Genomic DNA, 72,089 nt, shown 5'->3' with positions numbered 1-72,089 from the left:
GCGTCTCAAAGTTTTTCTCACGGTTCGAAGCCACTGGTCGGCTTCAAATGGATTTGTCCCTCCTTCAAAATGGGGTGCCTTCATATTCTTCATGGCAGTTATCAACGGTACATTGGTGTAGCCACTGTAGGTTGTGGTGGCATGACTGTAGTGGTTGCACTTGAGGTTGTTGTAGGGACCTCACTATCACGTGATGAAGCATCTTCAAAGTGTGCTCCATTCCTACTCCTTGTTGTGGTTGATCATGAACTTCTGGTTCAATCGGGTTGTTCCGCCTTATTGGTCTTGGTCCTTGGACACTTGACTCGCTATCATCTATTTCTGGTCTTCCCCTTACAGTACGGTTTGGTTGAAAGTTTTCTTCTGGTGGTATCTCTTGATCATGTCCAAACAGATTGTGTTTCTTCTTGCGTTTCTCTTCACTGGATCCTTGGTTGGTATGCGCCAGTGTTTGCACCCTTCCCTCGGATTCATATCCTAATCCTCTTCTTCTTGAGACTCTGTCTATACCCAGCATCTAATCTTGTCCCCCATCACTCCTTCCCCGCCATGCCATCTGCAATCCACAAACAGGGAATTCCTATTTAGAATACTAATTAGAGCGGAACTCTGCTGGTTTCCTAATACATCTTTTGCGACACATTTGACTCGATAAACACGGAAAGTATGTGCTTGACCGCATGATCTAAACCATGCTCTGATACCACCTCTGTAACACCCCCGAACTGTTTTAGACATCGGTCAGTCAGGCGGGCAACAATCAAACAAGAACATGCTCGAACGGCCTTCCTCTGCCAAGTCCGGAAGTGTCACAACGGTTTAGAATAGACTTTCCAAGTCCCAAAACATTATTCTGTAACCCAGAATATCCATTCAAACTCGTTTCCTCTAATCTTCGGCGTGAGGCTTTGCAACCCGTACCGAGTAATAGAGTTGTGTTAGATTGGACTAACCTAATATCAGATTCAACACGTCAAGAATATAAAACATACTTTATTTCATATATATAAAACATGAAGTTCACAAAACCAAAATATTATACATAGGGTCCATGGACGCAGTCGAAAGTAAAACATACATTCATATATCTTGAAAACGAGTCTTTAGCAAAAGATTATCAATCTACACCAGCTCCTACAGTTCCGCGAGTGCTACGATCCTCTCTACTGGTCACCTGCAAAAGGATGTGAGGAGTGAGTGAACTAGTTTCACTCAGTGAGCCAGGGTTCCCTATCTAGCATATACAACTACCTACCGTCATTCTAAACCCAACTCCAAACACAAGCAAGACGGATAGTTCAACAATCAATATTCAAGATAACAAAGCATGAACCGATTTAAGCAATAAACCATTAAACCATAATAATTCAAAACACTCTTTATGAGTGTCACATCAATCAACCATATATATATACTCTTAGGGCCCAACAGAATCATTCTTCCTCCACATAAGGGACCCCGACAATCCCTTCACTATTACACCACACAGGCGTAGGCGCTCGGGAATCGCCTGGTCACGGTCCTCAATCGGAATCGCCTTACCCCGGTCCTCTATCGGACTCGCCGGGGGCTGTCACATCCACGTGTGACACTCGGCCTTGGTGATCAAGCCAAGTTAAACCGAGCCCACCACTTTCCGGACCACGACCGGCTTAGTGGTACCATTTGAGGAAGCAATGACCTGCAAACTACTACTAGAACCACCACGAGGTTCTCACACAACAGTACCAACACGAGGTACATACAATAACAACATATAATAATCACACAATCACAATAACTCGGGTGCTTAGACTAGTCTTGCTATCCACTTAGTCCAGACATCGTCAAAAACCTCGGATCCAAAAACTGACACCTAGACCGGTCTGACTATCCTAGCTCGGAAGCCGTCTCCGATGTCAGGAACCTGCATTAAAAATTCGTTAACAAACAATTAACCGTGACTCACAGTGATTAACCGATGTGGCTCAACTTTCTGATTCCGGAAGTCGACCAAACTCTTTTTATTCCCTCCAAATCTTCGTCTTGATTTTGTACCGTTAATCCCGCAATCTTGTAACACGTCTTGCTTCTCCAAGCAACTCTCTAAACAGCTCCTTAAATTATTATTTTTCTTTTTCTATTTTTTTCTTCTTTTCTTTCTTCTCTTTATTTCTTTCTCTTCTTGCTTGCCTCCTCTCTCTCTCTTGTCACGTAAGTGTGGAAATGGAAGAGGTTGACCTTCCTTTTATAGTTAAACAAGATCTATGAGGTGGTGACAAGTATCACACACTCCCCCTCCCATCTTTGGCCACGTTTCCAAGACAATGACTCAGGTAAGTCATTTGCTTCCAAGTTGGCCACGTGATACTCATAAGCATGAGTAAGCATATTATTTATTTTCTTTTCTTCATTCTTGTTTAGACACCTGGTGATGACAAAGCAAGACTGTACGAGTCATTCTCCTTTTCTTCCCATCAAACTCGTTGATTGCAACCAAGCCATAAGAAATATAAAATATTTCTTTATCTCCTCTTTTTCTTCTCAGCTTGATTAATTAACCCAAACTTAGTGATCAAACACCATTCTCATCGATCACCTCTCTTTTTAAAAGAAATAGCTTAATTATCCAATTAAGCTACTAACTTACTTTCAATGCATCGATCACTTCTTGTTTTTAGCTTTGTATTTTTCTCTCCCAGAAAAATGGTTTCTGAAAAATAAATTACGAACTCGTAATAAATTCTCCAAAATAAATTTATTTGAATTATTTACTTAAAAATAATTCTTTCTCAGGAAGACAGGATATTACAGTGGCGGCCAAGGGTAAGCTTCTCCGCCGGAAGAAAGCGGAATGGAGGGATGAGTTCGTGAGGATGGCCGAGAGAGAGAGAACTAGCGATTGCTCGAAGAAGATTCAGCGGGAGCGAGCTGACGCGGCCGAGGCCGAACTCTCCGTCGCTAATGTGACCATTGCGACTTTGGAGTCTCGGAACGCCAGTCTGATGGAAGATATGGGGGTCAAAGCCGAAGAACATAAGAAAGAGTTGGGTCGGCTTAGGGATTCGCGTGTCTATGAGGTTACGAAGGAGAGGATGAGGGTTTAGACCGAGATGATCGCGAAATCCAACAGGAACTTCGGAAATCTGCGCGAATGGTGGACTCGCCGCGGCCCTTTCGACACAGCACGGTTCCTTCAAAGCCAGGCGTTTGGAACTAAGAGATGCCTTGAGGCTTTAAAGGCTGGTGGTCGTGATATCCCTCAAGATGTCATTGATACGTTCGCAGCCCGCGAGAAGCAGTTCGAAGAAGAAGCCTCGAAACTTGATCCCGGCGAGATCCCAGAGATTGACTTGACTCTTTCTCCACTTCACCTTGATTCTCAGTTCGTTGATATGCGAACTTTTGTGGGCCTTGACCCATATGGATCCAACGCAGAGCTGAGACCTACACTCATGACTTCTTATTCTTTTTACCTATCTTGCTGATCCTGAGTGGCTAGCTCATCTTTAGCTAGTTCCTACCTTGCACCTAAGCCTTTATTCCACCTTCATGCATTATTTTTCAGTTTCATATGTGTAGATATGTGAAAAAAGGTTGGAGAGGAAAGGATCGACGCAGCCTCTTACTCGTTATCGTTGCAAAGCTTCAAACAGAACAGAGAACAGTCAGTTTATAAGTCAGAACAACTGCTACGGAACAGTCAGTGGAGAACAAGGGAGAACGAGCAGAGTCGCCATTGGCACCAATCATTCCATGCATCACCTCCTTCTCCGTCACACCATCATCTTTGATCTCATCGTTTGTACTACTCAAAAAAAAAAAACATGTGTATATATTCTTTTATATGAGATCACTAATGGAGAAGGAGGACTAAACCAAGCAGACATCAGCAACTGGTTGGACGTCGATCCTTTTGAGCCAATTCGGTTGGAGCTAGACGAAGAAGAAGTTTCTGCTGCTTGGCTAGTTGCTGTCTGATGAGATCGATCGCAACTAATTCTACTTGTTTGACATGCCGTCTCTTTTCAGACCGAGATTCTGAATATGAGCTCTCCTTTTGATATTACGTGGATTACGGTAGAAGAACCAAGGAAAGAGAACCACTGGTCGATAGAACAGAGAGAGTTGGTACCAACGAATGGGAGCAGGGGAACAGTCAGGACGATAGCTCCAGAATCAGCAAAACGAGTAAGGGGTTCTGTACATCAATGGATCCGTCCTTTCTTGCTATTTTGCGCCATACCCTGCATCTACTACAAAAAAATTGGTAGCCCCTAAACACTCTTAAACTCCACTATAAAATTAGCATGTTCACACCTAGCCGTCTACCCTGAATGATGCCTGTGATAAGAGGATCACGCCACTTTTAAATGAATATAGGGAGTTCTGTCTTGATAGTCTGCTTTTTCAGGTTTGAGATGTAGAGTATGGAGCCGATCTTTGAACAGCGTTCAGTGGAGGTTCTGGTAATAGTGTGTGGTCCTAGTTTCCTGTTTGTATGGTTCAGAGATTTGTGGTTAAGGTATGGTTATTGAGCAATAGGAGAGTTCCCACACTTTCAAACCTTTTCCCTGTTCTTGATACTTGCCTTGTTCGAGGACAAACAAGGATCTAAGTCTGGGGAATTGATATATGGTGTTTTTGACACCATTGTGTATATGCTTTCTAACTTGTTTTCAATGTTTTATCGAGTTAGTCCAGTCCTTTTAGAGTCATTTCAGGGCTGGAGTAGACTGAGGAGCTGTAGGAAGAAGCGTGAAGAAAGGAGCAAGAATTGGAGTCTTTCCCCGCAAAACAATCATGCGGAGCAGTCTGACGGTTGATCCCACCAGGAACATTCCGGCGATTGTTTCTGACATTTATGGAAGTTTCCATATCATTCAAAGATTTGCCCGAATCACTGATTCCCTCCTCTGAAGTCGATGGCGCCTCCATATAAAAAGCCATCTTTATCTTTATTTTTGGTACGCTAGTTTTGCAAGAAGACTAAGACCTATTATTGGATTTTGCTATTGTAAGGGAGACGACTCCTCTTCTTCACCGAGAAGATTATCCTGAACCTTATTTATTTCTCATTAGATTTATATGCAGTATTATTCAGTTATTATATCTGGTTCATCTTGTATTATGGCTGAGTAGTCGCCTCGCTCATCTAGGGTTCTAGGGTGTTGATTGCAAAAGCTAAACATAAATAAGCGACCATATTGTGTCTTTGTTCATCTCTGTTCTTAAAGCTAGCTATAACCTGATCTACTGCTAGATCTTAGGTTGAATCTGCTCATGAACTGTGTAGTAGATTACTTAATATTGAGTGAATGAGCCGATGAGAAACCCTAGATTGGCTTCTCTTTAATCATGAATCTGTTACATTGCGCTTGAATAAATGTTTGGTTTAACATCAGCACCCGATGAGAAACCCTAGATTGGCTTCTCTTTAATATTGAATTTACTCTTTGCAATTATTTACTTTATTTGCACGTTACCATCCAATTCAACCCCACCTTTAGTTTTAGCTAAGTTGAAAACTCATAAGAATAAGTGCAGACTGGTCCTCTGGATTGAATCTTAAATACTACAATTATCACTGTTAACTTGACAGTATGAAATGTTCAGTTTTAGTGTATCAAGCATGTTTGCCAATATTCTCAGAAACCACTCCATGCTTATCAAATATCCTCCTCCTTTTCCTATATATACAATCGTCTCTCTCTCTTATTTGAGATGCTCTGTTTGAAAGAAAAAAAAAACTCCAGAAAAAGATCTTTAAACATATGTCTATAGTTTGAGTTTCTTAAATTATTAGTTCGCATAGATTGTTTACGAGTACCGCATGTATGGTCTATGAGGTCAGTTGGTGAAGCTCGAAGACGCTGATCCTTTATCTTGGCTGACCTGGAACCCGGGGTTCTAAAGCCTTAGATTAAATATCCATGAATTCTTGAACCCAAAGATTTTATCTTTTAGTATTGTATTCTACCTCCCTTAGGCAGGCTCCTATCAACAAAAAATTGCAAATCCGTAGTCTTTATTTTAGACTTGGATGTAGTTGTTTTTATGCAGGAATGTGCACATTTTGTACTGGGGGTCTTAGCATATGTTTTGGCTCGTGGCCTCTATGTACTGGTATTTGACAGCATACTCAGGCTTGCGCAGGCCTGTTCCTGCTTAAGTCGCATACCGTTGATATTATATATGTGGTCGTGCCATTTAGGTGAAGGGTTTGCCAGGATCAGAAGTCATCTTCGACTTGATCCAGCTCGTTTGCCCCTTTAAGTATGTTGGTGTTCCTGCTGCTCCTCTAGTCAAAACTCATTTTTTATTAGATAAGATTAGTCCGAAGACATTACAATAAGTAGGAGCAGGAAACCAAAATGCTTATATAATATTAATAAAGCAGTACAAAGCATGATCCAAAAATCGTATTTAAGAATAATAGGTTTTGAGGTGCATGGCATTCAGCAGTTTGGTTGGGTCTTGCCGTCGCTGTCTTGCAGCCTATAGGCCCCTGCTCCCCGTACCTCGATTATCTTATATGGTATTTCCCATCCGGTGGCGAGCTTTCCTGCCAATTTATCTTTCTTATTGTCGAATGTTCGTCAAAGAACCCAATCCCCTTGTTGGAAGGTCCTGATTCTTACTCTTTTATTGTAGCTCTTGGCGATTTCTTGCTGGTAGAACCAGTTTCTTATTCTCTCTGTTCATCGAGCATTAGATAATAGAATATTTTCATTTTTCTAATATATATTAGAATACTTCCTCTTTCTCTTAGATTTAGGAAAATTCCTTGTTGTCTAAGCTGGTTACTTTATGTTAAAGAAGAATTCCATTTATCCTTAGGTAGGAGAAATCACTTGACCTGGAAGCCGAAAGCCAAAACCCGAAGCCAGGAATGTAGCTAGGATCTGAGCTGGGATTTCTCCAGGTAGGAATCGGAAGGCCGGCGTCCTGCTCGGAAGCTGGAGTAATCTCTTAATGGATTATTTTTCTCCAAGTGTTACCCTTAAACAGCTCTAGCTCCATAATCAAATTAGCTTGTTTTATACCTAGCATCATCTACCCTGAATGATTCTTGTGATGAAAACCTCACGCCACTCTTAACTGAATATAAGGAGTATTTTCTGGAAAGTGTGGCCTTTGCAGGTTTGGTATAAAAGTATGGGGAAAGTTTTCTAAGATATCAGTAGGGTTTAAGTAAGGTTGTGTTGTTGGTTATACTGTTTGTGTGGGTGTGCGATTTGTGGTTGAATTATGGTTGTTGAGAATTTGAGATTTTTTGCTTTTTTAAATCTTAGTTTCATTCTTTAGGTTCTGAATTTGTTTGAGGACAAACAAGGATCTAAGTATGAGGGAATTAGGTATTGTGTTTTTAACACACATTGTACATAGTTTTCTAAAACATTTTTGAGATTTTATCGAGTAATTTTAGTTATTTTTGAGGCATTACAGTTCTGGTGTAGGGTGTAGATGGAATGTGGATAACTTGGAGGAAAGCATGCAAAAAAGAGTGAAATTTGGAGATTTCATAATGGAGCACCCAATTAAATAAATGACCAACCGCTCCGAAGATTGAGATTTTTAAAGAAATTTCCAAACTTCTGCCACCTGCAATAAATTTTTTTTTTTAGGAGAGACATCTAAGTTTTTACACACTGTGAGAAAGGAGACTTGCGATTTGCTTCTTTGTAAGGAAGAAGGATCTCTCAACATTTGGAGAAGAAACCAGGAACCCTATTTTATTTTTTGCAATCGATTCAGTATGTTATCTTCATCTATCATCTTTGTGTTTTTCTACTTATGTCTGATTAGCCGATTGTTGAGCCTAGGATGCTAAGGTGTCGAGATTTATTAACTAAATACAAATAAGGTTTACCCTCTGATTGTTTCCATTAACTATTGCGTTAAGGCTTGCATTAAACTGATCACTTAGTGCATGAGTCTTGGTTTAATCTATTCATCAAAAATGTTTTATGTTGCTAGAAATAATATGAATAGGCAACTTGTCCCTAACCAATAAAAATAGATGTTAGGGAAATTTGTGAACATATCAAATTTGAGCATTGATGTTTGTCATCATTATCTAATCAAAATGACATTTTACATATTGGAATCTCTTTTTTTTTTGGTCGTCAACAAAAACACAGATTCATGATGACTCTGCTAACCAAACTGGTAGCTCTGAATCAATATGGTTTGTTTTCTCATTAACTCTCAGATTGGTTTGTTTGGAAGTCATTTTAGACTTGATCTAGCTCGTTTTCCCCTCTAAGTATGTTGGGATCTCTCATCTGTCGATTTTGTCTTGGTACGAACAAATGTAAATATATAATTGAATAGGGTATGAGTTAAAGGAATCTAAAACTTTTGTCCAAATTATTTGAGAGGATAACCCTATGGCTACCGATATTAACTGGCGTTTAAAAGATAAAACTACCTAAATCCCTTCCAAATTCATAAAACAACCATAATTCTAAAGCTTCATATATTTCTTCAACTTTAAATCCCTTACAATCTCCCATGAAAATTAGCTTTTCAGCTTCATTTGATTCCCAGTAGTGGAGTAACTATGCATTGGCACATTTAAGTGATTTATAGCACATGAATAACCCACCAAATATCATTAGGTACATAAACTGAACGGACCTTAGAACAAACCAAACTGAGAGTTATAGTCTTATTAGCACACCAAACGAGATAATAATTACATGCCTTCTTTAAGTGACACTGCCGATGGTAATATATTGTTTCTTTTTTTTATCATTAGTGTTATCTTATGCATGCTTCTTTTGAATTTGCCTAGGTCATTAACAGTAGCCACTTTCCTCATCCTAAACTATGGCGATTTCCCTATTGCGGTGGCATGAGCAATTTCTGTCTTTTCCTTAGAAAGCTTATCTTCTTCCTATCCACCATGAATAAGTTCACTCAAACTCAACTTGTCCTTCTGACAATTATAACACTTTAAATTGAGCTAATTGTCCATGAAGCGATGTCAAGTCTAAACACAAAATGACATCATCAGCTAAACAGAGTCCAAGATCCTATAGCTTGAAGGTTGTAGTATACCTTGGGCTCACTGTAAGCTCAAGAACTTGGAGCTTGATAGGTTGCTGCAGTGGTGGAGTTTTAGTTCGTGTACATGTGTTACACATGGAGAGTAATGTGTGAAAATGCTTCGGAGAATAAAAAGAAAACGTCAAGATGCGATGATGTGTGATATTTCCATATGTTTGGTTAACGAAATAAACATTAAAGGAATGTTATTAGATCACATCCTGGAAGATTTGATGTTGTTAAAATATAGGAAATATTATATTAGATAATAGGAAAAGATTATTTAATATATATTGTGGCTTTACCTAAGATTAGGGTAGCGCTTTCACGTTGTAATTCTCAGAGAGAAAGACAAAGGGTTTTGGGGTTTCATACCTGAGTGAATTGGTAGACTTGAACAACAGGTGTTGAGTCAAGCAAGTTGGGTGTGTTACAAAACACAAAGGGTTTTGGGGTTTCTTACCTCCATCTTTGCTTTGTCCTTCGAATCTAGATCGAAACGTCTCTTGTGTCGTCTCGATTGGAGTTATCATTGAAACTTTACGATAAAAAACCGCAAAGCCTTATTTTCTCACATGAATTCAAATTAATCGTATAAAACGGCAACGGTTAACTTAACACCTTAGCAGCCTCAACTATACGATTACGTTGAACTTTTTTATAAAAATTGACGTTGTATCTAAGGAGAAGATAACAGTCAAGTTCGGAAGATAAATGTCAAGTTTCAAAGGATAAACACCAATATCAAAAATGGCGAACAAACACGAGAAGAGGAAGGGGAAATAAGCAAGCAAAACTGAGAAGAGACAAAACTGCATCTCCGAGAACACTAAGGTATGTCCGACTTGTTTCAAGATCAAACTTAGAATTTTCGTACGAAGGTACTAAGCAATAAAACGCTTTTGAGACTTCTCTCGAATTTTAAGGAACTTAAAACTTAGGTGGATAGTCTAGTGAACTAAGTCATAGGCCATTTTTCCTATTGCTCTTTAATTGCTCTGGCAGATCTTGCTAACCGATCTAAACTCTCGTAAAAATGAGAAACGATTGCCACGCATACTTAGCTCGCTTCCCAAGAAAAAAAAGAACTAGAGACACGCACATCGTCTTAAAATCGATTCGTTCCTAGCAACTTTCTTAAAACCCGACATATTCCAAGTTACCAACCTGAAAACCACCAAGTCGCAATCCTAGTGTCGTCTTTAAACCGACCCAGATTGTCGGTCATTCTATTCCACAAAAAAAGGGAGGGAGTAGGTATGTATACTATACTCGAATACTCCCTTACTTCAAAAAACGTTTTGCCTCGGCATAAAAAAAATGCTTTTGACAAAGTAAATTCTTGCAGCAATAGGCAGAAAACACTTAGGCAATCGGATGCCTCAATAAAATCGTCCCAATAGGCAAACGACAATCTAAGATTTGTCTAAACGCCAACAAGATATCTTAAACATCACGACCATAATCTCGAGGATTATACAGTACCTCTTATCACGATCATGCGTTTAGAAAACCTGTACCAATATCGAAGTAAAACTCGACGATTAGCCAAAGTCTGGAAGATCCTTTCGACTTAAATAAAACGAGTTTCGTATAAAAGTCAAAAATTATACGAGAAAATCTTCAACCACCAGCATTGCTTTTAGTTTCCGTTGAACCTGGTAAGTCACGGAAACGCATCGAAAAAGTTTCTCACAACTAGATCATAACAAAATAACCTTTGGTAAAAGTCCATGAGTGATTCCAAGGAAATCTCACCAAAGATCGAAATCAAAGCAGAAACGCGTCCCATAAAATCTGCGGAAACATCGCTACTTTGACATATCTGATTTACTATCATCGTAGAGCGCTGAATTCTACATTTCACTTCCCTCGGCTATATCCGAGCAGGAAATAACCTCGAAACTGACTCTGCACGGGTTCTGGGTCGAGACTCTTAGGCTTCGTCTCCCTCGGATAAAAAGGAAACAATTTTCATACGACTAAAGGAAACATTATACGAAATATTCGTTGTATAACTGAAACCTAAAGAAAAGATCATTTTCTACACCCATGGGCCATATTAAAACATGAAAGCTCCGGCGTACTTGGCCTATCAATCTCGACAAACGCCCTTTGGCCCTCGGCTAACTACGCCTTCCCGTAAAGCCCGAACCAGAATTCGGCATCCCTTCAAGGAAAAATCGTAAACTAACACGGCTTTGGTGTTAACACAAAAGTGCCATGGTTTAATCCTTTACCAAAAACGTCTTTGGCTATAAAACTGAGCACAGCCTTCATGCAAAGCCAAAACAATTGAGGGACCACCACTCCAATAACTTGACGGCTAAACGGTAATCCGCAATTTGTCTTGAAACGCCAAGTAGCGATTACACAAACAATTATCGTATGACCCAGAAACGGGAATCATACGGTAAATTCGTCATACACAAACAATTATCCTAACAACCAAACAGTTAACGGAAAGGTTGAACTTGTCAAAAATCGACCTAGTTCCATATACTACGATTCACTTTAAGCCTGCTGTGTTTTACTCGTAAAATGCGGCATGTACGGAAAACTCGTAATAGAGCTCCTATAGCTATACGAAACATCCTCAAATATACACGAAAGAAATATCGGAAGGCCAACACCTCACAAAACACAGTATAGGAGGATGCCTCTTTCCGGGGACAAATTTAAGCAACCCCTTGGTCCTAACTCCTCCATCGCAAATCAAACCCAAACAGGAACAACAATTTTGGCAGCGAACATCCGTAGACAAACCAAAATGTTTCTCAAACGCAGGGTTAAGACTAAACCCTTGCAATACCGCATAACATCTTCAAGTCCGCGAACATTTCGAGCACGAAACGCGGCATACGAAAGAGAAACCAATCTTCAGCATTGCGAGACGTCGCAGACGCTTGAAGAAACTTTTTTTCGACAAAAATACCTTCCTCGATAAAAACACCATCTTGAAGGACCAAACAATCATACGCACTAACACCCTCTTAAAACACGTATCCTTCACGAATATTCAAAAACGGTAATACCTAAAAATAAGTTTGTTGATGATCACAACAAACTCTTAACAGTCCTAAACAGACTTAGCCATCTCGTAGAGATAGCTCTCATACACCCGACACAAGGGTAATAGCGCTATAAAGAAATCCAAAATTTTGGTCAGTACTTTCAGGAGACTTAGAAATTGTCCTTGGAGAGATGCTCGGTTCCAACTATACAAGTCGTCTAAGCCGAGAACCTATCGCGGACTTTAAATCGGTATGGAATCATGTTGAAACTGTAACGGGATACGTAAGTCGAATTAGTCATCGCACCCCCTAAAACCAGAAGTAAGCCTAGGTCTTGCCCTAAACCCAACACACTGGTCTCTAACATCTCTAGGCATGATATCAAAAGATACGAGATCCCAAAATATATCTCTTCGCTTGTATTCCAATGTTCATGAAGTTCCGAAAAGCAAAATTTTCATACATTCTCATCTAAAACGAACAGTGAATATAACGATCTACAAAGAGTTAGATATGAGATGACAATACTCTTCCCTCTACAATCGAACGAATACAAACATGTTCTTAAAACGCAGAACACAATTTATTAAAAAAATCGTAAAGCAGGATTCGAAGCCACATGCTTTCAGTCCCGAAAACATAAATACGGCCACACTTGGCCAAAGCAAACAGCCAACAAGGGTAGTTTCAAGGCCAACAAAGGTCCGATATAAAATGCCATCAACAGCAACATGTCTGATAATCTCTACATGACACATAACTAAACCGTAAATGCCTCATTGGAAAACAGATCGTAAGCATCTTAACTCCAAGATGAACTACGAAAGGCTTGATCCCTTCGACAAGGGTACGTAGGCAGCCTTCATAAGGCGCAGCCCCAATAAACAAAAAAAAACTTTTCTTTACATGCATAAGTTTTTCTTCGTCAATGTTTGTCTACGAATCTTCGGATACGAACTTCGTCCAACATGCCTATCTTGCCTAACTCGCCTAACCGCACGCTAGAATCTCATCAATGATCCACGATTCTAACGGGCTGGGGGGCTAACTGTTGGGGTCAAAAATGGTCACGACGAAGTTAACATCCAAATCTCGGTAAAAATCAGCGTGAACATTTTTTACGAAAGTTATTCTTCGTAAAAAGAATCTTCACAAAAAAACCTTGCGGTAAAATTTTGTACTAATCTCAATCGAACAGCTAAATACCAATTGTTCGGAGGCAACAGACACATATCCAAATCGGCCACGGACAAGCTCAAGTATGGCCATCGGACCACGCACAAGCCAAGCTCGGTCGCTGCGTAGCGATCGAGCACGCAGACAGCTCGGTCGCTACGTAGCGACCGAGCTAAAGCCAAGACGTAGCAACCAAGCACGGTCGCTACGTAGCGACCGAGCTCAAGCCAAGCTCGGTCGCTACGTAGCGACCGAGCACATACACGGCTCGGTCGCTACGTAGCGACCAAGCGCCCACACGGCTCGGTCGCTATGTAGCGACCAAGCACGCACACGGCTCGGTCGCTACGTAGCGACCAAGCTCAAGCCAAGCTCGGTCGCTACGTATCGACCGAGCAGGCACATGGCTCGGTCGCTATGTAGAGAGCAAGCACGTACACGGCTTGGTCGCTGCGTCGCGACCGAACTTTCCCAAAACGTCGATACGACACGAATCCATGCATTCTCGTCTACTCTTTAATGCTATCTCCCGTAGGCCATGGCTAAACCATTCTTTGTTTCTCATCACTCGAAGTCATCAGTCAAACTTTATGATAAAAACCGCGGGAAGTTTGTTGTTATCAAAGAAACCTTAATAAACATTTCGAGTCAAAGACGGCCCAAAGAGGCCTAAAACTCAACTCGAAGCCCACTTACAATTTTTTAACCGAAAACCCATAAGCCTTATGACGGTTTATGCTTGGTTCGTAAGGCAAGATAAATGTCAAGTTTCCGCGGATAAATGTGAAGTTTCCGAAGATAATCACGAAGATCGGGAAAATTGGAATATCTCCATTTTTGAACTATGACGGCTTAAGGGCAGAAGGGGGAAGGCGCAAACCGACCTAGGAGAAAGTATATAAGGAGTCCTAGGCGAGAGGCAAAAGGGGATTCGAGACACAACAAAACTTAGCACTTAGAGCAATTTAGGCAATTTTCCGTTTTTGTTATTCGAGCTGCGACTCAATTAGGTTTAGCAGCTTTAGGGCTTTAGAACTAGGAATCTCGCCGACAGCTCTCATAGCCCAGGCTCTTACCTTGTTGTAACGCTCAAACGCAAATTCAGAATAAGATTTACTTTGCTCTCTTTTCGATTTCTTAGGTTTTATCGTCTTTATTTTGTGTTCTGATTGCTTGGCGAGTGTTATTAGCAGATATCTAGGATCTCTGGGAAACTAGGGTTCTCCTACTTTCCTTATTTAAACGAAAATCGACAGTGCGAATTTCGGTTCCCACGAGCCCCTAAAGATTGATGGAATTAAATTATTGATCAACATAACACATGTAGAGTTAGAGATCTCCCAACGTTCAAGGTTAATTTGAACCTTGTAATAACCCATTTTAATTAGATAATTATTTATTTAAAATAAACTAAAAATAAAATAATTTTTTTAATAATTAATTGCATACTCATAATGAACAAGTGTCTAGACCAAGTGACACATTTCAACATTTTACACAACATGTTATAAGCCAAACGCAACATCTACAACATATGTACAAACCAAATTATACATGTCAATTATTTATTCACTATATTTGTTTTAAATAATTACCAAAATATATTATCTTCAACATTTTACTAAAGCACCATTTGACATAAAATCATGCTTTATTGAGCAAAGGCACACATCCCAACTAGTAATTTCTTACATAACGGGTTCTATTTCATTGTCATTTAATTTCAGCCTATCATTGAATATATATATAAATATGATACTAGGTGATCTCCCATGTTCAAGCACGGGAATAAAATTTTTAAAAATAAATAAATTATAATATTAAAAAATATTTGGTTTTGTATGTTTATAGGTTTCAAATAATTTTGTTATTTGTTTGTATGATAAATTTTTTATTAAGTATCTTTATGTTCTCGTCTTCATCAGATATGTGATTTGAAAGATAAATTTTTTATTAAGTATCTTTATGTTCTCGTCTTCATCAGATATGTGATTTGAAATATAATGTTTTGTATTAATTTAACTATTCGTTACGGTATGTTGATTTGCATCTATTATAATTGATGAAGATTTTTTTTTTGTTTTAATCACGATAAAATTAGTTTATTAGTAAATAGTTCAGTTTATCCTCTTATATTTTTGAATATATTAAGTATATTGTTGTTTTGAAAATATGAAAAACATAAATATTAAATAAGATATGCATTAATAAACATAATTTGTAATATTTTGAAAATTATTAAACATATAAAAATTTATATATAATAGATAATTCATAATAATTGGTTGATTTAATTTCTCATATTTTGATTGGTTTCACTATTTATATTTTGGTATTGGGTTATATCATAATTTTTTTGTTATAATTAGACTAAAATAAGAATTATATTGTTAATTATACTTTTTTTAGTTTTTCCTTTGGTTGATATATATATATATGATTTTATATATGTATTTCAATAAAGTACACGTCTATATTTTATAAATTTATCGATATTTCTTTTTTGTTTTTGTTTTTTCGACAAATAAAAAGAATAATAATTTTTGTTTATATATAATCTGTCTTTTGACATTTTGTAAATATTTAATTGTATTTTTATGTGCTATTGTAAAAAGGAAATTTAAGCTAAAAATTTAGTTAGTGCAAAAAAAAAATTTAGTTAAAAAGTTTATTTAAATTTTATCAAGAAAAAAAGAAATAAAAATATTTGTTATTAACGGAAATTAGATATAATATTTTTAGTTGTTATTATAGGTTTTAAATGTAAAATTTAGAAATATTTTTATATTAAATTTATTATTTTTATCTTCTATTACTTTCTATTTATATAAAATAAATTCGTTTTTATTAAATTACATACTTTAAATATAAAATTGATATATATATATATATTTATTTATTTATATTTAATTAAGATATTGCCTTTTCTATTAAATTCCTTTTTGATTTGTATAAATTTAAATTCGTTTTTATTAAATTAATATAAAGATATAGCTTTTATATGAAAGATATTGCTTTTTCAGAATAAGGTGATTTGAAAACAAATATTAACAAAGAAAATGTTAAATAAAAATGTTAATAATTTCATTATATAATTAATTTAATTCATTAAGGTTATCATTGTAATTAATTATTCTAAGATTCAATGTGAGAGCGATGCATAGGAAAATGACTTCTCTAAATAATATTATAGAGATTCAGATTAGTTTCTTTGCATAAATCCCCTCATGTCTATCAATTCTGAATGCCCAATCTGGTTAAACTAAATCTTTAATTCATAAATTCTAAAATTGATTCACATCTCCAACAATGTGTGATGGAACTGCATCCACCCTCCCTTTTACATGACATTTGGCAAAGGCTTGACAGCATAAGTGTTTCAAAAGCTTCCATCAGAGTATTAAAGCTTCATACAATGTACCTGGACGTCACAAGATCACACTTATTCCAGTCTAAATTTTCAAGACTCAAAGGAGCATCAAGTCCTTTTCAAGCCTTGTAACGCCAATTATTGTCCATTGGCAATTTCTATTTATTTCGTGTGATTTCTTTCTTATTTTTAAGCTTATTACAATTGTAGAAGAGCCTATATAATCTCAGCATAGTCGTTCCTTTGTATTCACTCTTTAATCAGTTGAGAATTATTTAGTAAACTGTTTTAGTTTGTTCTTACAAAAGGGTGTCTTTTGTGTTATCACTTCAGGCCTTTGAAGAAAATCCCCTAACGTATATGATTGCGGATTGAATAGCTTGTGTGATTCAAATTTTTAAGTCGTGGTTGTTGTGGATTCAACAAAAAACCCAAATCCTTCTGTACTTTCGAACCCTCAAGCCTAAGCCTTGAAACCGTGAATTGCATTTCCTGAGGTGGATTCCTTGAACTTCCCTCATGTGTGTTTGAATCGAGTTTGGTCGAAACGAGTAGAGAGAGAAGAAACTCGTTGGTGGATCAGTTCAAAGGCGTTTTATTAATCGGTGAACATAAAAATTACAAATAAGAAAAGCTTGATCGGAAAGTAAGCCGGTATTCGGGGAGCGAAGGCCGGGAAAGTACAAATCGGCGAGAATACAAAATGAATAAAACCCTAACTCTAGCCACCAAGTGAGTATGTGTATGTTCGGATCCTCTCCTCGTTCCATCACTCTCACCTTTTATTGCCGCTGCTTTGTTCCCAATTTTAGGTCGGTCTGACCTAATGGGCCTGTCATAGTCGGATTGGACGCTGGGGCCGACCAATCTCTCATGAGCCGAGCTGCTGCACTCCTCCGTGACGCTGAGCGATGAGCTGAGTTTTAGCCATCACTCAGTCGAGAGCCTGTCAACATTATTCGGCTTCTCGGGTCGAGTCTCTTATTTGATGGATCTTGTGGAGGGATGAAATCCATCATCTATAATGTGTTTGTACATTCTCGAAAACAGAGTAGTACTCTCTATTATTTTGAAAAAATATTTAAGAAAAGGACATACATGGTCATTGGTCATAGTACTTTGGTCAACTTAAGTTCTTAAAGATCAACATACAAAGATGAGATGTAGCTCTTGAGTTTTTCGCTGGGTCTGGTAAAATTATCATCGGTTACGTAAGCAACATTAATCATACGGAAAAACTTGATGACTACATTTAGAAGCTTGTGTGGCACATTAATTGTCTTCAGAAACTCCTCATTCATCATCCTATCAACGTCTTCAACCATTTGATGAAGCTTTGTAATGGCTTCTTCTTTGGTACCCCCATATTGTTTCTTATAACAATTTATCGAGTTTGTGACATATATCCTCTACTCATATCATCCTAATATTTGTTTGATCGGGAAACGGTACGGAACGAGAGAACGTTCAGTTTTTAGATGTGGGCTAAGCAAAGACGTCTTATGAACGGTCAGAAGAGCGTTTCGTTGGTTACAAGGAAAGGAGATGCGTGAAAAGAAAGGTACCAGAGCCTAGAAGGCTTTACCGGAGAGATACAACAAGGCGAGATGACAAAGGTAAAACCCTAATCTAGCCGCCCAGTGAGTGTCAGTGATTTCGGATAACCCCTACGTTGCCTTTCCTTTCCCTTTTATAGTTGACCTCACGCTCTTCCGTGATCTAGTTTATGTCGTCTCTGTGGGCTTTAACTCGCTGGGCCGATAAGCCCACGTTGTCTCGTGGAGTCGTTTCCTCGGGGCGTTTAGTCGAGAAGCCCATCGAAAGCTCTCTCACATTACGCCGGGAGATCGACCCTTCAAGCCGCCGCGTCGAGCCGATGCTCCGCTTCATGTGGGCCGGGCCGTCTGTTCTTCGGGCCTTGAGGGATGGTCGAATTTACCATCTACAGTAAGTCCCCCCAGTTCATCGAGATGAAGATCCTCTCGGATTCGATGAATTTAGGAAGTTAAAGGTTTGGGAGGACTGACATAACGTTTCGAATGAATGTCTCCTGACCGGATGTCGCGAGGCATCGTTAGGCGTTTCCCCTTTGTCGGGTGGTTTAGTAAAATATCTACCGAACCGGCTTTGGTTTGGTTAGGTTTTCCCTTAACCGTTGGTTCTGATCGGGGTTGAGGCCGGTTAAAACGGGAAGCCGAAACGACGCTTCGATTTCTTCGGCGGCTAGGTAACTGTTCCTAGGCCCACATAAGCCCATGTAGGCCAAATGATGACGCCTCGGGGAGGCACCCCTTCTTTCCCTATAAATATTCGCTTCCTTCTCATTCTCTCCATTCTTCTCCGCACTTCTCAGGTATTTTCTCTCTCCTCCTTCTTATTTCTCTCTCTAGGTTGTTGTTGCAACATAGATAGCGATATGTCGTCTGGCGGGAGGTTATCTCATAAACAGAGAGGAAAAGAGATCGCAGCCTCCTCTAGTCCTTCGAGAGATGTGACCGAGGCACCGCTTGAAGAATTTGAACGGATTCATCACGACGCGATGATGGACACCTGGAATTTAGATCTGTTTCAAAGGATCCTAATCTCCGACTATGCGCGTTCGTATCGGCAAGAAGTGAGAGGAAATCCAGATGAGCCACATGCTTGCGAGAGAGACGGTTCCGGTGGTGCGGGGGACGGGGCTCTCGCTGTTAATTACGTGCCGACGTGCTATTATCCTGGAGGGATCTTTGAGGAACTCCCGGCGTTATCTTCCGAGTTTCTGCGCTCTCCTGATGTGAGTGGTCAAGCTTGGGAGAATGTTACTAAGACTCAGTCGACTCCCAATAGCGTGAAGAAGCTTCTGAGGGAACGTCATGGACTAGGGGTAACTTTCTTGATTCCCTCGGAAAACCAGAGGCCTTGGTCACCACCAGTTGAGTATCAGTGCGTTTACGAATCCTATTTTCGGGACGATACGAAGCTTTGGTTCCCAATTCCTCGACTAATCATATCGTATGCGAGGCGCCGAGATGCAGCGATAAGTCAGTTTTTGAATGGTTCGTGGCGTATCGCGGTGGCCCTGATGGTTATGGCCGCTGAAATTGATGTCTCGTTGAGCGTTCGTGTCTTCGAGGAGTTGACGTCCGTCAGCTCGTTAGACGACGGGCTTCTGTTGATAAAAATGCATCCCAGCTACAATGTGATAGGAAGGCATCCTAACAAGACGCCAGATTGGCAGAGATCTTATTTCTTCGTTAAATGTGATGACTCTGCCTTCAAAGACCCACCAGATGACGACTACCGTGGCTTATGGAACACTCTGCTTGGTAGAACATCTTCGTTAACTCATACCGTTTCTTCGTATACTAACTGCTTTCTGCCTTTGTTGTTTTTTTTTATGCAGCCGACCATCCGACTTCTCGTGACTATCCAGAAGACTTTCTTACAAGCGCTCGCGCCGCTGCAGGACTTGCTCAGGAGCATTGGGGGAATATTTCTTGGGAGAGGTTTCACCGTTCGATCGATCGTATTTCCAGGAGTAAGTCCATACTTTTCTCTTATTTCAATACGACTCTTTGACTTTGCCTAATAGTCGGGTTTCTGGACTCGTGTTCTTCGCAGAAGATTGGAATTCGAGTTATCCTCTTTCTGCCAACAAGACTAAGAGGCGGATCTCGCTATTCACAAAGGAAGAGCAGAAGAGAATCAACGAGGCAAGGAAAATGAGAGGGCTTCCAGATCTGAGTGCGATGATGACGGTCGAACTTAATCTGCCGAGTCTCGAACTACCTGCACCTTCTAACGAGATGGCGATTGCTGACACCACCGACGCGAGCCCTCATCATCAAGATTCCTCGGCTGGTACCACTACTTTGGCTCCTAAGAAGAAAAAGGTGGAGAAGAGACCCCGTGACGACCTTCCTGTCAACGTAGGCTCTGAAGCAGCTCCTGTTGAAGCGGAGATTCCTAGTCAGGAGGAGACGGCTGAACCGTCATCAAAAAAGAGGAAGAAAGGCAATCAGCAGCCTCAAGCTCCGGGATCGTGAGGCCGCGAGAGACTGATGTCGCCAATCCCGTGCATCAGAGTGAATCAGCTCGTGAGCCAGCTCTCAACTTAGCCTCATTGGATGATCTTGAAGACGCCTCTCCCAAAGTTACGCTGCGGAAGAAGAAGAAATCCAAAAAGACAGGTGATCGAGAGACGGTCGCTAGCGCTCTAGTTTCGTCGATCCCTGGAACATCAGCCGTAGGTGCTTCGTCTCGGAAGAAGACTCCGAGGGTCGAGTTTCCTGATCACGTGTCGTTCGAGTACGATGGTCCCACCCCGCTTATTTATGCTCCTTATAAATGTGCTGAGTTGGTCAGCAAGATCAAATGCGGGCCGAAGCCTCTTCCATCTGTGTCTGACTTTATCTTTAAGGACGAGTACGTCGACTCTGCTCGCACTAAATTACTGGTAAGTACTTCCTTTGACAGTCTTCCTTTTATGTGAAAACAGAATATTTAAGTTTCTTTTTTTTTTTAAAAAAGAAACTTAAATATTCTGTTTTCATGTTAGGGCGACGGGAGCATGAATTTCGTGGTTGAGAAATACGACACAGCTTTGAAGAAGACTCGCGAAGCCTTGAGAAAGTCGGAGAAAGCAGTGGCTGTAACACCCCCAAACTGTTTTAGACATCGGTCAGTCAGCCGGGCAACAATCAAACAAGAACATGCCCGAACGACCTTCCTCTGCCAAGTCCGGAAGTGTCACAACGGGTTTAGAATAGACTTTCCAAGTCACAAAACATAATTCTGTAACCCAGAATATCCATTCAAAACTCGTTTCCTCTAATCTTCGGCGTGAGGCTTTGCAACCCGTACCGAGTAATAGAGTTGTGTTAGATTGGACTAACCTAATATCAGATTCAACACGTCAAGAATATAAAACATACTTTATTTCATATATATAAAACATGAAGTTCACAAAACCAAAATATTATACATAGGGTCCATGGACGCAGTCGAAAGTAAAACATACATTCATATATCTTGAAAACGAGTCTTTAGCAAAAGATTATCAATCTACACCAGCTCCTACAGTTCTGCGAGTGCTACGATCCTCTCTACTGGTCACCTGCAAAAGGATGTGAGGAGTGAGTGAACTAGTTTCACTCAGTTAGCCAGGGTTCCCTATCTAGCATATACAACTACCCGTCATTCTAAACCCAACTCCAAACACAAGCAAGACGGATAGTTCAACAATCAATATTCAAGATAACAAAGCATGACCGATTTAAGCAATAAACCATTAAACCATAATAATTCAAAACACTTTTTATGAGTGTCACATCAATCAACCATATATATATACTCTTAGGGCCCAACAGAATCATTCTTCCTCCACATAAGGGACCCCGGCAATCCCTTCACTATTACACCACACAGGCGTAGGCGCTCGGGAATCACCCGGTCACGGTCCTCAATCGGAATCGCCTTGCCCCGGTCCTCTATCGGACTCGCCGGGGGCTGTCACATCCACGTGTGACACTCGGCCTTGGTGATCAAGCCAAGTTAAACCGAGCCCACCACTTTCCGGACCACGACCGGCTTAGTGGTACCATTTGAGGAAGCAATGACCTGCAAACTACTACTAGAACCACCACGAGGTTCTCACACAACAGTACCAACACGAGGTACATACAATAACAACATATAATAATCACACAATCACAATATTCCGGGTGCTTAGACTAGTCTTGCTATCCACTTAGCCCAGACATCGTCTCAAACCTCGGATCCACAAACTGACACCTAGACCGGTCCGACTATCCTAGCTCGGAAGCCGTCTCCGATGTCAGGAACCTGCATTAAAAATTTGTTAACAAACAATTAACCGTGACTCACAGTGATTAACCGATGTGGCTCAACTTTCTGATTCCGGAAGTCGACCAAACCCTTTCTATTTCCTCCAAATCTTTGTCTTGATTCTGTACCGTTAATCCCGCAATCTTGTAACACGTCTTGCTTCTCCAAGCAACTCTCTAAAAAGCTCCTTAAATTATTTATTTTCTTTTTCTATTTCTTTTCTTCTTTTCTTTCTTCTCTTTATTTCTTTGCTCTTCTTCCTCTCCTCTCTTCTCTCTTGGTCACGTAAGTGTGGAAATGGAAGAGGTTGACCTTCCTTATATAGTTAAACAAGATCTATGAAGTGGTGACAAGTATCACACACTCTCCCTCCCATCTTTGGCCACGTTTCCAAGACAATGACTCAGGTAAGTCATTTGCTTCCAAGTTGGCCACGTGATACTCATAAGCATGAGTAAGCATATTATTTATTTTCTTCCTTTCTTGTTTAGACACCTGGTGATGACAAAGCAAGACTGTACGATTCATTCTCCTTTTTTTCCCATCAAACACGTTGATTGCAACCAAGCCAGAAATATAAAATATTTCTTTATCTCCTCTTTTCTTCTCAGCTTGATTAATTAACCCAAACTTAGTGATCAAAACACCATTCTCATCGATCACCTTTCTCTTTTTAAAAGAAATAGCTTAATTATCCAATTAAGCTACTAACTTAATTTCAATGCATCGATCACTTCTTGTTTTTAGCTTTGTATTTTTCTCTCCAGAAAAAATTATTTCTGAAAAATAAATTACGAACTCGTAATAAATTCTCCAAAATAAATTTATTTGAATTATTTACTTAAAAATAATTCTTTCTCAGGAAGACGGGATATTACATCCTCCTCCTCTTATTAGAATTCGTCCCCGAATTCTCTAGGATGATCCCTCTTCTTCCATCACTACATCTTCATGGAAAAACTCTTGGTGCGACGCTTTGAACCTTGACTCATCCTCCCAGGTCACAATTACACGGTTTCGCTTACCCCAGAAGACTTGGACTTGAGGAATCTCTCGGTTCTTTAGTTTTCGTATTCGACGTTCACCTATTCGGATTGGTCCCTCTGGATAAGTGAGGTTTGTTTGCAGGTTTTCGATTTGCTCCATCTCAATAGCTTTGGGATCATGAACGTGTTTCCGTAGCATTGATACGTGAAACACCGGATGTATCCTCATTTCTTCAGGCAGGTTGAGACGGTAAGCAACATCTCCGATTCGTTCTTCAATCTGGTAAGGCCCGATGAATCTTACCGCAAGTTTCCCGACTTTCCCGAATCGATCTTTTCCTTTTTGATCTGACACTTTCAGATAAATCCAATCACCAATACTGAACACCACTTCTCGCCTTGATTGATCAGCGTACTTCTTTTGCCTATCCTGAGCTTTCTTCATATTGGTTTGAATGATCTCCAACTTTTCCATCGTCTCTTCAACAATTTCGAGTCCAAACTCTCTTCTTTCCCCAACTTCGGTCCAGCATAAAGGTGTTTTGCATGGCCTCCCATAAAGTGCCTCATATGGTGCCATACCTATGCTAGAATGAAAGCTGTTGTTTTAGGAGAATTCGATTATGGTAAATGCTTTTCCCAGCTTCCCGCCCAATCCAATATACACATCCGCATCATATCCTCTATGGTGCGACTGGTTCTTTCGGTTTGGCCGTCTGTCTCGGGATGATACGCAGTGCTTATGAATAATTTAGTTCCCACTGCTTCTTGTAACGCCTTCCAAAAATTTGAGGTGAATCTAGGATCTCGATCGGAGACTATATCTGTTGGCACACCATGCAACCTCACAATTTGGTCCACATACATCTCTGCCAATACTTCTACCTTATCGGTTTCCTTCATAGGTAACAAGTGCGCCACCTTCGTCAGTCTGTCGACAATCACCCATATTGCGTTATTTGATCTACCTAGAGCCGGGGGTAACCCAGTGATGAAATCCATGGATATGGAATCCCATTTCCACTGAGGTACTGGTAAGCTTTGTAACAACCCTCCTGGAATCTGATGCTCGACTTTGACTTGTTGACAAGTTTGACATTGAGCCACCCATCGCGCCACTGATTTCTTCATTCCCGGCCAATGATAATACCTTCGGATATCTCGATACATTTTCGTACTCCCGGGGTGGATACTGAGTAACGAATGATGCGCCGACTTCAAAATCTCATCTCGTAGTCCTTCTCCTTGTGGTACTGAAATCCTCCCATTAAGTAATAGTGTACCATCTGGCGCCATATGATAGCCAGTTGGGTTTGGACCTTCTTGACTCTTGACTTCCTCAATAATTCTCTTTAACTTTTCATCATGTTGTTGCTCCTGTCTGATCCGTGCGAGTAAACCCGCATGATTTACTGCATGCATGCCTAATGGCTCACTTGGCTCTCCTTCAATTTCCCATAAAGTCATCAACTTAAGTTCATTCGATAACGCTACCACTTCTTTTCAAACATCGGACGCCAACTTTCTACGACTTAGTGCATCTGCGACTACATTAGCTTTGCCGGGATGATATTGAATCTTCAGGTCGTAATCCGCCACAAACTCCATCCATCGCCTTTGTCGGAGGTTCAAATCAGGCTGCGTGAACAAATACTTGAGACTCTTATGATCTGTGAATACTTCCACGACTTCTCCATATAAGTAGGATCTCTAAATCCTTAACGCAAACACAACTGCCGCCATTTCTAAGTCGTGTGTTGGGTAGTTCTCTTCATGTTTTCTGAGTTGCCTTGATGCATAAGCAATTACTTTGCCTTCCTGCATCAACACACAACCCAACCCAACCCTAGAAGCATCTACGTACACAGTGTAAGGTTTACCTTGTTCAGGTAATGCCAATACCGGTGTTGTGGTCAAAGCTTTCTTCAGTCTCTGAAATGCTTCCTCCGTTTCTTTTCCCCGGATGAACGGAAATCCTTTTCCAGTCAACTTTGTCAGGGGCTTAGCGATCGAAGAAAAGTTCTTGACGAACTTTCGATAATACCCGGCTAACCCGAGGAAACTTCTTACCTCGGTTACCGTTGATGGCCTTTGCCATTCCTCGATGGCTTTCACCTTTTCCAAATCTACGGAAACTCCTTCTCCAGACACACGGTGCCCCAAGAACCCGATCTCTCTTTTCCAAAAAGAACACTTGCTGAACTTGGCATACAGCTTCTGGTTTCTTAACCGTTCCAACACTAGCTTCAAGTGTGCTTTGTGCTCTACCTCTGTCTTGGAATATATTAAAATGTCATCGATGAAGATTATCACGAACTTGTCGAGATAGTCATGGAAGACTTCATTCATCAATCTCATGAAGGCCGCCGGTGCATTAGCAAGGCCAAAAGGCATTACGACAAAATCATATTGTCCATAACGAGTTCTAAACGCAGTCTTCATGACATCACCTTCTGAAATTGGAATCTGATGATAGCCCGACGCCAAGTCGATCTTCGAAAACCAACTTGCTCCCCTTAGCTGATCCAACAACTCGTCTATCCTTGGAAGAGGATACTTATCTTTGATGGTGATATTGTTGATTCCTCGATAATCAACTAGGTCTTATGAAACCTTTCTCCATTAAATCTTCAAGTTGTTTCTTCAACTCTGCTAACTCTGTAGGTGCCATGCGGTAGGGAGTCTTTGCTATCGGCTTAGCTCCAGGTTCCAAGTTAATTGTGAAAGGGTTGCTCCGAGGTGGAGGTAACTCTTTCAACGCTGCAAACACATCCTCGAACTCTTGTACTACCGCAATATTTGTAATTTCAACTCCATTGCTAGCGGGTCCTTCACTAGTAGTTACTGTTACCAGATACGCTTCTCCATCCTTAAGCAAATCTTCCACTCTCAAGGCAGCTACTAAAGACACAGACTTGCTTGGACTGATCCCGTAGAACACTATTTTCCGTTGCCCATTCTCCTTGAACAAAACACGACCTTTTCCACAATCTAATTGTGCCCGATAGCCTGATAACCAATCCATGCCCAGGATAACTTTATATCCTTTTAAAGGCACCACCAACAAATCTGCCAAGAACATCTTCTCGCAAATGACTAACGGAACTCTTCTGATGCATTCTCTTACCTGGAGGGTTTGGTCTCCGGGAGTCATTACAACCACATCCATCCTGTCAATCACAAATGAACCCATAAACTCGGCAGCTACCTCAGGGGTCACAAAACTATGTGTTGCCCCGGAGTCGAACAATACATGTGTGGGACGGCCCGCAACATGTAAAGTTCCTGCCACAACATCAATATATATCAACAACATAATAATTATCCAACAGAAATTAAACCAATCCATCACAAGCAATCACACAACACAAAATCAATCTAGTAAGGTTAAAGAACCCAAATACCTGTGATGGGGCCCTTAGATGGGCCTGGAGGTTTAGTATCCTCTAGTTCTAAAGCGTAAACTCTACCTCCTATAGCTTGCCTTTTTGGTGCTGTTGCGATTGCAGGTGGAGCTGGAGGAGGATGGACAGTGATTGGCGTAGCTGGGATAGGACGATTGACGCTGCACTAGGTAGAGATGTGTCCTTTCTTTCCACACGTGTAGCATGTAGAATTGTATGAGTTTGACTGAAAGGATCCAGGTTTCTTCCTGAAGCATTAACTTGACTTATGTCCTATCTTTCCACAGTTAAAGCAGTTTCCTATGAAAAGAGATCGTCGACTTGGCTCTCCCGATTCTTTTACTTTTTCTTTACCCTTAAAAGATCTTTGGTTTCCACCATACTTTCCTTCTTGATGATGCTTGAATTTCTTACTTGCCGCCTTCTCAGCTTCCAATCCAATCTCCACATTCACAGCTTTTTCCACTAGCTCGGTGAGACTCTCGTAGTTCCCGACTGCCAGTTTATTTTCTAACTCTGGTTTTAGACCAAACATAAAGTTAGATATCATGGTTTCTTCATCATCTTATCCTCGCAGCACATGTCGTCGCAGTCGCATAAATTCAGATTCATATTCTCTAACCGTCTTATCTCCTTGTACCAAGTTTGCAAACTGACGTTGAAGCCTCCGCTTGGATTCAGGAGTGAAGTACTTGCGTTCAAATTCTTTTTTGAATGCCGCCCAAGTGGTGACCAGATGTCCTACTTGGCGATCCCTACTCTCCCACCATTCTGCCGCGTCTTTTTCTAAGTAATATGATATCTTGTGAATTTACATGTTTTTAACTTCTTATTCTTGCATGGTTTGGTCATTTAGAGCATCATTTAGGCACATTAGGTTGCATATCATTGCATTTGTACATATCAGGTGTTGGAGAGCACCATGGATGAGTTAGAGGACCATTGGAAGGATTTTGAGTCCAAAGAGTGAAAGATGAACACGGATGAAGGCCTTAAAGATCTCGTCTGAAGCTCAAAATTTGTGGAGACACTGGAAATTGAGTTAGCTTTCCAATAGAATTGGTTTCAAGTCATTTGGAGCTGTATTGGATAAGTTAGGATCAATTTACTATAGGTGTATCAAACCTCGCCGGGGACCACTGGAAAGTTAATGGGATGTCCCAACTTGCCACTTTCTTCTACCTTTCCTTTGCACGAGTTTTCCTACTTTTCTGTATAATATCTGCTTTCTTTTTATTAAAGGAGTGTGGAAGAAACATCATTATCTAACTTTAGTAATAATTTAACTTGTCAAAACTCTCCCTCTTTGAAATATCATTGTTCTTATTGTTCTTGAGCTGTTCTTCATTGTTCATCATCTGTTCTTGAGTTTTAATTTCGTTTTGCTTGTTTAATCCTTGTTTGTCTTTATTCTCTGTTGTATCTACTTGAATATGCTTCAATCTATTATGAGATTAAGTGTTTTCATGGAGATTAGTGAGTAGTTTCCTTAAGAATTCATGGGTTAGGGAGATTAGAGTAACTTAGTGAAGATCTATGGTGTTATTGTATTAGATCCTTGTATGAACTTGCTTGTTGAGTATTTTTAATGCTTGTTTAGTCTTGATCACTCTAAACCTGATTTCTAAACACTTCTCATCAGACATGATAAGATGAAGTGTTTGAATCAACTCAACTAAGCTCTAGTGAGATTAGCCAAGGACACTTGATGTTAAAATTGCTAGATAGTTATTAAACTTGAACTTAAGATTGCTTGATTGAATTAAGCCAAAGACATTTGATGTTTAATGATTTCTAAGCAAATGGACATTTACCTAGACATAGGACTTGTCTAAAATTGTGTTTAGACTTAAGAGATTACTTTGATTGAAAGCTTGTCACCTAGATTGGATCTTAGTTACTTGAAGTCAATTCCCAATACCCATGGATTCACTTGTCTAAATTGATTAAAACCTTGTTGTATTGCTCTGTTTGCTATTGTTACTTGTCACACACTCACCACTATTGAATCTGCTTAGCTTAAGAAATGACTTGTATTCTCACTGATTCACATCACTAGGACTGGTTCGACATTCACCCCACTATACTACAACATTTGCAATAGGCAAAAACCCTATTATCAAATTGGCGCCGTTGCCAATCCTAGTCTGATTGTGATATTGAGTTTGAGTCTTTGCTTGAGACTGAGTTTTACTTTGTTTTAAAGTTACTAATTCTACTTCTTCATCTGCTTGTGATCACAGGTGCATGAACGTAAGAAGTAGAGGCACTACACATCTTACTCCCTTGACAGATATCAAAACACTTGAAAGAGAGAACAGGAGAAGGTTAAGACAAGAAGAGCAAGAGGCTCAGATACAAAGATCAGAACCTATGATGGAACCAGTTCCAGAACAACCTCAAGCTGAAGAGGGCAATGGTCAAGGAGCTGCCAACCTTCGACCTAGACAACCACAACGCCAAGCTAGAGCCATCGGTACATATGATCAACCGAACATAAATGGGAATAGGTTGGGCATTAGGGCACCGCCAGTTGCCAACAACAATTTCGAAATCAAGTCCAGCCTCATCAACATGATTGAAAACAACAAGTACCATGGACTTGCCTTGGAAGACCCACTAGATCACCTTGACAGATTTGATAAGTACTGTGGCTTGTCAAAAACAAATGGAGTTTCAGAGGATGCTTTCAAGCTCAGATTGTTTCCCTTCTCTTTGGGAGACAAGGCTCACACTTGGGAGAAAAACATCTCAAGTGATACTATCACCACTTGGGATGAATGCAAGAAGGCCTTCCTCAACAAGTTCTTCTCTGCTACAAGGACTGCCAACCTTAGAAATCAGATCTCTGGTTTTCAACAAAGAGGACTTGAAGGATTTTCAGAGGCATGGGAGAGATTCAGAAGCTACTTGTCTCAATGTCCCCACCATGGCTTCAACAATGAGAGCTTGCTAAGCACTTTCTACAGAGGAGTCTTGCCTAAATTCAAAAGCCAGCTTGACACTGCAAGCAATGGAAACTTCTTGGGGAGGACTGTGGAAGATGCTTTAGAACTCTTGGAGAACATGGCACAGAGTGACTCTGTCTACAATGATGAATATGATAGAAGAGACAGAGGTGGTGGAGGAGAAGATATGACCACAAAGAGAGAGCTGAAAGCACTTCAAGACAAGATTGACATGCTACTATCAGAAAAGACCAAGAAAGAGGAGTTACATATGGTTGCTGAAGTTGATGGAGTAGAATGCCAAGAAGATATGTACTATGTCAATGCTCAGGGTACATGGTACAAGAAGGAGCCTGACTATCAATACCAGAACAACTACCAACAGAAACCCTTCTACAACAACCAACAGAAGCCATTCAACAACTACCAGCCAAGACCATTCTACAACAATCAGCCTAAGCCATTCTACAACAACAACCAAGGTGGTTACCAACCAAAACAGAACTTCCCTCCTGGATTCTCACCAAAACCAAGTCAACCTGCACAAGACCAAGCTGGATCATCAACACAACCTCCACAAGAGAGTAGTACTGAAGCTATGCTGAAACAATTATTGGAGGGACAAGCAAGAAGTGAGAAACAATTAGGGTATGAGCTGAAAAATCTCCACAACAAGATTGATGGGAATTACCATGATCTAAACAACAAGTTCAAAGCCTTGGAGAACCAGTTTGTCTCTATGACAGCCAGCTCAAGTCGCCAACAAGGTTCCCTACCTGGAAAGGCTGAACAAAACCCAAAGGAGACAATGAAGGCAATCACCCTAAGGAGTGGAAGAGAGTTGCCTCCTAAAGTTCTCATTAAGGATAATGAGAAACAAGGTGGGGAGGTGGTCATCAATGTAGATGATGATGTGGTGATTGTGGATGAGAAGACTAATGAGGAAATCTTGGAGAAGATAGTTGAAGCTAAGGGCAAGAGAAAGATTGGAGAGGAGAAAGTTGAGAACAAAAATGAGGCTGCTACATCAACAAAGGAGAAATTGTTCACTCCTCCTCCCTATGAGCCAAAGCTTCCCTTTCCTGGAAGATTCAAGAAGCAACTCCTAGAGAAGTACAAAGCCTTGTTTGACAAGCAAATGAGTGAAGTTCAGCTCACCATGCCCATAATTGATGCATTTATGCTGGTTCCACAATACAGCAAGTTCTTGAAAGATGCTGTAGAACAAAAGAAGAAAGAGATGGAAGGGATGGTGATTCTTACTCATGAGTGCAGTGCCATTATTCAGAGACTGACTGTCCCAAGGAAGCTAGAAGACCCTGGTAGTTTCACCCTGCCATGCGCCATTGGACCTTTGACATTTGAGAGATGTCTATGTGATTTGGGAGCAAGTGTCAGCCTCATGCCACTATCCATTGCCAAGAAGCTTGGGTTTACACAATATAAAAAGTGCAAGATCTCTTTGGTGCTAGCTGATCGATCTGTCAAGCTCCCCATTGGCATCCTAGAAGATCTTCCTGTCAAGATAGGAAATTGTGAAGTGCCTACTGACTTTGTAGTGCTTGAGATGGATGAAGAGCCTAGAGATCCTTTGATCTTTGGAAGACCTTTCTTGGCAACTGCTGGAGCAATGGTGAATGTGAGAGATGGCACAATTGATCTCCACCTTGGAAAAGATCACATTCTCCATTTTGATATCAAGGAGATGATGAAGAAGCCCACAACTCAAGGAGAAATATTCTACATTGATGAGATGGATGCCTTGGCTGATGATTTCCTTGAGGAGTTAGCGATTGAGGACTCTCTTCAACATGCCCTGACCATTGAAAGAGAGACCCAAATGATTGAAAACAAGGAGAGTGATGAGCTAGTAAGAAGGCTAGATGTTCACCTTGAGGAGGATGGAGAAGATGAGTTCATGGAGTTGCCACAAATGACTCAACATGCTGCCTCAGCAGACATTCAAGAGAACCTCCATGAAGCTGATTGGAGTGAGCTCAAGGCACCAAAAGTGGAGCTTAAACCTCTTCCCCATGGTGTAAGGTATGCTTTCCTTGGACCTAATGAGACATATCCTGTCATTGTGAGTAGTGAGCTGACTGAGAATGAATTGTCTATGCTTTTAAATGAACTTAAAAAGTATAGAAAAGCACTAGGATACTCACTTGATGACATTAAAGGAATCTCACCATCTTTGTGCATGCATAGGATACATCTAGAGGATGAATCTAAAACTTCAATTGAACACCAAAGAAGATTAAATCCTAATTTGAAAGATGTTGTTAAAAAAGAGATAATCAAATTGTTAGATGCTGGTGTGATCTATCCTATCTCTGATAGCAATTGGGTTTCACCTGTGCATGTAGTTCCTAAAAAAGGTGGCATAACAGTTGTTAAGAACGAAAATGATGAGTTAATACCAACAAGAACAATAACTGGACATAGGATGTGCATTGACTATCGAAAACTGAATGCAGCCTCTAGAAAGGATCATTTCCCTTTACCATTCATTGATCAGATGTTAGAGAGGCTAGCTAACCATCCTTATTATTGTTTCCTTGATGGATACTCTGGATTTTTCCAAATCCCTATACACCCAAATGACCAAGAGAAAACGACATTCACTTGTCCTTATGGTACCTTTGCATATCGAAGGATGCCATTTGGACTGTGCAATGCACCAGCAACATTCCAAAGAGCAATGATGTCAATTTTCTCTGATCTTATTGAGGATGTAATGGAGGTGTTTATGGATGATTTTTCTGTATACGGTTCTTCGTTTGCTACTTGTTTGTCAAATCTTTGCAGGGTATTACAGAGATGTGAGGACACTAACCTGGTGCTCAATTGGGAGAAGTGTCACTTCATGGTCAAGGAAGGGATTGTTCTTGGACACAAAGTTTCTGAGAAAGGAATTGAAGTGGACAAAGCCAAGATAGATGTCATGGTTGGTCTAGCTCCACCAAGAACAGTGAAGGATATAAGAAGCTTTCTGGGTCATGCCGGTTTCTATAGAAGATTCATCATGGATTTCTCTAAGATAGCTAGACCATTGACCAGGCTGTTATGCAAAGAAGCTGCATTTCACTTCGATGAGGAGTGTATGGAAGCTTTCAAAAACCTGAAGAATGCACTCATCAGTGCACCCATAGTTCAACCGCCAGATTGGGATCTCCCCTTTGAGATCATGTGTGATGCAAGTGACTTTGCTGTAGGAGCAGTCCTAGGCCAGAAGAGAGACAAGAAGTCACATGTGATCTACTATGCAAGTAGAACCCTTGATGAAGCTCAAGCTAAATACTCTACAACTGAGAAGGAGCTATTGGCCATTGTCTTTGCATTTGAGAAGTTCAGAAGCTACTTGGTTGGGTCAAAGGTGACTGTCTACACTGATCATGCTGCATTGAGACACCTCTTAGCCAAGAAAGATGCAAAACCAAGACTGTTGAGGTGGATTCTGCTGCTACAAGAGTTTGATCTTGAGATCAAGGACAGGCCTGGAGTTGAGAATGGAGTAGCTGATCACCTGTCCAGGTTGAAGGTGGAGTGTGGAATCCCTATTGATGACAGACTTCCAGAAGAGCAAATGATGGCTATTCATGCAGTGGTAGCTGTTTGTGAGACAGGAAAGAAACTTGAAGAGGTGAAGGCAGCTGATGAGAAGGGTCCTTGGTATGCTGATATAGTCAACTACTTAGCTAGTGGAAAAGAGCCATTGAACCTTGAAGGTTATGCCAAGAAGAAGTTCTATAAGGATGTGAAGAGATATTATTGGGATGAGCCTTACCTCTACATACTTTGTAGAGATCAACTCTATAGAAGGGCAGTGGCTGAAGAAGAAATTGATGGGATCCTTACACATTGTCATGGATCATCCTATGGAGGCCACTTTGCTACATTTAAGACAGTTGCAAAGGTGCTACAAGCTGGATTTTGGTGGCCTCACATGTTTAAAGACACCCAAGACTTTGTCTCAAGGTGTGACTCTTGTCAAAGAAGAGGAAACATCACCAAGAGGAATGAAATGCCTCAAAACCCCATCCTAGAAGTTGAAGTGTTTGATGTCTGGGGTATTGACTTCATGGGGCCTTTTCCTTCATCTTATAGCAACAAGTACATACTGGTGGCTGTAGATTATGTCTCTAAGTGGGTTGAAGCAATTGCAAGTCCAACCAATGATGCAAAGGTGGTTCTAAAAATGTTCAAGAGCATAATCTTTCCAAGGTTTGGGATTCCAAGAGTTGTGATCAGTGATGGAGGGTCTCACTTCATCAACAAACTGTTTGCAAACCTCCTTAAGAAGAATGGTGTGAAGCACAAGGTTGCAACTCCTTACCACCCCCAAACAAGTGGTCAAGTTGAGATTTCCAACAGGGAGATCAAGTCCATTCTGGAGAAGATTGTGGGGGTTACAAGGAAAGATTGGTCCATCAAGCTTGATGATGCATTGTGGGCTTATAGGACAGCTTACAAGACACCTTTGGGAACTACACCTTTCAACCTTCTCTATGGAAAGTCTTGCCATCTACCAGTTGAGCTTGAGTACAAGGCACTATGGGCAGTCAAGTTGCTGAACTTTGACATCAAGAGTGCCAAGGAGAAGAGATTGATCCAGCTGAATGAACTTGATGAGATAAGACTTGAAGCTTTTGAAAGTTCAAAGATCTACAAAGAGAAAACAAAGGCTCTCCATGACAAACATATCCTGAAAAGAGACTTTAAAGAAGGAGATCAAGTTCTTCTCTACAACTCCAGACTGAAGTTGTTTCCAGGCAAGCTCAAGTCAAGGTGGTCTGGTCCTTTCAAGGTTAAAGAGGTTAAACCTTATGGAGCAATAGTTTTGTGGAGTTCTGATGGAAGAGAGTTCACCATCAATGGACAAAGGGCTAAGCTTTACTTGGGAACCAAATCGGAAGACCTGGGAACTTCAGTTCCACTTTCCGATCCAACCACAGTCTAACCTAAAGGAGGCAAAGTCAAGCTAGAGACTTAAAACAAGCTCACTTGGGAGGAAATCCCAAGAGTATCCTTTGTATATATGTGTGAATGTTTTTAATAAATTGTGTGAACTATCCTTGTTTGTGTGTTTGTTTGTGTGAATTGTGTGTGATTTCAGTTTGGAAGGTGCTCAGGAAAAGGAAAGGATTCAAAAGAGGCTAGGAAAGAAACACAAGTGCTGTGGAGACATGCTCATAGCGACATGATTGGGTCGCTACAAGGAAGATAGCATAGCGACAAGCGCATAGCGACCCACACATGTCGCTATAACCCTTTACGGACAACCTTAGCGACGTGCGTAGCGACATCCTCATGTTACTACGACCAAACGAAGAGAATGCAATATTTGGCTAAGGACCGTAGCGACATATCCATAGTGACATTCTCATGTCGCTACAATCACAAGGTAAGTACTCTAATCCGGTTTAAAATCTCTCCACATCTCTAGTAATTTTTATTTTACTTATCATGTAAACCACTCCAAATTCAAAGTCACACAAGAGACTGTGTTATTCGAGTGTGGTGGGGGTACTATAAAAACTGATCATTTTGCTTGTTTTTATTTGGATGATTTGCATTTGACATATCTAGCACTTTGCATTTGACATATCTAGCACTTTGCATTTGTGTGGATTTTAATGATTTGCATTTTGGATTTTCTTGTGATTTCTAAATAAAAAAAAAAAAAAAATTTAAAAAGAGTTGTGTGTTTTGAATTATGCATAGGGAGCCATGATTGAAATTGCCATGAAAAGAACATATCTACAAGTATCTCTTGAGCCTTGAAAACTCTTTTTGAAACATGTTGCTCATATGATATTGACATTGTTCTTGAAACCAATTACAAACTGAACTTGGGCATAATGAATTTTATCTCTCTTGCATATGGGCACTTGCATACTTGATCATGGATTTCATACACATTTGGGTTATCTTATTCCATGTATTATCCTTTGATTAACCCAAATGGCACTCCCCTACCCTTGAACCCTTGCCATTCTTTGAAACCAATATTGATTTGTTGAGTGAGGTCTCTTATTGATAGCTTGTCATGTGCAAAATCTTGAGAGTATTGGGAGCGACATATGTTTGTTCTCATCTATTGCTAGCATAAGATCCTCATTTGAACTAGCATCTAGGATGGTGAGTGAGTTTGTGTGTTTTTAAGTTGTTATATCTTGGGTTTGAGAGAAGAGAAAAAGATCAAAGAGTGTCAATAAGAAAAGAAAACCAAAAGGAACCATGAAAATAAAAGAAGAAAAACTCTTAAGTGTGTCGATTAGAATTCCCCAAAGTAAAAAAAAAAAAAAATGAATGAAAGATCATAATGGGAAAGAAAAAGAGTGTCAAGTTCTTAGTTGGTTGATCATGTAAATAAAAAAAAAAAAAGAGTTCACTTGGTGAGAAATGTGAGTGAAGTGTATATACTTGGGTTTTGAAATATAAAAGATGGGTAGAATTTGTAATCACTTAGGAAGAAGAGTAGAATGATGAGAATGAGCTATGTATGCATGAATTGCTCCTAGTCTTAGATAAATTTTGCATAATGATCATGCTCCTTGTTCTTGAGTGATTGCCACCATTAAAAAGATTGTCTTTGAACCTTTCTTTTCATTCATAAAAGACCATTAATCTACCAAGCCAAGTGATTGAGATCATGTGCCCATTTGTGAGAATCCACTTTGTGTGTGTGTGTGAATGAATGTGAGAATTGGTTAAGTTACTTGTTGATTGATGAGCATTGCACTTTGTATAAAGAAATAAAAAGAGTTTGATAGGCAATGAGAAGCTAGACTGATAAAAGAATGACCAATGATTGTTTGCTATGATCATTTGGAATGTTGTAGAAGAGCTAGGATGTGTGTCTTTTGGCTATGAGCTCCCTTTTTCAAACTTCTTCCTTCTTAGGACTTGAAAGTTTACTTGAGGACAAGTAAAGGACTAGTGTGGGGGAGTTGATATCTTGTGAATTTACATGTTTTTAACTTCTTATTCTTGCATGGTTTGGTCATTTAGAGCATCATTTAGGCACATTAGGTTGCAAATCATTGCATTTGTACATATCAGGTGTTGGAGAGCACCATGGATGAGTTAGAGGACCATTGGAATGATTTTGAGTCCAAAGAGTGAAAGATGAACACGGATGAAGGCCTTAAAGATCTCTACTGAAGCTCAAAATTTGTGGAGGCACTGGAAATTGAGTTAGCTTTCCAATAGAAGTGGTTTCAAGTCATTTGGAGCTGTATTGGATAAGTTATGATCAATTTACTATAGGTGTATCAACCCTCGCCGGGGACCACTGGAAAATTAATGGGATGTCCCAACTTGCCACTTTCTTCTACCTTTCTTTTGCACGAGTTTTCCTACTTTTCTGTATAATATCTGCTTTCTTTTTATTAAAGGAGTGTGGAAGAAACATCATTATCTAACTTTAGTAATAATTTAACTTGTCAAAACTCTCTCTCTTTGAAATATCATTGTTCTTATTGTTCTTGAGCTGTTCTTCATTGTTCATCATCTGTTCTTGAGTATTAATTTCGTTTTGCTTGTTTAATCCTTGTTTATCTATATTCTCTGTTGTATCTACTTGAATATGCTTCAATCTATTATGAGATTAAGTGTTTTCATGGAGATTAGTGAGTAGTTTCCTTAAGAATTCATGGGTTAGGGAGATTAGAGTAACTTAGTGAAGATCTATGGTGTTATTGTATTAGATCCTTGTATGAACTTGCTTGTTGAGTATTTTTAATGCTTGTTTAGTCTTGATCACTCTAAACCTGATTTCTAAACACTTCTCATCAGACATGATAAGATGAAGTGTTTGAATCAACTCAACTAAGCTCTAGTGAGATTAGCCAAGGACACTTGATGTTAAAATTGCTAGATAGTTATTAAACTTGAACTTAAGGATTGCTTGATTGAATTAAGCCAAAGACATTTGATGTTTAATGATTTCTAAGCAAATGGACATTTACCTAGACATAGGACTTGTCTAAAATTGTGTTTAGACTTAAGAGATTACTTTGATTGAAAGCTTGTTACCTAGATTGGATCTTAGTTACTTGAAGTCAATTCCCAATACCCATGGATTCACTTGTCTAAATTGATTAAAACCTTGTTGTATTGCTCTGTTTGCTATTGTTACTTGTCACACACTCACCACTATTGAATCTGCTTAGCTTAAGAAATGACTTGTATTCTCACTGATTCACATCACTAGGACTGGTTCGACATTCACCCCACTATACTACAACATTTGCAATAGGCAAAAACCCTATTATCATAATACACCGCCATCTTTTTCTTAGACTCCTCGGAACACGTCAGCGTCTCAAAGTTTTTCTCAACGGTTCGAAGCCATTGGTCGGCTTCAAATGGATCTGTCCCTCCTTCAAAATGGGGTGTCTTCATATTCTTCATGGCAGTTATCAACGGTAACATTGGTGTAGCCACTGTAGGTTGTGGTGGCATGACTGGTAGTGGTTGCACTTGAGGTTGTTGTAGGGACCTCGCTATCACGTCATGAAGCATCTTCAAAGTGTGCTCCATTCCTACTCCTTGTTGTGGTTGATCATGAACTTCTGGTTCAATCGGGTTGTTCCGCCTTATTGGTCTTGGTCCTTGGACACTTGACTCGCTATCATCTATTTCTGGTCTTCCCCTTACAGTACGGTTTGGTTGAAAGTTTTCTTCTGGTGGTATCTCTTGATTATGTCCAAACAGATTGTTGTTTCTTCTTGCGTTTTCTTCACTGGATCCTTGGTTGGTATGCGCCAGTGTTTGCACCCTTCCCTCGGATTCATATCCTAATCCTCTTCTTCTTGAGACTCTGTCTATACCCAGCATCTAATCTTGTCCCCCATCACTCCTTCCCCGCCATGCCATCTGCAATCCACAAACAGGGAATTCCTATTTAGAATACTAATTAGAGCGGAACTCTGCTGGTTTCCTAATACATCTTTTGCGACACATTTGACTCGATAAAACATGGAAAGTATGTGCTTGACCGCATGATCTAAACCATGCTCTGATACCACCTCTGTAACACCCCCGAACTGGTTTTAGACATCGGTCAGTCAGGCGGGCAACAATCAAACAAGAACATGCTCGAACGACCTTCCTCTGCCAAGTCCGGAAGTGTCACAACGGGTTTAGAATAGACTTTCCAAGCCACAAAACATAATTCTGTAACCCAGAATATCCATTCAAAACTCGTTTCCTCTAATCTTCGGCGTGAGGCTTTGCAACCCGTACCGAGTAATAGAGTTGTGTTAGATTGGACTAACCTAATATCAGATTCAACACGTCAAGAATATAAAACATACTTTATTTCATATATATAAAACATGAAGTTCACAAAACCAAAATATTATACATAGGGTCCATGGACGCAGTCGAAAGTAAAACATACATTCATATATCTTGAAAACGAGTCTTTAGCAAAAGATTATCAATCTACACCAGCTCCTACAGTTCCGCGAGTGCTACGATCCTCTCTACTGGTCACCTGCAAAAGGATGTGAGGAGTGAGTGAACTAGTTTCACTCAGTTAGCCAGGGTTCCCTATCTAGCATATACAACTACCCGTCATTCTAAACCCAACTCCAAACACAAGCAAGACGGATAGTTCAACAATCAATATTCAAGATAACAAAGCATGACCGATTTAAGCAATAAACCATTAAACCATAATAATTCAAAACACTTTTTATGAGTGTCACATCAATCAACCATATATATATACTCTTAGGGCCCAACAGAATCATTCTTCCTCCACATAAGGGACCCCGGCAATCCCTTCACTATTACACCACACAGGCGTAGGCGCTCGGGAATCACCCGGTCACGGTCCTCAATCGGAATCGCCTTGCCCCGGTCCTCTATCGGACTCGCCGGGGGCTGTCACATCCACGTGTGACACTCGGCCTTGGTGATCAAGCCAACTTAAACCGAGCCCACCACTTTCTGGACCACGACCGGCCTAGTGGTACCATTTGAGGAAGCAATGACCTGCAAACTACTACTAGAACCACCACGAGGTTCTCACACAACAGTACCAACACGAGGTACATACAATAACAACATATAATAATCACACAATCACAATAACTCGGGTGCTTAGACTAGTCTTGCTATCCACTTAGTCGAGACATCGTCTCAAACCTCGGATCCAAAAACTGACACCTAGACCGGTCTGACTATCCTAGCTCGGAAGCCGTCTCCGATGTCAGGAACCTGCATTAAAAATTCGTTAACAAACAATTAACCGTGACTCACAGTGATTAACCGATGTGGCTCAACTTTCTGATTCCGGAAGTCGACCAAACTCTTTTTATTCCCTCCAAATCTTCGTCTTGATTTTGTACCGTTAATCCCGCAATCTTGTAACACGTCTTGCTTCTCCAAGCAACTCTCTAAACAGCTCCTTAAATTATTTATTTTCTTTTTCTATTTTTTTCTTCTTTTCTTTCTTCTCTTTATTTCTTTTCTCTTCTTGCTCTCCTCTCTTCTCTCTTGGTCACGTAAGTGTGGAAATGGAAGAGGTTGACCTTCCTTTTATAGTTAAACAAGATCTATGAGGTGGTGACAAGTATCACACACTCCCCCTCCCATCTTTGGCCACGTTTCCAAGACAATGACTCAGGTAAGTCATTTGCTTCCAAGTTGGCCACGTGATACTCATAAGCATGAGTAAGCATATTATTTATTTTCTTCATTTCTTGTTTAGACACCTGGTGATGACAAAGCAAGACTGTACGAGTAATTCTCCTTTTCTTCCCATAAAACACGTTGATTGCAACCAAGCCATAAGAAATATAAAATATTTCTTTATCTCCTCTTTTCTTCTCAGCTTGATTAATTAACCCAAACTTAGTGATCAAAACACCATTCTCATAGATCACCTCTCTCTTTTTAAAAGAAATAGCTTAATTATCCAATTAAGCTACTAACTTACTTTCAATGCATCGATCACTTCTTGTTTTTAGCTTTGTATTTTTTCTCCAGAAAAAATAAATTACGAACTCGTAATAAATTCTCCAAAATAAATTTATTTGAATTATTTACTTAAAAATAATTCTTTCTCAGGAAGATGGGATATTACAGTGGCGGCCAAGGGTAAGCTTCTCCGCCGGAAGAAAGCGGAATGGAGGGATGAGTTCGTGAGGATGGCCGAGAAGAGAGAACGAGCGATTACTCGGAAGAAGATTCAGCGGGAGCGAGCTGACGCGGTCGAGGCCGAACTCTCCGTCGCTAATGTGACCATTGCGACTTTGGAGTCTCGGAAGGCCAGTCTGATGGAAGATATGGGGGTCAAAGCCGAAGAACATAAGAAAGAGTTGGGTCGGCTTAGGGATTCGCGTGTCTATGAGGTTACGAAGGAGAGGATGAGGGTTTAGACCGAGATGATCGCGAAATCCAACAGGAACTTCGGAAATCTGCGCGAATGGTGGACTCGCCGCGGCCCTTTCGACACAGCACGGTTCCTTCAGAGCCAGGCGTTTGGAACTAAGAGATGCCTTGAGGCTTTAAAGGCTGGTGGTCGTGATATCCCTCAAGATGTCATTGATACGTTCGCAGCCCGCGAGAAGCAGTTCGAGGAAGAAGCCTCGAAACTTGATCCCGGCGAGATCCCAGAGATTGACTTGACTCTTTCTCCACTTCACCTTGATTCTCAGTTCGTTGATATGCGAACTTTTGTGGGCCTTGACCCATATGGATCCAACGCAGAGCTGGTTGATCCGAGGACTGATGTAGTTCTCCGAAGCCCCGCTAATCTTCCCGGAGCCTCGATCGCTCCATCTCGTTCCGCAGGGGATGGATCGTCGAAAGCTGATGCGCCGGCCCTCGCTTCTGAAGCTCTTGATGAGGGAACGAAGTCCATCGGGAAGGATGTCTTTGAGATCTCCGACTCCTCTGTTTCGAACCCAGAGGGTAATCAGGGTGAAGGGTTGGATAAAGATGATGGCGGTGAGGCGGTTAATAAGGAGCATAGTGGAGAGAAGACTGGTTCCGAAGCTCACCCTCCCGAAAGTCAGCCAGAGGTTCGTGAAGGCGAGGCGACAATTTGTGTTGAGGGCGTCGATGCGGAGCGGTTGGTGCGTGTTGATCCTTCGAAGCCGTTCCTTAGTGGTGGAACCGTTGCGCAGGAGCGGGCTGAAGACCCCGAGGAGTAACTTTGTCGCTTTGTTTCTTTTAAACATTTCACGGCACTCTTGCTCTTGATGTATTACGACTTGGCTTGGTGTGGTCCTTTGTCCTTTTTTTTAAGACTCTATTTATTTCTTCTCTTTACGAATCCTGCATCACTCGTCTCGCTTTCTTTTTGAGTGTTCGGTACTGATCTCGTCGTGAGAGAAGATCGGGGAGTTGCAAGAAATATGGAAATGATTATAGAGTGTGTGACTTCGCGCCGTATCGAGATAACGATATAGTACGGGCTGTTAATTTCAATAACTCTTGTTCGAGTTTTGTTTGGTCTTTTTGTCAAGTTCCCTTGTTTGCTTGACGTACGCCGACTAGATATGAGTCAATATGGGATTACTTTAGACCGTGAAAAACATCTTTTAAACGACAACCGTTCCTAACTCGATCTCTAAGTAATTTCTAAGCATTCGGTCGGCCAAACCTTACTTAGCAAACCATGAGATGGATAGGAGTCATCATCTCGGGCATATTAGTTAATACTACGATTATGACCGGATTCCCGCGAGTATGTGTCTGATCAGGACATACTCGGCCGTGGGGTGCGAGTACTGGTACGTTTGTTTCGAGATGCCGGGGCGAACTCACGTAGGTATCGCATGGGTTGTACGACTTCTCGGGGAAGCGCGACTTCTCGGGGAAGTATATTTTTTTTTGTTTTGATTATAGCTGGACCCGTTAAGGCTGCCTACGTACCTCTTTTGTGGAAGATCAAGCCATTCGTAGTTCTTTGTTTTCCGAGTAAAAGTGGCTGAGAGCGCATTTACTCGGGGTTTTTTTTTTTTTTTTTTTTAGAGTGAACGTGACCGTTGGTCGTTCACCTGTCTTTTGCTACTTTTAGTTGTGGAAGAGGCGAAGGTGCTTCGAGTTCCAGGCTCGTTGTACCATTTCGCCGGTTGAAGTTTCGAGGTGGTAGACTCCAAGTTTCACGACCTCGATGATCTTGTAGGGTCCTTCCCAGTTGGCTCCGAGTTTTCTGGCTTTCCATTCCCTAGTGTTTTCGAACACCTTCCGGAGGACCAGATTTCCCAATTCGAGGGGGCGGGACTTAACCTTCTTGTTGTAGTAGCTTTCGATCTGGTGCTGATAGTATTGGATTCGAAGCAATGCTTGGTCGCGTCTTTCTTCTATATCATCCAGTGCGTCGAGGAGCATACCTTGGTTAAGGTCGATGTTCTGCGGCATTTTGGAACGTCGTAAACTCGTCACGTTTACCTCAGCAGGTGCCATTGCTTCGACCCCGTGGGCCATCGAGAAGGGGGTGGCTTTCGTTGCTCCACGAGGTGTTGTTCTATGGGACCAGAGGACCCCATCCAGTTCGTCGGCCCAGCAACCCTTCTTCAAGTCGAGTCGTTTCTTGAGCCTGTCGATGATTGTCTTGTTAGTGGACTCGGCTTGACCGTTGCTCTGCGGGTTTCTCGGTGTGGACATGTTGAGCCGAATTCTCCATCTGTCGCAGAACTCTTTGAAGTTGTGGGAGATAAATTGGGATCCGTTGTCTGTGACTATCTTATATGGGAGCCCGTGCCTGCAGATGATGTTTTTCCAGACGAACTTCTGCACGTCCTTGTCGGTAGTGCTGGCGTAGGCTTCTCCTTCCACCCATTAAGTGAAGTAATCTGTTAAGACTTGGATGAATCTCTTCTGTCGAGAGCTCGGCATTGGCCCGATGATATCCATTCCCCATCGCATGAAGGGGTATGGCACCGTCAAGGTATGGAGCAATTCCGTCGGGCTGTGTATGGTTGAAGCGTGTCGCTGGCACTTATCGCATTTCTTGACATAGGATTCGCAATCCGCGTTCATTGTTGGCCAATAGAAACCGAGGCTTTTCACTTTTAATGCGAGAGCTCGTCCTCCTGAATGATTGCCTGCTGCTCCTTCATGGGTTTCGGCCATGACCAGCCTTGTTTCGTCTCCAAAGATACACCTAAGGAGTACTTTAGTTGCAGTCCATCGATGGAGTGTTCCATCCATGACAACGTAATGCGCACTGCATCTTTTGAGTTGTCTTGCTTCCCATTTCTCTGTAGGTAGTATCCCGTCGGATAGGTAAGCGATGAATTCCGTTCGCCAATCTTCGAGTTGCCCTTCCGTTGTGCGAGGTTCCCCTTCGTCGATGTCCATGGCGTCGGTGATACATGCTGCAATGGCAAGTTGTTCCGTCGGTGGGCTGATGCTTGGCTTTTCAACCCTATGTATTGGGATTGTCCTTTTCACCTGATCGTGTAGCTTACTCCCAAGGGCTGCGAGTGCGTCCGCACATACGTTCTCTCCACGAGGGACTTTCGTTAGCTCGAAGAATTCAAAATCCTGTGTAAGCATCCATTCTGTCGTTCCTGACGTCGTAGTCTCCGAGAAATTGACTCACCACGAGTTGGGAGTCACAGTATGCGTTGACTCGTTTAGCTTTTACTGCTTTTGCGAGACGAAGGCCTGCGATGAGAGACTCGTATTCGGCTTCGTTGTTGGACGCCGGAAAATCAAAACTGAACGACTGTCGGATTAGTTCGCCTGTCGGTGACTAGAGTTGTACGCCTGCCCCTGAACCTTTGTTCGTAGATGAACCATCTATATGCAGTATCCAGTTCAGACTTGGCAGCACAAGATCTTGTTCTAGCTCCGGCGTTAGCTCGATCAGGAAATCAGCAAGAACTTGCGACTTAGCTGCTGTGCGGTTCTTGTACACGATGTCGTGTTCGCTAAGCTCAACTGCCCACTTTGTTAGCCTTCCTGATTGGTTGGTATTTTGCATTACCGTCCTAAGGGGCTGGTTGGAGAGCACCTCGATTGTGTGCGATTGGAAATAAGGTCTGAGTTTTCTTGCCGAAGTGATGATAGCGAGGGCCATCTTTTCCAAGGTTGGGTATCTCGTTTCCGGTTCCATCATCCGCTTACTGGTGTAGAAAATAGGTTTCTGTTCGCCACGGTCTTCTCGTATTAGGACGCTGCTAACGGCCGAGGAGGTGACGGCAATGTATAAGGATAGAGTGTCCCTAACTTCGGGCTTCGACAGAACTGGAGGTGTCGTTAGGTAATGCTTGAGTTGATTGAAGACTTCCTCGCATTTTTTCGTCCCAGACGAATCTCTTATTTCCTCGCAGGAGTTCATAGAACGGGGGGCACTTGTCTGTGGATCTTGAGATGAACCTGTTTAGTGCTGCAATCCTTCCGGTTAAACGCTGAACCTCGCGGGTGTTCTTCGGGCTAGGGAGATCGAGGATTGCCGTTATTTGTTTTTGGTTTGCTTCGATGCCTCGCTGTGTGACAATGTAACCTAGGAACTCTCCAGACGTGACGCCGAAGGTTCATTTCGCTGGGTTGAGCTTCATCCCGTACTCGTTCAGCGTTTTGAAGCAGTCTCCTAAATGGTTGAGATGGTCCTTGGCGTGAAGTGATTTGACCAGCATATCATCAAGTTTGTCGGAAAACATTCTATTGACCAGACGCTGGTAAGTCGCTCCTGCGTTCTTTAAGCCGAAAGGCATGACCTTGTAGCAATACGTCACTCTGTCCGTTATGAACGCCGTTTTCTCGCGATCGTCCGTAGCATCATGATTTGATTGTATCCGGAAAAAGCGTCCATAAATTCTAGGAGCTCGTTGCCGGCAGTCGTCTCCCCCAGACGGTCGATATGCGGGAGAGGGTAACTGTCTTTTGGACATGCTTTGTTCAAATCCGTGAAGTCAACACAAATGCGCCATTTCCCGTTTTACTTTTTAACGACGACGGGGTTTGCTAGCCACTCCGGGTACCGTACTTTGGTGATGAAACCTGCGTTGAGCAACCTGTCAACTTCCTCATTTACTGCTTTGGACCGTTCGGGTCCGAGCTTCCGCCTCTTCTGTCGAATAGGCTTGAACGTCGGATCGACGTTTAATTCGTGAGATGTTATTGCGGGGTCTATACCCTTCATATCAGAAGTTACCCATCCAAAGGTTGAGGCATTCTCTTTGAGAAAAGAAATGATTAATGACTGCAGATCGTCGGAGAGATAAGCGCCAATGCGCACGACCTTCGATGGGTCAGCTCCATCGATGGGAACCTCGTGGATTTCTTCCTTCTGAGGGTAGATCTTATGTATTGGTTTGGTGACTGCGTTGACGAGAGAAGGTGATTGTTGTACCTTGACCGCGGCGATAATTAGCTCTCTCGCGGCCCGTTGGTCCCCGCGGATCGTCTGCGTCGTTCCATCTTTCCCAGGGAACTTAACGCATTGGTGATAGGTGGAGGGAATGGCTTTCATCGAGTGTAACCAAGGCGTACCGAGGATTGCGTTGTAGGGCGCCCTAGCCCGGATAACAGAGAACTTAACAGTGCGGGTCACATCACCTGCGTAAACTGGGAGACGAATTATCCCAATCATCTGTTCCGAGGAGCCATTGAATCCCGTGAGAATGCGTGAGGAGGGCTTCATGTCGCGCAGGTCGACTCCCATCTTGTCAAGCATGTCCCGAAAGATAAGGTCGACTGAGCTTCCTGTGTCGACGAGAACCTTCGTGACCTCGCATTCGCCAATTCCGATATCGATTAGGAGTGGGTCATTATGCGGCATGCTGATGCCGTGAGTGTCGGCCGCCGAGAAAGAGATTTGATGGTCTGCTTCGACTTGCGAAGGCCACTTTTGGGCGGTGATGGCTTGTCGCCTGTAATCTTGAACTGCTCTTACCGAGTCCCCGCAAGGAGGTGAACCACCCATTATGACGTTGAGGTGCGGGGTGTTCGTAACTTTCATCAATTCCCATTGCGCTTGTCGTTTCGCTTCGAAGCACGGTCGCAATTCATGTTGCTTGGGCTGACTAAGCTTGGCGCGCAAGTCTTCGGCTTTGGAGTTGATCTGCTCACGTAAATCTGCGGGTTGAGGTTGAAGGTGTAGAGCAGCTTCGGTGCGGGTAGTCTTTCTTGCTTTAGACTCGTCGAGGGACGTCCTGAGGTCTGCCTCGTTCTTTTGTACCATTTCGGCCTTCCGCTTCAGAAATGTGCGTAAGTCCTTAGAATCTGTTTTTCTGCCCAATTTTTCGCGCAAGTCCGTTTGTACCGGCGGAATTTCGTCATCCGAGGAATCAGCCTGTCGGGGGAGTATCATTTCCACCCGTCGCCGGTTCTTCATCAGTTGATTCGCCTTCGAGGTTGAGATTGTTTACTGTGGCTTTCTCTGGATTAGTTTGCTCTTCTATTTGAGGGGCTTTTGCTTGAGACTTCTGAATCTTCTTCGCTTTGTTTTTGCTCCAACTCTTATTGTTTTTCGGCTTCTGCAGAGATTCAATCTCGATTTTCCCGCTTTCGATGGATTTGAGGTAGTGTCCGTATAAGACTTTGCAATCCTTCGTATCATGTGATTTGACCTCATGATAGGAACACCATTTACTCGGCTCGACGGTGTTCGAGTTTGCTGGTTCGGGGGAGCTAGACTTTGGCTGGTTGGTATCTCGATCCCAATGATTCCACCCCTTCTCTCGCGCCATCACGGCGGAACCCGATGGTTCGCCGTCGTCTATAGCATTCATGTAGCCCTTCTTCTGGTTAGGCTTGCCACTTGTGGAATGTTGGCACGGTTCTTGACGAGCGTCGTTCGTCCGGGCGGGAGTCTGTTTCCCTGCAGCTTCTTTGGCCGCCTTGGCCCTAGTATCCTCCTCCATTCAAATGAAGTTATTGGATCGAGAGATGGTATCTGGTACTGATCTCGTCGGGTGTCGGTAAAGATCGGCCCGAAATGGTGATTTAATGTGGAGGGTGTTCATCAACGACTCCACGGCTATATGATCTGGTACGTCGACTTTCGGGACAATGGATTTGAACTTCTCCATAAAATCTTTCAAGCTCTGCCCGTTCGCGTGGTTGAGATTCCAAAGATCCGTGGCGGTGGCTTTTTGTCGAGGGAACATGATGTAATTTTTGAGGAAAGCCGTCGAGAGGTCGTGAAAACTATCAACGGAGTTCTCCTGAAGACCGGTGAACCAGTTAAGAGCGATACCTTCTAGGGTTTCGACGAAAAGTTGACAAAAGCCGGCGTCTTTTTCCTCATCATAGAGGTTCGCGCGTCGCATCGCGATATTGAAGGATGTGACGTGAGCAGAAGAGTCGGATACACCGTCGAAGGTTGGAAGACGGAGCTTTTCCATCTTTCGGAGGCGAACCTTCGTTATCTTTTCGGTGAACGGTGTCCGGAGAGATTCTGCTAGGACTCGCTCGATCTGAGGGGCGGACGTGGTGACATGATGAATCTTGGAGTTTATATCCAGCACCGACTGTTTCAGCGCGGCGAGCTCGTTTATCGTCTGCGCATCAAAACCCACCGGGGTTTGGGCCACGTCATCATCGGTGACATCTTGGTTGGCAGTCTGCGTTGGTGCTGCACCAGTCGCTCTCTCTGTGTTAAACAGATGTCTTCGGTACTGCACCGTCAAAGCTTCCACGTTTGCAGCGAGGGGGGATAAGATCTTTGCGAGTGCTGCGATTTGGTCGGTCACCGCTTTATGGGCTGCATCTTGCTGCGCAAGGCGCGCCATGATAGTTTCTATTGAAGTGGGTTGGAGTGGTGTCGGAGTCACAGGGAAAGACGCCGGCGTTACTTCAGCGGCTTCACGATCTTCTCCAGAGGAAGAGCCGTCGTTACTCGTCGCCATCTTGTCGACGTTACTTTGCTAAAGGCCCCACGGTGGGCGCCAACTGTTTGATCGGGAAATGGTACGGAACGAGAGAACGTTCAGTTTTTAGATGTGGGCTAAGCAAAGACGTCTTATTAATGGTCAGAAGAGCGTTTCGTTGGTTACAAGGAAAGGAGATGCTTGAAAAGAAAGGTACCGGAGCCTAGAAGGCTTTACCGGAGAGATACAACAAGGCGAGATGACAAAGGTAAAACCCTAATCTAGCCGCCTAGTTTATGTCGTCTTTGTGGGCTTTAACTCGCTGGGCCGATAAGCCCACGTTGTCTCGTGGAGTCGTTTCCTCGGGGCATTTAGTCGAGAAGCCCATCGAAAGCTCTCTCACATTACGCCGAGAGATCAACCCTTCAAACCGCCGTGTCGAGCCGATGATCCGCTTCATGTGGGCCGGGCCGTCTGTTCTTCGGACCTTGAGGGATGGTCGAATTTACCATCTACAATATTGTCACGTGTTAAGTTTGCTTTGTTATCAAACAACTAACATATCGAAATATATTACTGGGAAATTTTTCCTTACCTACAAGCCATATATATCATTCATCACTCGCATTTTTGTACATGACAATCTCACGAGTTGGTCTCTGGATTCCAACCATTCGTAAGCTTCTTTCTTGCAGATATTTTCCATAGCCATCAAAATACATGCTAAGGTAAAATACGCAGCGATCTGGATTCCAGCAACATCTAGGTACTCGTCAAAACTAGGAATGTGATACGATGCAGCCCATTTGGCGAGTTGAAGGTTGGCTCTCACCAGTGTCTTGCACTGCCATGTCTCAAAAATGTAAACTTGTACTATTACTATGTCCTCCAAGAATCATTTATGATTGGTTATTCCACATCTCCAGAAAGTGTAAATACATCATCTTAACAGATAAAACTTATAATTTTATTTCTTACGCTTTTAATTGTAGTATTCAGGCTGTAAGATCCTCCGGCCTCTGAGCATATTTCTCTCTCAAACTCTTGGAAGCTATCAAATATAAATTTAACTACAAATTTTAAATAATCTTTCTGTTCATCCATGGCATGATGATCATCAGGATTCCACCTACATTATTAACAATATGTATTTTCATCATCCATTTTATATATGTTTAAATGCTGACTCAATCAATATGAAAATTGGTCTATAGTATACCTTTCGAGGGTATTGGCGAGGCTTTCTACCTCGCGAAGAGAAGCATATCTGTCACACGTATCGTCTAGAATGATTTCAACAGTGAATAACTTAGTTAGCATAATCCTCATACGTGAGTATTTTGGCTCGAAGTACGTTAGCGTAACGAAGTGCATTTCCACAAATCTGTCTCTGTAGTAAGGTGGCAACTTCGATTCAAAGTACTGTTCCTTGTACCATCTTGCATCCAAACATTTAAAGTATTAAGCTCTTAAATGTATATAATATATAAAAACTAGTAATTATTGTAGGAGAATAGTTACAAACTTCGAAAGAATTTTGAGTTCTTGAACGTATTGTAGCTGCAGGGATTTGAAATTAAGTTTGGCAAACTTTAGCAACGTCTTGTTGCAATTTTCTTCTTGTTCTTACAACTGGATATACTCCATTGCAACTATTATCTCCAAATTCTTATGTTGCGGTTGGTCCAGTGCATTCCGTATACGCCTTAAGAGATTAAGTTTGCATGTCCCACTTGCAGCTAACGATTCCAAGTAACGTATTGTGAGGCCTAAGGCTTCATCCAATATATAATCTGTAGTCGTTCCCATGTGAGCAGCTTCATACAAGCTCAGGATGCCCTTAACATCTCTTGTAAGACCTTCATCAAATTCTCCATTGTCCCCTTTGAATCTCCATAAAACATCTGTTGACCAAAATGAAACACTTTTGTTATGCATTAGCCGTGATAATCCCTATATATTAATTGTGAATCATTTAAAAAGTTGTAACATATATTTTGTACTTATTACAAAAGAGACTTAATAATGTGTCACTAAATTAAGATGTCAATTTAGTTTACGTGGCAGCATAAAAATCAATTGAATAATTTTTAGGTAAAAAAAATCCAATTGTAATGAACATTATACTAACTCAAAATATAAAAAACGTGTATTTATTCCTTAAAAAGCTACGGTGTCACCTAATATGATTAACATATACATGACAATTAATGATTATGAATAATTAAAAATTTGATAACAACTTTTGTATCCTTCTTCATTTTTGTTTAATTTATATTATTAAAAGAAATTAAAAATCACATTAACCATATAATAAAAAAATATTAATTTGTTTTGTTATAAAAAGATACAATGATCATAAAATCGTATTAATATGAATTTTGATTTAATAGATATTCATGTTAAATAATATATATATATATATATATATATATTAATATTATTTAAATTAAACTATGTACCATTTAAAAAACATAAATATGTTAATTTTGAAATTTGCATTGAAATAGTATTGAGACCTTAATATTTTAAGTTTGAAATTTGCATCGAAAAATATCACATGGAACATTTGGGATTGATTGTTTAAACTTTTTGTTACATCAAATATACATATGTTAATAAATTCATATAAGTAGGAAGTCTCAAAGATAAATATTTTTATTAAAATATACTATATATTTAGGGATTTTTGCAAAATTGACTCAAAACATGAAGTCAACCACAAAACTAACCTATGAATTTTTTTGATTTTTTTTTTGCCCTATTCACCCAACAAGTTCACATTATTTACTAAAATACCATTAGCTTTCGTTTTCTTTTTTTCTTTCCGAAATGACATTTTTACTCTCGCAACCTCATCATCTTCATGTATTTACAAGATTGTCATTGCCATCAATACATCAACCACCATGAACAACCAATTTGAAGCTCTTAATGCACCTTAAATCGATTTACACTTCTTCTTTCTCAATTCTTATCAACTAAAAACAACAATTCTTTCACTTTCTCTCCATATTAATCCAAAAAAATCTCAAGATTTTAATTCTAAATTTTTTTATGGTTCATAGAGCCATTGAAGCTTGTGATTCTTGGTGGGTCACTTTTGTTTGAGATTCTGGGTGCTTGGAAAAGACTTATGTGTGCTAAACAAGTTATCTCATTGGTTGAAACTATCAAATTGAGATTTTTTCCAGATATGTTCATCTAGACAACTTACAACTAAGTCTTCTGGCTGTAGACGACTTACCTGGAAGTCGTCTGGTCAATGCAGAGGTTAGTTTTGCAATTGACTTTTAATTTATTTTTTCTAGACGACTTACAGGTTAGTCGTCCACCTTTGTTTGATAATAAAAAAAAATCGAGACGACTTACATTTGCATTTAAACGGGTTAGTTTTGCATTTGACAATAATGTGTCAGAAATTTGACTTTTCTTTGACGACTTACAAGTTAGTCGTCCAGTAGAAAATTAAAGAAATAATATTATTTTTTTCTAGTCTCAGGTTAGTTTTGCAATTGAAATATTAAACAAAAATATTTTTTTTCTAGACGACTTACACGGAAGTCGTCCGTCTGACAACTTACATGTAAGTCGTCCAGGATTTTATTCCGAGATTCTTGTCAAACCTTGCTTATATTGGACGACTTACAGGTTAGTCATCTAGGAAAAAAAATCGAGACGATTAACGTGTAAGTCGTCTAGAAACAAATAAATTTTTTTGTTTAATAATTCAATTGCAAAACTAACCTGAGACGACTTACAAGTTAGTCATCTAGAAAAAACAAAATATTAATTTTTTAATTTTCTACTTGACGACTAACTTGTAAGTCGTCTAGGAAAAGTCAAATTTCTGACACATTCCAGTCAAATGCAAAACTAAACCGTTTTCCCTAGACGACTTACATGTATGTCGTCTCGATCTTTTTTTATCAAACAAAGGTGGACGACTTACCTGCAAAACTAACCTAAATGGACGACTTCCTAGAAGTCGTCCAGACGACCTCCGTGGAAGTCGTCTGCGTCAATGTTTAATAAACTTTCATTTTCTCTAAACCTATAAAGACTTTTTAATATTTTTTTTGTTAATTCATGTATATTAGTCAAAATTAGAGCAACTGAATGAAATTTATAACTTAATTGGTGATATTTATGAGGTTACAAACATTCACGTTAATTAAAGTTTCTAACTGATCCGAGAAGACTTCCGTGGAAGTCTTCTACGCTAGTTTTTGAATAACTTGTATATTTAAGAGTGATAAGTAACTTCAAAATATGTAAAACTCATATTTTCAAAATATGTTTTCTCCCTTAGTTTTACTAAATTTGACTAAGTTTTTCAACACAAACTTGTAAAAAATGTGATATGCTTTGACTAGTTACTATTGTTTGTTTCCATCTCTTAAGTATTATTGTTATACACACCAATGATGATTATTGTTATGAGTTGGAAGAAGGGTTAAAATGCTTCTTAAAATGTTGTATCAATATGAGGCTACCAACATTCTTTTTTATTAAGATGAAAAGAAGGCCATTGGAGTTTATTATTGCATATGGGAGATGCAAATATAAGAAAAAGGCCATTGAAGTATATTATTTCATTGATTTGTAAATGTGTAAGCACATTGTTAGCACATATATTACATCTTGGAAAACATTATTACTGATTTTACAAAAAATTCACAACTAATAGAGTAGACATGCAAATCAAAAAACTAACCACAAACAAAACTATTATAGATCATTCCTCTACAAAGACAAGCTTGGACTCCACTTGATATGAAAGAACACTTCGTCAGAAGACTTCCTGGAAGTCGTCTGGAAGACTTCCTGGTAGTCGTCTAGCGCATTATATTTTAGATGACTAACAGGTAAGTCGTCCCAGAAGTCTTCCAGATCTGAAAAATCTGCATATCAAATCCATATCTGAAAAATCTGCATATCAAAAAACGTTCAAATGGCTTAAAAATAGAGAAAATGAGTGGAAGATTAGATAAATCTACCTTTATAGAACACACAAAAATACATATCCAAAATTAATAGATCTACCTTTAAATGAGTGGAAGATGAGAACCATCAGATTAAATACCTGCAAAAAAAGATAAATTAGTGAGAAAGACATGAGACAAAACTGAAAATTTCATATAAAGTTTGGTGTTTTCAAGTCAAAGAGATTAGAGTGGGTTTGGAGAGTTTTAGTTATACAACAGAAAGTTACCAAATGAAGAAAAATCAGACATAAAAACTTACCAAAATGCCCATATCTGTTATGAAAGGGAGAGACATGGGAGAAGACTCCGCCAGACGGGAAGTCGTCTGGAAGACTTCCTGGAAGTCGTCTAGCGCATTATATTTTAGGCGACTAACAGGTAAGTCGTCTCAGACGTCTTCAAGATCTGAAAAACCTGCATATCTAAATCCAGATCTAAAAAACCTGCATATCCAAAAACGTTCAAATGGCTTAAAAACAGAGAAAATGAGTGGAATATTAGATAAATCTACTTTTATAGAACACACAAAATACATATCTAAAATTGATATATCTACCTTTAAATGAGTGGATGATAAGAACCATGTGATGAAAGACCTGCAAAAACAAGATAAATTAGTGAGAAAGATATGAGACAAAAACAATAAATTGATATAAAGCTTAGTGTTTATAAGTTCAAAGAGATTAGAGAGAGGTTAAAGAGTTTTAGAATGATGAACATTACATTTTTGTTGCAGCCATTTGAGAGAAGGAGAGAGAATGTGTAAATTTTTCTTTATATAGGGAGACAAAAAATCCAATTAGGTTAAATATTTTTGATTCAGACGACTTCCTAGACGACTTACTTGTAAGTCACCCAGAAGACTTTAATATTTTTAGCGGAAAACTAAAATAGAAGACTTCCTAGACGAGTTACATGTAAGTCGTCTGGTTTATATTATTCACCAGACGACTTACAAGTTAGTCGTCTAGACCCTAAACATAACCCCTAAACTTAATTAACTAACTAAAATATTCATAAAATCAAATTAAACTTCAAAAGTGTTTACTATACACAAAAATAAACACTTATAGGTAAAAATTTAATCTTTCAAAAAAACATTCAATCTTTCCAAAATCTAACCCTAAGAATACGTACAATACTCCAACATATGTTATCAAACCATAAAACCAAAGAATATCATGATTAACTACTTTCACTCATCTATGCTAAAAACTATTCAATTTTATTATATCTTAATTTACATTACTTAAAACTGTTTATAATTACATGATTTTAATTTTTCATTTGTCAAAATATTTTTTTAAAAATTTATAAATTATTTTTAAGATCAACTACACCATACGACTTCCAGCATCTGATACGACTCAGACGACTTACTGAGGCTATATTCGTAAAAATGGCTTATGATTTTTTGTTTGGTCACAAGGGGCTGACTGTAATTTCACAAGGCTTTTAGGTTAGTTTTGCATTTGATTTAAGTTTGGGTATACTTTTGAAATCAAAGTCAAGTTTTGAGTCATATTTGGCAAATCCCCCATATATTTATGTCAATATCGTTGAAATATAATTATATACCATATAAAATAAATAAAATGATTATTTTGATTTATTTACCATAAATAAATTATTTTGATTTATTTACACTCTGAAAATCGAGAACCGATCGCCACGCATATTCAGTTCGCTTCCTAAAGAAGGAAAGAACTAGAGACACGAACATCGTCTTAAAACCTATTCGTTTCTAGAGATTTTCTTAAAACTGACATATTCCAAGTCGTCAACCTGAAAAAAAAACAAATTACAGTCCCAGCGTCATCTTTAAATCGACCTATATTTTTGATCATTCCAATCCTCGGAAGAAGAAACGTACACAACCCTTTAAAATATCGGTTCAACCGTTTTCTTTCATAAAAAAAAGGGGGAGTGGGTACGTATACTATACTCGTGTACTCCCAAACTTCAAAAACTTTTGCCTCGTCATCAAGAAAACGCTTTCGTCAAAGCAAACTCTCGCAGCAATAGGCAAGAAAACATTTAGGCAATACGATGCCTCACTAAAATCGTCCCAAAAAAAGCAAACGACAATCTAAAATTCGTTTAAACACTAGCAACATATCCAGACGATCATGAACATAATCTCAAAGACTATACAGCATTTCTCGTTGCAATCATGCGTATAGAAAACCTGTACCAATACCAAACCGAAACTCTACGATTAGCCAAAGTTTTGAAGCCCTTTCCGGCTTTATAAAGCCAGTTTCGTATAAAAATCGAAAATTATACGAGAAATCTTCACGCATCAAAGCATTTCATTCAGTTTCCGTTGAACCAATTGAGTCACAGAAAAGCATTAAAACATTTGCGAGAAAGAAAAATCAGAATAAAAGTAGCAGAGAGCACAACAAAGGGAACACTTTCTTCACGTTCGTTGGCAAGATCTACTGTTGGTTGACCAATTCGTTCCAGAAACGAATATGTCATGAAAATCCTCTCAAAAGCCTATGAAAAACGTTCTACGACTAGATCGTAGCGAAATAAACTTTGATAACACTTCATGAGTAACTCCAAGCAGCTTTCACCAAAGATCGAAATCAAAGCAGAAACGTTTCTCGTAAAACCCGCAGAAACAACGCTACTTTGACATGTTTATACATATCACCGATTTACAACCTTCGTAAAACCGGTTACCCATTACTTACGCGAAAAGTCTTTCCTACAATCAGACTAAATCATACGAAGAAACTTTCAAAAGTAAACATAACAGGTTTTACGAAGAAGTATTTTTCGTATAGCAAATACAAAGCTGTAAGATATGACTTTGGATGATCAATCTAAAGAGAGATCTCTTCACATTACGATATAATAGATCTCGTGTTTTAGCCCTGCAGCTCGCTGGCTTCTGCCTTTCGTTTCCCTCGTTCATACCCGAGCAGGCAATCATACCGCAACTGACTCCGAACTGGTTCTGTATAAAACTTCTTAGGCTTTGTCTTCCTTAGACAAAAAAAAATCAATTTTCCTAAGACTATAGGTAATATTATACGAAACATTCATCGTATAACTGAAACCTAAAGCGGAAAATCGTTTTCTACGACTATCGTCCATCTTAACACGGATAACCCTGGCAAACTTGGCCTATCAATCACGACAAGCGCTCTCCGGCCCTCGGTCGATTACGGCTTCCAGTAAAAGTCTGAACCAGAATTCGGTATCCCCTGTAAGGACAATCATAAACTAACATGACCTTAATGTTAACACGAAAGTACATGGTCTAATCCTTGACCTAGAACGTCCTTGGCTATCTGAGTGAACACATCCTTCGCGCCAGGCCAAAGTATTTGAGCAACCATTGCTCCATCACTTAAAGGCTAAATGACAATCTGCAATTTGTCAAAAAACGTCACGTGACTATTAAAAGAACAATTATCGTATAACCCATAGTTGGAAATCATATGATAAATTCTTCGTAACAAAACTCAGTCCTAACAACCAAACAGTTAACGGAAAATCTAAACATGTCGACAATCGACCAAGTTCAATACGTTCCACAATTCACTTTAAGCATGCTATGTTTTACCCATAACAAGCGGCATGTAAGGAAAAAATCGTAACAAAGCTCCTAGAGCTATACTAAACATCCTAAAAATGCTCGAAATAGATCTCGGAAGGCCAATACTTCACAAAGCACTATGAAGGAAAATGCTTCTTCCCATGGACAAATTTACGCGACCCCTCGGTCCTAATTCCTCGATCGCAAATCAAACTATTAGCATCCAAACAGCAACAACAGTTTTGTCTGCGAACATCCACAGACAAACCAAAAATGTTTCTCCGACGTAGGGTCAAGACTAAACTCTTGCAGCACCGTGAAACATCTTCGAGCCTGCAAACATTTCAACCACGAAACACGACATGCAAAAGAAAAACCATTCTTCAGCATCGCGAGACGTCGCATACGCTTGAAGAATAAGTTTTTTCGACAAAAATACCTTCCTCGATAAAAACACCTTCTTAGAAGACCAAACAGTCATATGCACTAGCATCTTCTCAAACATGTATTCTTCGTGAAGACTCATTAGCGGTAATATCTACCGATAAGTTTATTGCTGATCACAACAAACTCTTAACGTCCTAAATAGACTAAGCCATCTCGTAGACATAGCTCTCGTACACCCGACACAAGGGTAATAGCGCTATATAAAAAATCCGAAATTTTGGTCAGCACTTTCGGGAGACTTAAAAATTGTCCACGAAGAGATGCTTGATTCCTACCATACATGTCACGTAAGCCGAGAACATATTGCGAACTTTAGAGGGGGACGGAAGCAGGTAGAAAACAATACAGGAAACGTTAGTCGAAGACCTAGGTCTTGCCCTAAACCCTGCACACTGGTCTCTAACATCTCAAGGCATAGTATCAAACACCCTGATACGAGATCCCAAAGTTTGTCTCTTGGCTAATATTCGAGCGTCTTCAGAAATTCCGCAAGTTTACGCACTGTGGAAAAACTCTCGCAACAGATCACAGATATAGCAGTTCACCCAGAGTTAGATTACGATATGACAACTCGTAGTCTTCCCTCTACTACAATATAAAATGTCATTGGCAGCAACATGCCTGATAACCTCTACACAAAATATAAACTGGAACGTAAAGGTCTCACTGGAAAACAGGTCTGAAGAATCTTAACTCCATGACGAACTACGAAAGGCTTGATCCCTTCGACAAGGGTACGTAGGCAGCCTTCACAAGGCGCAGCATTCACAAGGCGCAGCCTTCACAAGGCGCAGCCTTCACAAGGCGCAGCCTTCACATGGCGCAGCCCTAATCTTATCGCACTCCATTTTTAGTAGAGCGAACAGACCATTTCCCACCATTAATTCCGCCTAACTTACATAACCTGCCTAACCGCTCGCAAGAACATCGCAAAATTCTAGCGAGCTGGGGGCCTAACTGTTGGGGTCAAAATTGTCTTGACGGAATCAATGTCGGATCGTTCTCAAGAAAAATATCTCTCTTTAAAAAGAAAGAAATAATAGTTAAAAAAATAGCGAGAAAACCGACATTGAGTTTCGTTTGAATTCTGAAAAGGATTCATACGATAAGCCCTCGAGAAAGGTTACTCGAATCCTCGGACAAAGGGATACTGGGCTTTGAAATAACGAAACAAGCATAAGGCTCGATCAACCCGGGTCGCCATCAGGGCAAGCTAGACGCACGTCCAACTCGCCCTAGTGGCGAGTTAGACAGAACAAGCAGACCAACTCGCCCGCTCGGTGAGTTAGACCGAACGAGCAGTCCAACTCGCCTGTTTGGCGAGTTGGATCAACTAGTCTACATTTATCCCGTCCTTGTAGCTCCCTCTTTCGAGACCGGATCAAACTTGCTCTTGTTTCATCTCGATCGGAGACACAAGTGGAACTTTACGATTTAAAAACCACAAGAACTCGTTTTCTCATATGAAATTCGAATTGATTGTATAAAATGGCAACAGTTCACTAAAAACCTTGAACTTCCTCCACTATACTATAAATTCGAACTTTCTTCGGAATCGACGTCATTTCAGAAGCGCTCTTTCGATAAATCGAAAAAACGCTTATGTCGGAAAACGGTCTGAAATTATCCAGAACAAGGCTAAAAGCCCCACTCACGACTTTATACGAAATCAAGCCCAATCGTTATGACGGTTTATCTTTTATTCTGCAGGAGAAGATAAATGTCATGTTCGGAGGATAAATGTGAAGTTTCCATAGATAAACACGAAGATCGAAGGAAAATGGAATATTTCCGAGAAGGGATAAACTCAACCGAGTGCAGAAAGGGAAAGAGCAAACCGCCTCTAGGAGGAGTATATAAGGACGTCGAGTTTGAAGAGGCAAAGGACAATTCTTTTTACACTTAGAACTCTCTGCACTTAGAAACTTTAGGCATTATTCTCAACATGTTCTATTTCTATGATTGGCACTCGATTACTAGACGAACGCGCAAAGGCGGTTCGATCTCTTATTCTACTCTTTCAATCAAACTACGTTCGACTTAATCCTCGAAAGGGGTACGTAGGCAGCCTTTCATAAGGTTCAGCCCGAAAACAATCAAAACCTTTTTCGTCTTCTGTTATCGAGCTGCGACTCAACTAGGTTTAAGGTTTTAGGTCGCTAGAACTAGGTAATTCGCTGAAAGCTCTTGCGGCCGAAGCTTTTATAATCTATTGTAATGATCGCAACGCTCTTATGCGGATTCGAAATAAGATCTACTTTATCTATCAATTCGTTTTGTTATCTTTTCATATTTTCCGCATTTATTTGGTCACTTGTCGTTGGCTCTCGCAGAGAATCTGAGACCTCAGGGAAAGCTAGGGTTTCTTGACTTTCCTCTGATTACGGAAATCGACGGTCTGAATTTCGGTTCCCACAAATGTTTATAGAAAAAAGACCTTCAGAAACCGATCTGTGGACAATGTCCTAGAGAGATGGCGAATCACTCTGTTCTTTTATTGGAAGATTTAAAGTGATCATTTCTAACATTTTCGTTGTTAGGGTATTTTTATGTAGGATATTTCAAGGTTCTACGGAGCAGAAATGATAGAGTCTATTTAGTATATTTATAGGATCAGGAGTGATTTGGAGGAAAGTGATGATTTTGGAGCATTTTGTAGATATTTGGAGTAAGCACCCGAGATGACCATCGAGCACGAACATCGGTCGACATTGAGGAAGAATAATCGATCGATGTTCACATCTTGACATCGATCGAAAGCGAAGCGCGTAGAAAGCCCGTTTGGTCTCAGCCAACTTAGAGCCCAAGTCTTCACCTATTTACAAGATTACTCCTGACGAGTTTAAACCTAATTATATAAGTCTTGCCAACATGTTAGAGGCAAAGTGTGCTTTCTTGTTTTATTATTTTCATAGCAAAGGTTTTCCATGATTTTTAGTAGATTGGAGAGAAGATCCAAAGAGATTTGTGATTGGAACTCCATTGATATCTATTTATTTATCTATGCATTTTTTATACCTTATTGTTGTTATGAATTGCTTGGCTATGTCTGAGTAGTTCTCTTGTTAGATTTTAAGGTTTAAATAGGTTATGAGGGATTAGCCCCAACTATAGATTGCTAAGTTTTGATATTCATCTTTAGGATTGTCATTAGTGTCTGCTCCTAGATTAGCTACCTAGAACTTGCCCTAGGAGTTGTAGACATAAGCGATAGCTTGCATCTCACCATGAATCCATCCTAACTGAGCTAAGATTGGTAGAGTAGGCGAGAGCTAATCTAGGAAGTTTAGTGAGCATAATCAATCCGCGCATTAACGCTTGACCAAGAGCGTCGATCGATAATCGAATAATCGGTTGACGTTTCAACAAGTGTATCGATCGATATTCCTTTAGAATAATCAATCGACACTGGTCAATAGAAAAACCTAGAAAGCGAAAGGCTAATGGTTTGTTATTAAGTGTTGAGCTCTATAATATCATGCATACAACTTATTAGGCATCTGTAGGATTATAATCCTGATTTCCTGAATAAAAACCCCAATCAATCAATCGAGCAATTATTTGCTCACAAACCTGCAACTTTACATTTAAATAATTAAACAACCTAGCTTAACTAATCTGACTAGATTTATTAGGTTCCCTAGCTCTCTGTGGATTCGATCCTTAAGTACTACAACTGAACCTCTTATTTGAGAGATTAATTCACTCCTTAGGGTAATGTGAATGAGATTACATGTCGAGAATAATGCCTAAAGTTTCTAAGTGCAAAGAGTTCTAAGAGTAAAAAGAATTGTCTCCTCCTTTGCCGGTGAGCTTTGATCGCCTTATTTATTTAATCTTGTTTAGTCTAGGTTTCTTCTTAAAACCACTTTCTGACACAAAAAAATTTTCTTGTCTTTCCAGGTACATGTCCAGCAGTACCAGAAGCAACAAGGGACCTCAACTGCTATTCTCATCAGATCCTACAAGCTTGGAACATTCAATCCGCAAAGGAATACGTTCCTCATCGATCGACAACAACACTTGTTCGTCACTCGATTTTCGTCAGCCACCATCGACCCAGACACCAGTCTCGTCGACCGACACTCGCTCACCACCATCGACCGAAGACATTCTTCTTCCATCGACCGACATCTTCCATTCGACGTCGATCGATACTTCAGTCCGAACATCGATCGATACTGAGCCGCGAGACATGGTTGCGGCCTTGATACTTGTATGTGATGAGAAGGGAGACCTGCATGACCAAGAAGGTCATCTGCGTAATGCAGCAGGTCAGAGGATAGACGCTAAGGGGGCTGTAATCCCTGAGTCTGATACTGATACTATAGGAACCACTCTACTTGTAGATGAGGCTGCTCGACCCAGAACGTTGGTTGATTACAACCGTCCAAATCAGTTCTACACCAACAGATCAGCCATTCGTCCTCCAACTATTCAAAGGGGGAATTTCGAGTTGAAGCCGTAGTACTACACACTCGTGGGACAGACACCTTACTATGGGTTATCTCACGTGCATCCTATGGACCATCTGGAGAGGTTCGAGAATCTTATATCTGCTATTAAAGTCTAGGGAGTCTCTAAAGATTACCTCCTATGCAAGCTCTTCAAGTACTCACTTGCTGGAGATGCTTCGCATTGGCTCAAGCAGTTACCACCAGGATCTCTCACATCCTGGAGCGACATCAAGAATGCATTCCTATGCGACATCAAGAATGCATTCCTTTGATGAGGCGTGTGCTGAAGACTTGAGGAGCAAGATCGCTACATTCACTCAGGAGTCTGCAGAATCATTAAAAAGCTCCTGGATCAGATTCAAGTCTTATCAGAGAGATTGTCCACACCATGGATTTAATGAAGTACAGTTGCTCAGTACTTTCTACAGAGGCATCGCGGTGCAATATCAGATGGCTCTTGATGCTTCCAGCAATGGGAACTTCAACACCAGGAATCCAGAAGAGGCTGTGAGAGTTATTGAAAACTTAGCATCCAGCAGCAGCACCAAGAACACTGACTTTGAGAGGAAGAGATCCGCAACCATTCTTGGGAATGATCAGATGGATGAAGTGAAGGCAAAGCTGGACAGTGTTCACAAGCTTCTCAGGAGGCAGGTCTGCTTAGTTGAGGATGCAGAGGCTGTAGACACAGAGGGTATGTGGGAACCGAAATTCGCACTGTCGATTTCCGCTTAAATTAGGAAACTAGGAAAACCCTAATTTTCCAGAGGTCCCGGATCTCTGCGAGAGCCAACGGCAAGTGACCAAATATATGCGGAAATCATGAAAAGATAACAAACGAGTTTAGAGAAAACATTAGATATTATTTCGAGTCCGCGTAAGAGCGTTGCGATCATTACAAGAGATCATAAAAGCTTTGGCCGCAAAGGCTGTCAGCGAGTTACCTAGTTCTAGCGACCTAAAAGCTCAAACCTAGTGAGTCGCAGCTCGATAACAAAAGACGAAGAAAATACCGAAAAGGTTTTTGATTGATTTCGGACTGAACCTTATGAAAGGCTGCCTACGTACCCCTTTCGAGGATCAAGCCGAACGTAGTTCCAGAGTGAACCAAGAGATCAAACTGCTTGTGCGCGTTCGTCTGGTAATCGGATGCCAGTCATGGAAACAGAGCATGTCGAGAATAATGCCTCAGAGTTTCTAAGTGCCGAGAGTTCTGCCTCAGAGTTTCTAAGTCTAAAAAGTTCTCTCTGGTGGCTCTCGCCTAGGACTCCTTATATACTTGCTCCTATGTCGGTTTACGCTTTTTCCTCTTCTGCCCTTAAGCTGTCATAGATTAAAAATGGAGATATTCCGTTTTTCCTAATTTTCGTAATTATCTTCGAATACTTCGTATTTATCTGCGGAAACTTGACATTTATCTATCCTTGCGAACCAAGCATAAACTGTCCTACGGTTTATGGGCTTTTGGTTAAGAAATTGTAAGTCGGTTTCGAGTCTCGTCTTAGGTCTATTTGGACCGTTGTTTGACTCGAAACGTTTATTACGGTTTCTTTATATAAAAATGAACTTTCTGTGGTTTTTATCGTAAATTCGATTGATGACTTCAAATGACGAGATACGTGAAATGGGTTGGCTACGGTCTTCGGGAGATAGCATTAAAGAGTAGACGAGAATGCATGGATTCGTGTCGTACCGATTTTTTTAAGAAAGCACGGTCACTACGTAGCGACCGAGCTTCGGTGAGAGCTCGGTCGCTACGTAGCGACCGAGCCGTGTACGTGCTCGGTTGCTACGTAGCGACCGTGCTTCGGGGAGAGCTCGGTCGCTACGTAGCGACCGAATCATATACGTGCTCGGTCGCTACGTAGCAACCGGGCCGTGTACGTGCTTGGTCGCTATGTAGCGTCCGAGCCATGTACGTGCTCGGTCGCTACATAGCGACCGAGATTCGGTGAGAGCTCGGTCGCTACATAGCGACCGAGATTCGGTGAGAGCTCGGTCGCTACGTAGCGACCGAGCTTCGGGGAGAGCTCGGTCGCTACGTAGGGACCAGCTTGTGCGCTGATTGCTACGCGGCAACCCTATTCGAGTCTTTCTCCGATTTTTCGTGAATGTGTTTTCTCCGCAAGATTCTGCGTAAAAATAAATCTTTTTTGAAGATTTATTTTTCGTAAAAACGTTCATGCCGATTTTTACGGACTTTCAGACATTGATTCCGTCGTGACCGATTTTGACCCCAACAGTTAGCCCCCCAGCTCGTTAGAACCATGAGCTTATAGCGTGAGGTTCTAGCGAGTGGCTTGGCAAGTTAGGCAAGTTAGGTGAGTTAGGCGGAATTAATGGTCGAAGAAGTCTGTGGTAAGTGGTCTTCTCGCTCTTCTAAAAGTAGAACGCGATAAGATTGGGGCTGCGCCTTATGACGGCTGCCTACGTACCCTTGTTGAAGGGATCAAGCCTTTCGTAGTTCGTCTTGGAGTTAAGGTTCGTATGACTAGTTTTCCAGCGAGACCTTTACGGTCTAGTTTTTATGTAGAGGTTATCAGGCGTGTTGCTGCCGATGGCATTTTATATGGGTGTAGAGGGAAGACTACGAGTTGTCATCTCGTAATCTAACTCTGTGTGAACTGCTATATCCGTGATCTGTTTCGAGTTTTCTGCAGTGTGTAAACTTGCGGGATTTCTGAAGACGCTCGAATATTGGCAAAGAGACAAATTTTGGGATCTCGTATCAAGGTTTTTGATACTATGCCTAGAGATGTTAGAGACCAGTGCGCTGGGTTTAGGGCAAGACCTAGGTTTATTCCTGGTTTTAGAGGGTGCGATGACTAATTCGACTTACGTATCCCGTTTCAGTTTCATCCTGATTCCATACCGATTTAAAGTCCGCGATAGGTTCTCGGCTTATACGACTTGTATGGTTGGAACCGAGCATCTCTCCAAGGACAATTTTTAAGCCTCCTGGAAGTGCTGACCAAACATTTTGGGTTTCTTTTATAGCGCTATTATCCTTGTGTCGGATGTACGAGAGTCATCTCTACGAGATGGCTAAGTCTGTTTAGGACGTTAAGAGTTTGTTGTGATCAGCAACAAACTTAATGGTAAAAATTACTATTTTGAGTCTTCGCGAAGGATATGTTTTGAGAAGATGTTAGTGCGTATGACTGTCTGGTCTTCCAAGAAGGTGCCTTTATCGAGGAAGGAATTTTTGTCGAAAAATGGTTCTTCAGGCGTCTGCGACGTCTCGCAATGCTGAAGATTGGTTTTTTTTGTATGCCGCGTTTCGTGCTTGAAATGTTCGCGGGCTTGAAGATGTTTCGCGATATTGCAAGGGTTTAGTCTTAGCCCTACGCTTGAGAAACATTCTGGTTTGTCTACGGATGTTTGCAGCCAAAATTATTGTTCCTGTTTGGATTTGATTTGCGATCGAGGAGTTAGGAGCAAGGGGTCGCGTAAATTTGTCGCCGGAAAGAGGCATCCTCTTATACTGTGCTTTGTAAGGTGTTGGCCTTCTGAGACTTCTTTTGTGTCTATTTGAGGATGTTTCGTATAGCTATAGGAGCTCTGTTACGAGTTTTCCTTACATGCCGCATTTTACGAGTAAAACACAGCGGGCTTAAAGTGAATCGTAGTATATGGAACTTGGTCGATTTTTGACAAGTGGAACCTTTCTGTTAACTGTTTGGTTGTTAGGACTGAGTTTTGTTATGATGAATTTACCGTATGATTCCCGTTTTTGGGTCATACGATAATTGTTTGTGTAATCGTTACTTGGCGTTTCAAGACAAATTGCGGATTACCGTTTAGCCGTCAAGTTATTGGAGCGGTGGTCGCTCAATTGTTTTGGCTTTGCATGAAGGACCATGACACTTTTGTGCTATCAATAAGGTCAAGTCGGTTAGAATCGTCCTTAAAGGGGATGCTGTAACCTAGTTCGGCTTCGAAGGAAAGGCGTAATTGGGCGAGTGAAGAATGGCATTTATCGAGATTGATAGGACGAGTATGCCCATGGTGGTAGAAAACGTTTTTCCACTTTAGGGTTAATTTATACGATGAAAGTTTCGTATAATGTTTCCTTTAATCGTATGGAAGTTGTTTCCTTTGTTTCCGAGGGAGACAAATGTGGGAACCGAAATTCACACCATCGAGTTTTGTTAATCGGAGGAAATCCAAGTTAACCTAGCCTTCCCTGAAGGTCCCGGTTATCTGCTGGGCCACGCACAACACAATCAATATGAAAGATTCGAAAGTAATAAATCGTAAAAGACCAAAAAGGGAACAAAGAGGTCTTATTTCTGAATTCGCGTTTGAGCGTGAACAACAGGTAAGATCCTAGGCCACGAGAGCTGTGGGTATGTTCGCTAGTCTAGCAACCTAAGTTCTAACCTAGTCGAGTCGCAGCTCGGTAGTAAAAACGGAAAAATGCCTAAATTGCTCTAAGTATTAAGTTTGCTCTTAGAATGCTTCCTCCTTCTCTTCGTCCTAGGTCCTTCTTATATACTCCTCCTTAGGTCGGTTTACCTCTTCTCGGGCCGGATTTGTCGCGAAGCGGGCTTTTCCGTATTTCCTTCTTCTTTGTGATTATCTTCGGAAATTTGACATTTATCTCTTCCTGCGGATGCGATAAACCGTCATACCAGTTTTTGGGTTCAAGTCTTTTGGGACCAAAGATGGGCCGTTGTCCGCAATTCGGACCTTCTTTGGGCCGTATCGAGACTTAAGCGTTTTTACGATTTTACTCGTGAAGTAGCCGTTGGTATAGGCATGGTTCTTCCAACGGAACCCTGTTTCTTCGCATAGCCGAGGCAGTTGGTGTTAAGTTAACCGTAACCTGCTCTACTACGAAGAATAGGAAACTGTTCGAGAGACATAACCTTCCCAATTTTCCGATTACTTTCGACGATGTCTTTTAGACGGAACATTGGCGTCGTATCCACGGACCCGAAGACTGAGTTACGGAAACTTCGGACGAAGATGCATGGTTATGGGATGGGACCGGGTACGAAATGGTCCACAGAGAATTGGTCGCGCTCGCCAGGCGAGCCGATCCATGGCACGATCGAGCAAGCCGACCGGCAACACGGCCCTGCTCGCCAGGCGAGCTGGCCCGTGTCACGGCCGAGCTCGCCGGCGAGTCAACCGGCGACACAGCCGTGCTCGCCGGGCGAGCTGGCCCGTGTCACGGCCGAGCTCGCCGGCGAGTCAACCGGCGACACAGCCGTGCTCGCCGGGCGAGCTGGCCCGTGTCACGGCCGAGCTCGCCGGCGACTCGACCGGCAACACGGCCGTGCTCACCGGGCGAGCTGGCTCTTGTCGCGGCCGAGCTTGCCGGGCGATCTGTTTCGGCTGTTCTTTTTCTTGGCTTTTGAAGTTTTGACCGAGATTCGGTTTTTCTAAAGACTTTCGGACATCGATTCCATCGTGACCCCAACAGTTAGCCCCCAAGCTAGCTAGGATCCGTGGACCTGGGTGTTAGGTCCTAGCTTGCAGTATGGTCTGTTCTAGGTGGAATTTTGACGTAATCGTTTGTCGAAAGATCAAAGGTTAATAGTAAAAAAGAAAAAAAAAATGTATAAGTAAGGGAAGTAAGTTTTTCAAATTCTTTACTCACTTCTTCCCTTAAGAAAACATTTCTCCAAGATAGGTGTTTTTTCTCCAAAATCTCTCTTTTCTCAAAGAAAATGTCTTCAAGAAAAGGATCTTCAAAGAGAAATTCTTCCTTACACTCATCTTCGGGTGACTCTTCTGCCAATGTGGTGATCCCCCCGAAAGAAGAGTTTGAAGTTGAGGAAGAAGCAAAGGATGCGTACTACAAAGCTCTTTGCGGCTCGCCTCCGCCTTCGCAAGACATTCCGATTCCTAAGAGGCCCGTGAGGTCGCCAAATGCACCCCTTGCACCGAGCATGGTCTCTTCCGACTACCTCACGACTCTCAGGGACTTTTACCAGATCCCAAATGGAGTCGTATTTCGGATCCCGAGTGGCAACAAGAGTGCGAAGGACCCTCCGGAAGGTTTCTTTCCGTGCTACGAGGCCTTCCTGGTGTATTTCCGTATGTGGTTTCCGATCCCTGGTACCATCGTCCGCGCGCTTCGCCACTTTGGGCTTTGGATCAGCCAGCTAAGCGTTCCGGCCTTGCAGCACTGGCTCGGCGTGTTGATCTTGAGTTACGAGCTAGGAATGGACCTTAACCCTGGCGACTTCGAGGGATTTTTGTTTACGAGAGGAACGGGGATCGATGGCTCATACCGCATGGCGCCAAAGAAGGGTAAGGCTATAATTCAGGGGCACACTTCACATCCTAAGGCATGGTTCGAACGCTTTTTCTTTGTCCGGATAGATGGGGAGTCTGTCAAGGAGAGCTACCTCCACCTATTCCGTCGGGAGTGGAACTTCACCCGTGGTAATACGAATAGCTATATTTTTCGTTTTAATACCTTGAAAACATGCGAAGATGATTTTTTTTTTAATTATCTTACAGTGAACAGGATCCTTCCGCCGACTCCTGCCGATCTTTTTGCCAAGCGAGATCTTCTCCGTAGCAGGCCGTTCTTCTGGAATTCCTTCACCGTCGAACGGATTCAAAGAGCGGTGGAGCTCCAACGATCTCGAGCCGTCTCTCAGCCTCTGGACGTTCCGTATGGCGTGGAACTGGTCATTGATGTCTTGCCTGCTCAGAGGCAGAGAATCAGGTCTCGGAAAGGCAAGGGAGTTGCCTCCGAGAATGTCTTGGGAAACCTTCTGTTGCCAGAATGGAACCCTGGTTTCTCCCCAGGGGAAAGGAGTGGAACCAGCGAGGTTCCCCTTCCCAGCGACTTTTTTGCCGACCTCCCTCCCGGTTTTACTACTCATAAGTCGCTGGGCGAAGAGTCGAGGAGGAAAGTAGTCGCCGAAGGCTCCAGCTTAATCAACGAGGTTTATCCTTTGAATTTTGATTATTTTTTTTTTTGTTTCCCTTTCCGATTTTAAGTTCGTGCAGGGGATGAGGGTGTTCAATGCGGCGCTCGACGGAAGTTTCTGGGAGTCGCGTATCTCTCACTTCAAAGCCGAGGAGGCTGAAAGGGAACTCTTTCGGTTTTGGAAGGAGGTCGAAGAACAGAGACGGAGACAGGCTGAGCTCCATTCACTGGCCCTTTTCCGTGCGGAGAGGAGAGGAAAGAGAGCGATTGTCGCCGAAATGAAGCGGAGGGCTGCTTTGTTTGCCACCGAATTCGAGAGCTTTAAGGATGCTCAAAAATTCGTGGGCGATTTTCGCGAGTGCCGTGGCTCGGTTGCTACCCTCTACGAGTCGCAGAAAGAGGACTTATCTTTTCCTGCTGAGGTCGCCGATATGTCGGGTCTTATGAACGGGCGTGCCCATGCCGAATCCTTGGTTCCTCCGATCGAAGGAAGGGTCCGGCAGCTTTGGGACTCCATCGAGGTCTCGGAGGACACGGCGGAAACGGGAACCAGTGTCGGTGATGAAGGTGCCGGAGTCGCGGACGGAGAGGTGGATCAGCCTGTGAGCTCGTTCGGGATCTTCATGTCCGGGTTCCTCGACTTCGAGCTTTGAGGATTGTTGGGATAATTTCCCTTAGTTTTATTTCGAGGTTTGATGTATCTAGGCCGAGTGTGGCCGTATTTGATTTATGTGTGTTATGGCCTTGCGAGGCTATGTGAACTTATGTGTTTGAGACCGGCCGTTTGGTGGCTTTGGGTCCTAGCCATTTTTTGCGGCTTCTATATATATGACGAATGATTGACATTCTGTGCGTTTTAGTTTATACTTCTGCCAAGTGTGAGGGAAAGATACGAGTAGTCACTTCGTATCTTAACTCTTAGTTTATCGTCTTGTTCGTTTGCTCTTACTGAACAAGGGCGTTCAGAAACGTCTAGGAGTTTCGCGAAGTTTCGTGAGCGTATTAGATATAGACGATGGGACATGTTTTTAAGATCGCGTATCATGTCTTGAGATGTTAGTGAACCAGTAGTACTGGGTTTAGGGCAAGACCTAGGTTTACTTTCGGCTCTAAGGCTGTGCGACGACTGATCGGCTCTCGTTTTGCCTGTGGGCGATTTCCACCTGGTTCTTTCCGATTGAAAGTCCGCGACTTGGCGCCGGCTTATATGACTTGTATGGAACGAACCGAGCACTCTCCAGAGACCGTCTGGAGTGCTGACCAAAATTTCGGATTTCTTGTATAGCGCGCTATGGTATCCTCGTCGGATGTAAGAGAACCTTTACTTTTACGAATGGTTAGACTACGAGTTCTTTTTTGAGAACGTTTTGGGTTTGTCCGTCGGGGCCAATCGACGGGCAATTTTTTGAGTCGCGGATGGACCGTGTGTTTGGATAATATTTCTCGAAAATATTTACGATGTCTCGCTTTTTCCGAAAAGTATATCCTTTGTAGTGAGAAAGTTACGATCTTCGTTTTTAGAGAAGATGTATTTGGTCTTGCTTGGCCATTGATACGCAGTGATTGTTGTTTAAGTTAGTTCCCATCCAAGGACTGCTTGAAAGGTATGCGTGTTTGGAGACCCTTGTTTTGGGTGTTTCTCTGGTCGATCTCCGATTGTTATGGCTTATTGCAAGTGAATCGGGAGACCAAAATAAAACGAGTTTTATTGGAAAAGTTTCGAAAATATCGAGTACATGTGTGGATATTCCGAACTTTGTGGGAGTATACGAGTATACGTACCCACTCCCCCCCCCCTTTTTGGAGAGGGGGATAGCTGAACTTGTCAATATGACAAGCTGCCAACATACCTCTTTCGAGGATCAAGCCATCTCGTAGTTCTGAGTTGTTGTTTCGGGCGTTCCTACTCGTTGGATAGGGCCGTTTCTGCTACTTCGGCCGTTGAGGCTTTAGTTAAATCGGCGGCCGTTTCGTGAGTCGGGTTTTCCGCTGGTTGGGCGATGGACTCCGGGATCGTGTCGCTGTCCGGAGCCGTTGCCTGGGCGAGTGATTCCGAATCGCTCTTCGTGGAACCTGCGGGAGTACTCTGAGTTTTCTTGACTCGCTTCGGGCTAACCACAGGGGTGTTCCGAGTTTGTCGTAGCTTATGCTCGGCCAAAAAGCAGAGCCTAGAATTTTTATGGCATCCCCAGATTGCTGCTGTTCCGTTTGGTGTTGGGAACTTGATGCTAAGGTGGTAAGTCGACGGTACCGCCTTCATTGCGTTGATCCATGGGGCTCCCATTATAACATTGTAGATGGCTGGGTTATCGACTACAGCGAAGTCAACGATTTTTGTGACTTCCTTTGCCATGACCGGAAGTTTGATCGATCCGAGGGTCATTGATGTTGTGCCCAAAAAACCGGTCAGTGGTTTTGGTTCTGGGATGATCTCCCCGAGTTTGATGTTCATCCTCCAGAGAGTGTCGCGGAAAATGACGTTGACCGTGCTGCCTGTGTCGATGAGGATTCTTCCCACTTCGAGGTCTCGAATCACCAAGTCGATGACCAGCGGGTCGCAGTGAGGTTTATCGAGTCCAACGGTTTCCTCCTCCTCGAAAACAATCATATCGTTTGGAGCGTTGTCGGTCAGGGACCGAGTCGTCCAGTTAGAACTTGTTTCCGCCTTTCTTCCGTAGGCCTTGATGGACGAAACAGAGTCGCGGTAGAATTGCGATTCTCCAATGATCATGTTTATCCTCCGGCGGGTACTATTGTCTCCAAGGTCATCCTGCCTTCTTCCGCATTTTTCGCCAGACTGATTTGCGCGTGCGTCCCTCTCGGGAGACTCTTTATCACTCCTAGGAGGGCGGTCGGAATCCAGGATGAGGTCCTTTATGCTAGTGACCTTCAAGAGGTCGCCAGCGAGGAGTTTTGCGGCTAGCCTTGCGCCGAGAACTTTGCAGTTCGTAGTGGAATTACCTTTGGTCTGGTGGAACTCGCAGTAGGAGTTATCCTTATACTGGTTCCTGGACCAGGTGTTTCCGGAGGTCTTCCCTTGTTTGGAATTGATACTGTAGTTGTGCTCGCCCTGGATGTCTTCTCCCTCGTGGTGGACATACTTGTCGTGTAGAGAGCTTTTCTTTTTCATGGGCGTCTTCTGCGGGTTGTACTTCTAGGAGAGGATTTTCATCTCCTCTTCCATTACGATGAAGTCTGTTG

General features: G+C 41.5%; 1 protein-coding gene, 1 non-coding gene and 1 pseudogene across 2 annotated transcripts; all 3 read right to left on the bottom strand.

The window, feature by feature from the left end:
- Positions 1 to 16,776: 16,776 nt before the first annotated feature.
- LOC106431051 lies at positions 16,777 to 50,514 on the bottom strand (annotated as a pseudogene).
- On the bottom strand, positions 29,642 to 29,748 carry LOC125588084. The gene has a single exon (XR_007324480.1). It is a non-coding gene; the product is annotated as a small nucleolar RNA R71 (small nucleolar RNA).
- Positions 37,956 to 40,487, bottom strand: LOC125587691. Its single transcript, XM_048758657.1, has 2 exons — positions 40,036 to 40,487; positions 37,956 to 39,265 (listed from the first exon to the last, which is right to left on the bottom strand). The coding sequence occupies exon 2, from the start codon at positions 38,602 to 38,604 to the stop codon at positions 37,993 to 37,995; it is 612 nt and encodes a 203-aa protein (XP_048614614.1). The 5' UTR covers positions 38,605 to 39,265; positions 40,036 to 40,487; the 3' UTR covers positions 37,956 to 37,992.
- Positions 50,515 to 72,089: the final 21,575 nt, after the last annotated feature.

The sequence above is a fragment of the Brassica napus genome, chromosome C5, assembly GCF_020379485.1.
Source record: "Brassica napus cultivar Da-Ae chromosome C5, Da-Ae, whole genome shotgun sequence".
NCBI classification, from domain to species: domain Eukaryota; kingdom Viridiplantae; phylum Streptophyta; class Magnoliopsida; order Brassicales; family Brassicaceae; genus Brassica; species Brassica napus.
The sequence above is the reverse complement of the archived record's forward strand: the minus strand, read 5'-3'. Positions and strand labels throughout refer to the sequence as shown.

Bases quoted from the DNA above. Each gene is read 5' to 3' on its own strand.
- LOC125587691 (XM_048758657.1), bottom strand. From the start codon at position 38,604: ATGCTGGGTATAGACAGAGTCTCAAGAAGAAGAGGATTAGGATATGAA.